The 60,948-nt window shown below is 39.0% G+C and overlaps 5 protein-coding genes and 1 non-coding gene across 10 annotated transcripts; 3 read left to right on the forward strand and 3 right to left on the reverse strand.

The window, feature by feature from the left end:
• The first annotated feature begins 4,430 nt into the window (after positions 1–4,430).
• Positions 4,431–28,571, forward strand: nol4la (nucleolar protein 4-like a). The gene is made up of 11 exons (XM_042004926.1): positions 4,431–5,178; positions 12,726–12,881; positions 14,734–14,845; positions 16,595–16,704; positions 18,908–19,049; positions 19,822–20,114; positions 20,217–20,402; positions 20,868–21,056; positions 21,182–21,301; positions 21,445–21,631; positions 22,888–28,571. The coding sequence occupies exons 1-11, from the start codon at positions 4,837–4,839 to the stop codon at positions 23,100–23,102; spliced, it is 2,052 nt and encodes a 683-aa protein (XP_041860860.1). The 5' UTR covers positions 4,431–4,836; the 3' UTR covers positions 23,103–28,571.
• Positions 28,572–39,208: 10,637 nt separating this feature from the next.
• ppdpfa (pancreatic progenitor cell differentiation and proliferation factor a) lies at positions 39,209–41,523 on the reverse strand. Its single transcript, XM_042004611.1, has 5 exons — positions 41,374–41,523; positions 40,094–40,196; positions 39,915–39,992; positions 39,712–39,805; positions 39,209–39,607 (listed from the first exon to the last, which is right to left on the reverse strand). Exons 2-5 carry the CDS (start codon positions 40,146–40,148, stop codon positions 39,475–39,477), a joined length of 360 nt encoding a protein of 119 aa, XP_041860545.1. The 5' UTR covers positions 40,149–40,196; positions 41,374–41,523; the 3' UTR covers positions 39,209–39,474.
• Positions 41,524–42,011: 488 nt separating this feature from the next.
• On the forward strand, positions 42,012–42,083 carry trnae-cuc. The gene has a single exon. It is a non-coding gene; the product is annotated as a tRNA-Glu (tRNA).
• Positions 42,084–43,506: 1,423 nt separating this feature from the next.
• On the reverse strand, positions 43,507–48,935 carry LOC121651743 (tumor protein D54-like). 4 transcript variants are annotated; one of them, XM_042004148.1, is made up of 9 exons: positions 48,773–48,931; positions 47,483–47,598; positions 47,219–47,367; positions 46,940–46,987; positions 46,448–46,549; positions 45,924–45,950; positions 44,113–44,148; positions 43,915–43,963; positions 43,507–43,828 (listed from the first exon to the last, which is right to left on the reverse strand). In XM_042004148.1, the coding sequence occupies exons 1-9, from the start codon at positions 48,783–48,785 to the stop codon at positions 43,751–43,753; spliced, it is 618 nt and encodes a 205-aa protein (XP_041860082.1). In that variant the 5' UTR covers positions 48,786–48,931; the 3' UTR covers positions 43,507–43,750. The 4 variants fall into 4 exon arrangements, 2 of the variants coding, with proteins under 2 accessions (XP_041860082.1, XP_041860084.1); XR_006012469.1 differs by having other exon boundaries at positions 43,786–43,828; positions 45,924–46,009; positions 48,773–48,934; XM_042004150.1 differs by lacking the exon at positions 45,924–45,950 and having other exon boundaries at positions 48,773–48,932.
• A 1,918-nt stretch (positions 48,936–50,853) lies between these two features.
• Positions 50,854–54,890, reverse strand: dnajc5aa (DnaJ (Hsp40) homolog, subfamily C, member 5aa). The gene is made up of 5 exons (XM_042004151.1): positions 54,729–54,890; positions 53,755–53,883; positions 53,447–53,660; positions 53,184–53,355; positions 50,854–53,095 (listed from the first exon to the last, which is right to left on the reverse strand). The coding sequence occupies exons 2-5, from the start codon at positions 53,862–53,864 to the stop codon at positions 52,992–52,994; spliced, it is 600 nt and encodes a 199-aa protein (XP_041860085.1). The 5' UTR covers positions 53,865–53,883; positions 54,729–54,890; the 3' UTR covers positions 50,854–52,991.
• A 1,372-nt stretch (positions 54,891–56,262) lies between these two features.
• LOC121651742 (glucose-induced degradation protein 8-B homolog) lies at positions 56,263–60,025 on the forward strand. 2 transcript variants are annotated; one of them, XM_042004146.1, is made up of 5 exons: positions 56,263–56,427; positions 56,723–56,850; positions 56,967–57,163; positions 57,459–57,656; positions 59,280–60,025. In XM_042004146.1, exons 2-5 carry the CDS (start codon positions 56,730–56,732, stop codon positions 59,451–59,453), a joined length of 690 nt encoding a protein of 229 aa, XP_041860080.1. In that variant the 5' UTR covers positions 56,263–56,427; positions 56,723–56,729; the 3' UTR covers positions 59,454–60,025. The 2 variants fall into 2 exon arrangements, with proteins under 2 accessions (XP_041860080.1, XP_041860081.1); XM_042004147.1 differs by having other exon boundaries at positions 56,263–56,850.
• The last annotated feature ends 923 nt before the right edge of the window (positions 60,026–60,948 follow it).

The raw sequence follows: 60,948 nt of genomic DNA on the forward strand, positions 1-60,948 counted from the left end.
GGTGATCAAAGCAGATTAGCTTTGCTTAAACTGGAAAAAGAAAAGGCCTTGTCAGAAGCTGCCTGGTGAAAGAAAAAAATAAATGAAAAAAACATAACAAAGATAAAAGATTATTAGGATACGGATATATGACACATCTAAATAGACCATTTTAAGGAGCACCTTTCTGGACAACTTCGATTGTACCCAACTTGTACAACCCAGACTATCTGCACTATAAATTAAAGAAACTCACTAGCTTCAACTTCATCCATTAAAATGCCTGCTATTATCCAGATCTGACCTCTGAGTCAAATCTAAGGCACCATTACTCCTGCACTGAGGCAAAACCAACAACAGTTAAAACAGAACAAAGAGGGGCCTGCATTTCAATTTGTTTCCAAATTCTAAACACTGCCTTTTGTAGTTTCATGTAAACATGCTGACAAAGTTTACTATGATTTATTAGACTATTCTCATAAAAAAGACTCACAGGAAAGGAATCAATTTGTTGACCTACATTTGTCAAACTCTGTAACGGGTGGTGATTTGCCATTTTTCAGTTTCTTGGGACAGAGTTCTGAGAGACATATTTACCTAAAACACCACAAAACAATTTAGCTTGTAGGTCATCCTTAGTTTAGTTTAGTTTAGTTTAGTTTAGTTTAGTTTAGTTTAGTTTAGTTTAGTTTAGTTTAGTTTAGTTTAGTTTAGTTTAGGTGGTGGCTTCTTCTTGTAGTTACTTCTGGGTAAAAAAACTTATCCACAAACACTGATACTCTAAGTTTGTACTCTTGTACTGATTGTACAGAAACACTGAAGGGAAGCCTTTAATGTTACTAACCAACACATTAGGTAAGTATTGTTAAATTGTGCATTTTCTTCACTATTAATGCTGCATTAATATCCCACTATGAAGAGGCAGTGTATTTCACATTGGTGCTGTGATGAACTGGTGACTTGCCTCTCATCCAGTGGCAGCTTGGCTCCACATTCAGACTCACTTCTTCTGTTTTTCCCTCCAAACTTGTGCTAATTTTTCCTTTTATCATAAAACCTCAGCCATAGCACTGATGACTGATTTTGCCTTGCAAGACATTTAATCTTAAGAGTCTTTCAAGTTAGTCAGAAACTATTGAAACACACAGTAATCTCTTGCCTTGGGCAGATGTTATCTTCATGCAGTATAGGTTTCTATACTGACCCAAACTGGGTCATTTTGGCCCAGTGAATTTTAGTGTGACCACACCACACTCTGTGGGGTCACAGTTAAACATAGCTTCACTTTAATGGGTCACAAGCTGAAAAGGTTGATAACCATGATCTTTATTGAAAATACAAGAATTTATCAGAGATTTATCATTTAAACTCTTTTTAAAAAAGTAAACCTGCAAAGCAGCAGGTAACAAAAAGAGTCATAAAAATACAGTGCAACGTGCAACTAACATCAACATCTAAAGTGCAACAGAAAATAAATGCATATGCAAATGCAAATATGAAAAATTATTAATTGTACTGGAATTTTTACTATCTAAAAAAAAAAAAAAAAATCCCAGCTGTGGATTTACATGTTGAACCAGATGTTTTTGCTGGATATCTTTGGGTTTCTGAACACTGGTTAGCCAAAACTAACATAACACACTCCTTAACCTACTTTTTTTCATTTTTAATTGTGATTTGAAGTATTTATTTCATCATTTTATTCAAATACTTTAATGATAAGGAACAGAAAGAAGAAAATATAATATAATCTGCCTCTCTCACACAAATAATTAAACCAAGATTAAGTAATTTTTTTTTAAAAATAATATAATTGAACTAAAAACAGATGCAGGCCAGTGTACTGCTGATTTCCAACAGATACTAACTCATTTACTCATTTTTCTATCCACACAATGCCACAGAAAAACAAATGTATGACTTTCATTATATTTTCTTTTTATTGTGTCTTTAACATTTTTAAACACATTAATTTAATTTTGTTTCTTTAGATTCTTCATCTAGATTGTTCCATAAATTGACTCCATACACTGAAATTCATCGCTCCAACACTGTTGTTTTGAATCTTGGTTTTATAAATTCTTTTAAATTATAATGGCTTCATCTTGTTTCCGATCTTTTTTTTTTTTGTATATTGTTTGGTAAAGAATTTCCATGAGCGTTGCAAATTAGGTTCAAAATACTGTAATCAACTAGATTAGCAAATTTTAATTAGTCTAACTTAATAAATATTGGAGTGGATGGATCTGTTGCTTGGACTTATGATTCTTATTGCTCTTTTTTGTAAAATGAAAACTGGATCAATGTATATTTTCTATGTGGTTCTTCGAATTTCAATGCAATAAGTCAGATATGGAAAAATCAAAGAATTCTATAATAGATATAGTGCATTAATGTCCAATTACTTTTATTTTATGTAACATAGCAATTAGCTGTTTTTGTTATATGTGACTCTCATGATATATTTTCATACATAATGACACCCAAACACTTAATTCTCTTACTGTGTCAATGCTAATACCTTGTATATCCAATGATATTTTAATATTTGGATCTCTAATACTAAATACCATAAAATATGTTTTATCAAGATTTAGGGATAATTTATTTTCATTAAACCATTGTTTAATTTGTTTCAGTTTTTTTCAGTTCACCTCTTTCATGTGCTCTATACTGCCACCTACATAAAAATAAGTTGTATCATCTGCAAATGAAATGCATTTTAACAGTTTAGATACATTCACAATATAACTGACAGACAAGATTAAAACTTTAGTATCTAGAACTGACCCTTAAGGTAACCCACATGTTACCTACAATTAATATAGAATTACTTAGCTGACCTAACATCAATGTTTTTCAACTATACCTGGACTCATAATTTCAAACATTTTCCACATATGTGTATAATTTAAAAACCCATGAATGTTATTTTCAGCTTTCCTGTTGGGGATGTAAAGTATTAATGAGAGGGTGTTGTTTTTCTTTTTAAGGCTGTAAACAAAAGAAATAGCTGGTGTCTTACAGGGTTAAGTAAACTTAATGTCAGTTGTGAAGTTGCAGTAAAGTCATTTTCCATTTGCATGTATGTGAAATGAGTTTTTAATAACACCAAACTGAATGTTTATGTCCAAAAACAGCCCTTGTTAAGCAGGAGCTGCTGTTTGGATGTTGCCTCCCCTGAGGGATGGACGTGGCGGTTGAAGCTCATCCCGAATGCAGGCCAGTCCTGAGTAAAGACAACATGATACCAAATGATGAAATTAAATGAAATAGCAAGCAAAAGCCTCGGCTGTTCACCACACACGCTTTTACTGCACGCACACTGGCACACACATTCAGTCTTTCTGCATCTGACATTGTGCTGAGCTGTTCGGCTCTCGGTCGAGGTGGGGCGTTTTGGCCCTGTACATCGTCGACTGAGTCAGGATAGAGAAATGAGGATGGGGCATCCCACTCACCCTCTGCAAGGCCAGACACACTGCTGCTCTGCTGTCATGGCAACAGCAGCAGTCACCATAACCAGCATGGGCCCATAATGCATAGGCCAGGAGTAGTCTCACACACACACAGACACACACACACACAATGACAGCACAATACATGACAGGAAACTGCACAGATGAGACAATTACTGATCCTAAATGTGCTGGTTCTTCCTCAAACATCTGTACACATGAAAACACAAAGAATAAAACTCTGTGGGCTCTTTATGTGAGTGTGAAAAAGACTGTTCTTTGTTTCATATGCAGTTTGTCTTTCTTCTAGATTTTACACTGTTGAGAATTTAATCAACTTAATATTTGAAGACAGGTTCCTTTAAAAGGAACCTAAAAAACACCTTTTATCCATATTACATTGATACAGAAGAGTTGCATCATCTTTCACTGCACTTTGTTTTGCACCACTGCATTTATGGTGCACAAAAATCTTCTTAATCATCTTTTTGATCAAGCTCCAAGTATCTGCGTGACATGTTTCATATTACACATCACCTATCATAACCCCCAGCCTTTTTTTTTTTTTTTCTTTAGCAGATACATTTCCCCCCTCCTTCCTTGTCTCCAAATCGGACATCTTCACCGTGCCATCGTAAACCGAAGGCTTTGCAGCAAATTAGCCAAATACCACTGTAATGCAGATCTGCGCGTGTGAGTGTTTATTTTTTTACGTGGTGGGGATTAAGTCGACAGTGTAAGCCATTCAAACAGGTGTGAGGAGCAGACAGTCCCGGGTGGCGCATGTTGATCGGATACGTGGCTACATAGGAGCACATTATGAACATCTTTGCGCTTTTTAAAGGGTTGAGCAACCCGCATCCGAAAATAGTGTTAGCTGTTAGAAAGTAGGTCGATAGGAACTGAGAACGACGGTTGTTTCCACGCTTTTGTCTGTGTTCTTTGTTGTTTTGCGAGGACTGTGGTTTTTGTATTTCGTTTTCTTTTTTTTCTTCTTTTTTTCTTTTCTTTTTTTCTTTCTTTTTTTTCCTATAGCCCACCCTTGTGTGGAGCGTTTTACGCACAGGTGGGAGATACCCGCTCAGCCTAGGACAGCCCCCCTCTCTGCTCCTCAGCGGATGATGTGAGGAAGTGACATTTTTCACTGCTGCGGTTCGGGACACCACGGCTTCCTCTGCAAACAGGTGTTCTGCTCTCTGGGTCACTTTTACTAGGAAACCGCAGGGAGGTATCGCGTGCTATTTCCCGAGTCGAGACGCGGGACAGCGGGGACCAGAAAAGGAAAATTAGACCCGTTCAAGTCTCTTTATTAGCCTGGGCTGTTTGAACGGGTTCAGACGGAGAGAGAGAAAGGGAGAGAGAGAGAGAGAGAGAGAGAGAGTGAGGGAGAGGGGGAGCGATGGCAACGAAAAAGGCGTGCGTGGATGCGCCCAAAAGGAGCCGGAGTCCGGTCGTGTTGGAGGCTGAGATGTTCAGAGAATTTCAGGACTGGTGTCTCCGAACTTATGGAGACTCCGGTAAAACAAAGACCGTCACCCGGCGAAAATATAACAAAATCATGCAGACACTGTTGCAGAACGACGAGTCGGACGGCGTTTATGTCGACAACAGCCACATCAACGCAAAATTCAAATTTTGGGTGAAGTCCAAAGGATTTCAGGTCGGAACCAACGTTCTGGGAGAGCACAACAAGAAAGGAGCACCGGGGAAACCCGTCCTATATGTCCCGGTCAAGTCAACGGTAAAGTGTGTATGTGTGTGTATGTGCATTTGTTTGTGTGTATGTCACTGGAGAGAACGTGCGTGTACACGCTCTCGAGATGTCCCGTTGCCGTCTACAAGTTGTCATATTAAGGCTGCGCCCACGCACCTGTCACACGAAGAACATGACGACTTGTAATGTTTTATGGTCCCGTCTCGCGTTCATCGTTCCCGATGAACCCTCACTTTGTCCATATCCCAACCAGAACAGCCCCTACTCTCATCCCTTGCTGCCATAGCAACGCCGGTGCCTCCTGGCAATCGCAATTCTAAAAGGTAGACTATCACGCATAGCCATCACGCCAGTGGTGTTGAAGTCCTGTCAGCAACAGTTCTACCGGGTGCACAGCACGAGATGATTGACTAACGACAGCATTTTGTTTCTGTTACTGTTCAGGTCTCGTGTAACCCGGTATGGTGATGTTGTGCGCGCGCACGTGGGTGCAGAGGCATGTTGGAGGGTGTCGGGTATGTTAGGGTACTCTGGTGTGGGTTGAGGGACTACAGGCTGCTAAGGCTAACTTAAGAATAAAAAAAAATCTCTCTGTCGTGGAGCTCAGCAGGTTTTGATTGTCAGCAGTTCATCAAATGGCACGCGCCCTCACTGTCCCATCTAAACCGAGAGGCACGCAATGTGTCCGTGCGTCATTAAGATGGTTCCTCTGCCTCTGAGAGAGCAAATATATTCTTCTAAATATGTCATATATAAGACATTTAATGAAAAATCATGATGTAGGCTGGTAGACGTGTTTCCTTCCCCCACTCGACTTTTCATTGTCCTGGGCATGATGCGGGTCGGCTCGCAGGCACTCGTTGCTCTGGCAACACCTGTGCAGTCCAGGATAGCCTGCCTGCCTCTCTGCCGCATTTTATAATGTAGGTTACATTCCGGCATGAACCTCTGAGAATCAGTTTAAGACTGTCTTCACGAAAGAAATGTTTGATTTATTATCATTATTATTTAATCTAACAGATAGTAGTTGTGCGTAATTGGTGACCACGTGAAGGGCTGTGGCGGAAACAAAAGGGTCTGCTCGGGACTGATGGCGACATACGCCCACGGTCGGCGCTCAGACTTCACTTCCCCGTGTTTCTAGGTGATGGGCGGTGATATTTCTTTTGGTGAAATGGATGTCAGGTCACATCCGTCCAGCTGTGAGGCAGTAGGCATGCTGAGGGTTAACACACTTTTTTTTTTTAAAATCGAACCAGCAAGATAAACATGTTCATGATGAACTGCCAGCCAGTGCCCTAACAGGTCTCTTTGTGCCCGCGTGAGCTCGCTCACGCGCGTCCATGTCTACATGATCCTTTGGCCTGCTGTGCCAGCAAGAAGACAACCACCATCTTAAACAAATGCCTTCGAGAATGATACCCCCCCCTCCTTCTTACCCCCCACCCACGCACCCTCAGCTGGGACAGAGTCTCTCTGGACCTCAAAGAGCAGAAGCAGATTTTGTGTTAACAAACTGGAGAAGATATTAGCCCGGATTAGGGACTGAGCCCTTTGGTTTGAGCTGAATAGCACTGATCCCCTCCACAGGTGTTTTACCTGTGTGAATGAACAATTTAGGTTTGGGCCAACTGCTTTTACAAACCTCCTCTAATCTCTGCTCAATATTATGTTTCCCCTCTGGGCAAGAGGGCAGGTGTGATCGGTCTCTGCAGGTGCAGATGGTGCTTGAAATGTGTTGTTGATTAGTTTCTGTCTCTGGCTTTTGCTGTTTCTTGCTGTTTTGTTGACATGAATTCTTAAAGGGCATTTCTTGTTCAATATATTTATCAGTGTTGTTTCTCTGTACGGCCTATTTAAGAGGAGCCAAGCTGAAATAACTCTTTAAGGCCGAGTCAAACCAAAGGAAAGCTGTGAAAGGCAGAGTTTTCCTAAAATAAATATAGCTCACTGTCTTCTGTGGAGTGCACGTGCTTTGTAGCTAATATCATAAGGCAGGGGAAGCCTCCCCCTGACTCAAGTCCACTTGGGAAATTTAAACTACAAACAAAATATCAGCCAACACAAGCTGCTTCTAATGATGAGTCAGAGGCCACAAATCAAACAATATACATGCATGTGATTGCATTAGAAAGCACAATTTTTTCTTTATACAGCTTGTGTTTGTGGGCCTTATAAACATACCCTCTGAAACCAGTGGAAAAGTGACACACGTGCAAAGGCGCGCACACAATGGTCAGTGACTGCTTACAGGGCTGCAGGGCCGGGGGCGTGTCTCTGGTGCTGGAGCACTGGAAGCCCCGCTGCAGCTGCTCCCAGGGTGTGCCAAGTTTCTGTATGGGGGCAGGCATGGGGCTAAATGAGGGGAGGCTGGGTGGGGGTAGGGGATGGATGATGCCTGATGTGCAGACAGAGAGAGTCTCTTCTGTGCGCCGGCGAAGCACAACAAGGCGGCTTCAGTGTGTGGCGGGACAGAAAGGCAGGGCGCAGGCAGCACAGGCTCAGTGTGGGGTGCCTCTTTTCAAGCCGGACACAGAATCATTTTCTCCCTGTGTTTTCTGTCCATCTCTTTCCTCCCGCTTGCGCTGTCTCGTCCCTGCCAGTTCTCGGAGAATCCTGCAGGCCTCAGTGTGGAGATGCAACCTCGTTTAGCTCCCATTATGCCCTGATTAGAGAACGCTACAGAGGAGGAGGGGACCAGAAACAGACACAGAGATGCATCACAGAACTGCACACAACATCAGGCTCTCTCCAAGTCCAGACAATTTAAAAAGAAGCACCAAAACACCCTATGCATTTTCCTTTGGACTGATATGAGAATTGCTCTGAAAATGATGAAATATAGCGAGCTGTTGCTTTTTGTTACCATGCCAACTGAAATCTGTAAATATCTTTTCATTTCTCACACAACTAGGTTTAGGTGGACAATGATCTTAAACAAAAACATGAGGCATTGAAAAGCAACAACAGGACATGTATAATCTTTCTTTGACCCTATCAGAAATTTATTAGGAGAGAAAACAAGAAGAGGTGGTCTGAATTTGTAATGTCAGTTAATCAGCAGAAAATTGGCAACTAAGGCTGCAGGGACACAGACAAATCTAATTTCAGTAATATTTATTTTGGATGTTTATTTTGAAAAAAAAAACAACTGTTAAAAGCTGTATTTGCAGAATAATGAGTCAATCAGTGAAGAAGTTGCAACACTTGGAAAAAGAAAGACAAAATCTTTGGTTTTTGCTTCTGAAATGTAATAATTTGTCATTTTTCTTTGTAGTTAACTGAATATCTTTTAGTTGTGTTTTTTTTTTACTGTTGCTCTGATACAAAAGGACATTAAGACATTTTAAAGGATTATTTTCTTATATTTAATTTAAATTTTGCCAATAAAGTCCAATACCTGGAATCATTAAGTGGCAGGATGGGACTGAAAGAGGTTCTCCAACTGGAGGCTTTGAAATGTTATCATTTCATAAAATAAAGATTCATCTTGGGATGTCCCCTCCTTGTATACAAATTGCTGTTCCAAATCTTTGTCTTGGTAAATAGGCCCTAAATATTTGTGCCTCACATTAGATAGCATGGGGAACATCATCATTATTATCTGATTAATTAGTCCGCATTTCCCCTGAGAGCCCGTCTTTTGTGGAAGGGCCACAGAGTCAAAAGAATACTGGGCCTATTATTCAGCAGCATTTGCATTAATGTTATTTCTGCATCAAGGATCTACAACGCTTTTGTCCAGCGGTTTTTGTCTGATTTTGCTCTGACCTGGCAGAGCTGCTTATGAGCAACACATGGGCTCACACTCATGGGTTCAAATGGCAAAATGCTCGCTAGCCCAAACAGAAATCACCTCAGCTGTACTGATCTCATCTGACCTGCAGAAAATGTACCTGAGAATGTGTGCTGGTGATTGGTTCGTTTCCTCTTTGGAGCACATGAAGGTGGAGACGCGCCAGTGTGAGGGCAGAGACTCTTCTTTGTCAGACGACAGTCATATAAACACATATCCTATAAAGTTTATGTCAGGGTGTGTTCTTTTGGTAATTTCACATGTTGCCAAGATACTGTGACTTACTGTAAGTGATTGACAAAATTCACAGCGCGTGTACAAAGAGGGGGTCGCTGATCGCATGCTCTGTGTTTCCTCCCTTCAGCACTCTCTCTGTTGCCATGGAGAGACCGTTCTTTGCTTTCCCATAGGAGGAGAAATTAACACCATTTTTAACTGGCCTGGGGGCCTCCCCCCTGTGTGGGAGATAGTCTGAATTGTGCTTCACATGCACACACTCACACACTCGGCGTCTTTAAGATGGCAATAATCTCCCCACCACACCGCTTCTGTCATTTTTAATACCTTTGCAAGGCCAACGTTTAACGAACTGGGACAGTGTAATAATGGCTTGAAAATGGCGAGGTGGACTCTGGGATGTGATGATGATGTATGTGCCAGTCATTTACATACCGTTTTGAGTCAGTGACTGGAACGTCAACAGTGCCAGTGGGACTGTCTGTGTCTCCGGCTCGGTGGGACATTGTGGGGATGTCACACACTCTATCAAATAATGTTCATCACAAGAGCTGCAGAGAGAGAAGTGTGCACACATACAGACACACACACAGATGTCGGACAGAGGGGTTGAGCTTGGTGCACCTAATGTGGATTTAATGACGGGGCTTTATGAACTGAAGCAGGGTGCAGAGGATGGTGGTGGAAAGAAAAGAAAAAGAGGAAGATGAGGTCTTATATATGAAGTAGTGGGGATGCTGTGGGGTAGATGGTCTCTTTCATCCCACTTTGCTGTCATATAAACCTTTACCTTGCGCTGTTTCCCCTGTGGCACACACACATAAACACACAGACAGGAGAAACAACGCTTGTCCCATTTATGTGTTCATTAGCTAGTTGACAGATTTACAGAGGGAAGATGGGACTTTAAAAGATGACCTGTTGTCACATCTGCAGTGAGATAATCTGAGTCATGAGTATTGTTGACACAGCCATCTTCACTCCCTCCTCACATGCACACTTCCACACAGAAAGCACCTGAGCACACATTTCTCCTTAAGCTACTTATTGTGGAAGAAAATCTCCATCAATTTGCTGCTTGACTTTAAAAGTTAAGTTCAAAGACACATTTCTGCGTTTCAGATTTTTGCTTGTCACAGTCATCTGCTGAGAGACGGAGCTAATTTCTTGTGCGACACATCTTCTCTATCTTTGCCGGCCTGTCATTGTGACCCAGCTGCTTCCCCCATGAACCTCCCCCCACCACCTCCTCTTCCTCCTCCTCCTGACCTGCGTGTGTGCAGGACTGCTCCTCTCTCCCCTCGGCAGCTCACTGCCACAATATGTGTGTGTGTATGTGTGAGAGAGAGAGAGTGAGAGAGAGAGAGAGGAGAGAGAGAGAGACTGCCAGCGGGGGTGGGGGCAGCAGACTCAACCCCTCCAGTCTCCTAGCAACAGAGCGGTTTGGTGCGGGACAGGGGGAGGCGCAGGGGATGGGGGCTGGTTGTACAGTGACTGGGGAGAGCAAAGTCCTATGGGATTAGAAGGCTGGAGAGAAGGAGGAAAAGAGAAGGATGGTCAGAGTTCTGCTGTTATGTTGACGATTAGGGATGCTACCAAGTTTCCTTTGCCCCATAAAGTGGCATGCTGCTGTCACAGAGCAGCTCAACAGCTGTTCTCCACTGAGGAGCTTCAGCTACGGGCTCTTCCTGGCAGACATATAGCGCAATAAAACACACATTGAAAACATGCTGTGTTTAGAGATGAATGCTAAATTCCCTGTTGACTTGTGTTTGAAAACACTGGCTCATTGGTGCAGACGGGCCCGAGAAGACCTTCAGAGGAAGAAATGCAGTTTTGTCTACAGACTCTTATTCAAAGAGTCCACACAACTAAAAAAAAAAAAAAAAAAAAAAATCCTCTGTTTCAAGCTTGTATGAAACTGTTTGCAGTTTTCGATGGGTTTTCTCACAGTAAACTGAATGTAATATTGTTTTAGACTCCTGGCCTGACAAAAAGTACTTGAACTTTTCACTGTAATTTTTCTTAAATTTACTTGCCCATCTAGTAAAGAAACGTAGCAGCAAAAGCATTGAAAATGTTTGGACTTGTGCTCACACTTTAGCACCAAGGTTGCAATATTGTGTATCTATTCAGGCCAGAGAAAATGCTCCCCGCTGAATATCCTGTGTGTATGTTCGATATTTTGCTGAGGGATGCAGCAGCAATGTGGGTGCACCACACACCCCACAGTTGTATGAGATTATCCAAATCCAGCGTGAATGGACCTGACACCATTGTCCCAAGCAGCAGCAGCAGCAGCAGCAGCAGTAACAGCAGCAGCAGCTGTGGTGATGTCACCATGGGAAAGATGATGATACTTCCAAGCGCAATAGATTACAGCTGTGATGATGAGGTGGAGGGTCGCTATTATTTCATTTATTATCATTACATGTAGCCCGTGCTGACAGGGGCAGAGCAACTGGAGTAGAGAAGGAGAGAGAAAGAGTGAGGGGCCGGATTAAAACAAACCGGCTCTGTGAGCTGGTTTTAGTTGCCATGGTAACGATCATTACCTTGCACTTGGGAGAGCAGGAGCAAGGAAAGAGAGGAGGAAGGGGGTTGGTGAAGGAGGGAAAAAAAGAGGACGGGACAGAGGTATGGGATGAAGGCACAGAGGCAGAAGAGAGGATGTGATGGTGGGGCAAGAAAATGAAATGCCAGATCTTGGGAACAGTATGTATATGTCAAAGAAGAGTGGGGGTAAAATCGTGATTCCGCAATACTAGAGGGACAACTTTTGAACCTGGGTCCCTCCTCTTATTCTAACAAACAACACTCTCTGTACATCTAAGATTTACAGAAAATGTCAGAGCTTGTCCCATATTTGCTTAAAAGAAGTGGACTTTGTTGGGGGAGAAGACAAAAACAAACAAAAAACTAATTAAATTCCCAAGTCAATTTGCTGTGTTTAATTCTTGCTGGGGCACTTTGTGTTTAGCAGAAGGAAAAAATAAATGGGACGTTTGTGACAATGAGACGAAGAGTTGTTCAGAGGAAAACATGAAGCAAGAAAGGAGCAGAAAGCCCCATGTGGTGCTGTGGATGGAGCCTGTTGTCCTGGCGATCCTACTTCTATGGTGTGTCACATGACCCTTTGCCCAGCACACCTGCCCGAGAGAAATCAGTGGCAGTTTCTATGGCGACCGGGTCGACAGTACAGGAGGCAGGATGGCTGCCATAGGTGGTGGTAGGAGGGACTGCTGGGCTCGTACAGTGTCGGTGGTGTTATTTTTAAACATGGCAGAGATGAGGTGATGGTTGCAGACCCAGCCAGGGATGAGACTTTTCCACTTAAAAGAAAAAAATCTGAACACTGCAGGAGGTCGGGCACCTTTAGTATTGCTCTTGACTGTCTGCAAGCACACGACCCATGACTCATGTGCCTTAACGATTTCCCAAGTGCTTCATTATAAAGCTCTTAGTTGAAATACATACAAGTTATCTCTGTTAGTCTGATGCCTCAGTCCAAACTGAACTCTTGTATCTGCCCATGTTTCAGTGTTCAGATGGGAATTCAACCCAAGACAACTCTTCCCTGAAGCGCGTGGCCGTCGTTGAAGACTTCTTTGACATCATCTATGCCATGCATGTGGAGATGGGTGCTGACCCAGGCAGAGCACCCAAACATGCAGGCCAGAAGAAGACCTACAAAGCTGTAAGTAAACACAACAAGGTGCATCCAAGGTGCAGGCCAGTATGTTCCTTGTAAATAGCAAGTGGTTTGGCTTTAAAACCAACCAAATATATGAAGTCAGTGTAAAACCAGTTCTATTTCCTTTTCTTGTCCAAGTCTACATCAGTAGTGCTGCTGCTGCTGCGGGTGGATAAGAGGATAGTAAGCATGTCCAGCACCAGTTGGCAGCAGGTGCAGGTTTCAAAACCACATACAAAGGAAAATTAAAGTTGTCATGCATGAAATTTGCAAGTTCCTTGCAAAATTTTTATGTTTTACATACAAAACCAGAAAAACTAGACAACTGAAACAAAACTTAACAGAAACCATCTTACAGCCTCTGTAAGAAAACAAAGCACAGAATCATCAGGAGCACCTAGAGGAAGACAAACTGCTAAAAGATGAACAACAACCACACCAGCAACAAGTGTATGACAGCATAACTGTAGCTTTTGGTGATTAAACCATAAGCATGCGTGTCAGCAAAAATGTGTGTGCGCAAAATATAGGAATGAGTTGTGTTTAATGATGAGTGCAATTGTGCAAATGCAACAGCGCTACCTCCACGGATCAGAAGCAGACAAAGAGGACCCCTTGACCAGGGCAACCAGCAGCAACGAAGTCAGGATCCCTGTGGTGCACCCACATCACTGACCAGCCTCATTTTCAAATAAGATTTTATTATCATCACAAATTATCACTGAATTGTTAAAAACCTTCCACACCTTTTCATGTTTCTTTTGTTCACCTAAATGCAGCTGGAGAAGACTTCTGACAGTCCAATGATAATTTTATTTGAAAACAAGGGTGATAATTTTTCAGGGGTTTCAAGTTCTGAAGCTCCCCATGACAAGAGGCTTCAATACATGAGATATAATGTATCATTTTTAGCATCAGGAGTTACCAAGGAAACAACCAGACACCTTTACCAGAAAAACAAAGCACTTGTGGTGCTCAAACTGGAGTTGTTTCTTCTTTCCATTTTTCATTGTTAATGTTTCTACAACAATGGCAGTCTGTTAGCTTCTGTTGCAAGCTGAAGTCTTGGGTTGTATTTGTTGTCCTGACAGAACAAAGGCCTATGTTTGCAGCTAAATAAGTGCGAATGTAGCATAAGGGATGCTCAGCCGGACTTTGGTACCTCTCCTCTCCTCCCACCCAAACAGGAATTAAAAAAAAAAAAAATGATAGAGCCAATTGCTCCTGCCCTGTAGAGAGGTCCTGTCACGTCTCATAGTGTGTACCCTTTTGAGGAGGCAGCATCACTGGGGCAGGGCATAATATGGAACTGTCACTGTGGCCTTCTGGGAGGTGCACGCTCCTCTGGGTGGCCTTTCCCTCTCAGCTGCCTCAAGGGGCCATGAAGGGTGCGGGTGGGGTAGGAGGGGGACAGGCACACAGGATGGTGGGCACCCCCACTGTCTCTCCATGGTCACGTGAAGGTCGCATTTTACAGGGAAACGCCAGAGGGGGTGAGGAGGGGAGGGTGGCATAGCAGTGGAGACAAACAGAGAGGGAAGGCAGAGCATGAGAAAGAGGTGTAGATATGTGCTGGCTGCACCTGAGGAAGCGGCAGGCAAAACAAATCAGAAAACAACTCTTTGCATTTTGAGGAATAAAAGCAGAGAATTTCAGAGAACTGCAGCTGGAATTAGGCCATCCAAAATCACCGGCAGTCACCTAAAGGGAGGTTTTCCTCCTCATGTCATGTTGAGATAACACATAAATCTGCTCTCGCCAGTCACTGTCACTAAAAAAGCACCTGCACGCAGTTTGAGTTCAGCCAGATCTGCAGCCTGTAACCCAGTCTCTGCTGCTTTCTCCCCCATCACAGATAGCAGAGACCTATGCCTTCCTGCCCAGAGAGGCGGTGACTCGGTTCCTAATGAGCTGTGGAGAGTGTCAGAAGAGGATGCACATTAACCCTAGCACTGCAGAGTTCAAAGGTAAAGTCACACATCTGACCTGTGGTCTGCTTGCTCGTTCTGGAGACATCATTAACTACTGTGCTATTTTTGAGATCAGCCTTTAAAATTTGTTAATGCTGAGATCCTTCAACATACTAATACAGAAAAGGGTAATTACTGTGTAGCAAGAGATTACAATAATCAGTCAATCCTCCAGCACAGCTGGCCACATGACTGTTTTCCTGGTAATCATATGTTTAATGGCCAAATCTCTAACTTTTTAATTGTCCCGCCAGACAATAAAGCAGATCTGAGCTGATCTGTGCTGTTTGGTGAATTTTTGAATGAAACTGTCATTATATGAAACATATGTATATATCCATCACTGACATGACGTAACACAGGCTCCAGAGGATTGGCTCCCTGGGACATATGAAGCCTCTAAAATGGTCAGAGAGTTCCTCTAGTGGCCAGTGGGGAGACTGCAGACAGCTGCCAGCCATTGTTTGACTCCAGGTGTTAGGTGAAGCAGAGGCTCTGATTTCAACCTTTACAGGAAGCTAGCGCAGATCACATACATGACTTAGGACAGATGCTACTCCTGAGGCTAATTTGTTATATTTTAATGATGTAATTAAAAGTCTGGGTTTGAAGCGGCTTTAAAACCCGAGTCTGTGTCATGTGTAATGTAAACTGAGCTGCAGTAAAATCCAGCTGCTCATCCTGTTTATGCTCCTTAACAACATAAACACAGTCAGATGGGAGTTTAAAGACTGACTGAGACACAGCAGGCTATGTTATAGTAAAAGCTGCTTCTAATATTTTATTCGTCTGTTTTTACCTCATCAATAAAGTGATAAGAACCCCAAATTTGCTCTGATTGGTTAATATACTGCACGTTTGGCAGATTCTTTCCTCTTTAAATTATAATAATTCAGCACTTCAGGGTTTTGTGATGCTCTAACTATTTTCAGTAGGTAACAGGTCTGGAGTGCAGGCAGATCTAAAACCTGCATAAATCCTTCAACATTAACTCTGCCTCCACAGATGAACACATTAGCCATGTTCTGTGCACTGATGAACCCATGATGACTTTTTAACTTTACACTCATAATAACCTTGATAGTTTTTAATCTCCATTTAGTCTGAACAATGCAACGCTTCACATTTTCATTAAACAGGACTGTTTTTCACCTAAACTCAGTCTATGTTGAATAGCTCAGACTCAGAGAAGGGCAGGCCTGTTGGAACTTACTTGTTTTTAAAATTCAGTCAATAACTTTTTGACACAGAAGCAAACTGTTAATTTTTTCTCTTTTTTTTTCTTTCTTACCTTTTTTTTTTTTTATCAGAAGTGTTCCTGAGCCCATGCAGTGTTTTCACACAATGATTCATGTCTGTTTTAATGCAGGTTTAACTAGCCGGGGGCTGGAAGATCAAGGCCAATTAACATTGTTTCACTGCTTTGCTCCTTGCACACAAAGATTTCAGTGAAATCTTTTGAACTTTCGTTGACAATAGTGGACTAATATATATGTTTAAGTATATTAATCCATAATTCAGCATTTAATGCTATTGACTTAATGTGTATTTTGCTTTAGACATATCAAGTGTGGAATAATGTGGTGGAGTAGAGGTGTAAAGCAGCATAAAATGTGAATGTTCCAGTGATATTTCTAAATAGTCTTTGTAATAAATGAAGAGTAAAAGCTTATCTGGCTTAGCTTCTTGAATATTCTCTCATTGCACATTAAAATGTGTGTGTTTTTTTGTGCATTTCTTTGTTAGAAAATGACAGACCCACCTCGCTGGTCCCGGACCTTATTGACTACAACATGCCTCTTACTGCCACCTACCTGAAGCAAATGAAACTGCAGTGCATGACTGCCACTGAGAGGGTGAGTGCTTCCTTCTGCAAGTGTTTTGTGTCATGTGTGCAGTGATACTAGTAAATGTGCCACTGTTAAGATCTCCCTATTCAGCACAACTGTATTTGCACTGAGCGCACAAGTCTTAAAATGATTTTCCTCTGAGCCTGTGGAGAGAGAGGCTCTGTGCAGGCAAATTAGGACATCCTTCCTCCCAACTTTTAATTCATTATTGAACAAGCCGAGTAGTCTTCCTGCTGGGAGGAGGAGCGTGGTGTGAAGTGAGGATTAGAAAAGCTTCTGTAGAAGTGACGTCAGGCATGAAACCACTCCCATGTGTCGCTGTGACAGAAACACTCAGGAACTGCTGTCACTAAAGTGCAGGGAGCGCTACTTGATGATGATAATGTAGACCTCACACTCATAATTAGAATTATCTGGAACAATGACCCAGGCTTTGATTTGGTGAGTACAAATGAACTAATCTTCATACGGTGTAGAGACTAATTTGAACAGGCCAGTATGTGAATAATTAACCTTACAGAGGGTTATTTCAGTGTTGTATGAATGTAGTCTGTGTTGCAATGGTGTACAGTTAAAAACAGCGACTGGCTCAAAATACAGCAGGTTTGTTATGTTGGGACAAGTAAATTAAAGAAATCGTAGTATGTTGAGGTAAAACTCCTCAGCTGCTTGTGTGTTGCTTTGCTGATCTTTCACATTTCAGAGATACAAAAGATCCAAATGGTGATGTTTCTGATTAGTTTTCTTATCAAAATTTGGAAATTAAATTAGGTAACATATACAAACAGAACTGTTAAACATTGTTCTTATGTTTTTATCAATTGTTTAGGTACATAATCAGACATGTTTTTTTTTTTGCCTGACTTTCTTGTCAAAACCTAGACAAGTTTTTGTCCGAAAAATCCCAAAGAAAAGAAGTTGAGTTTAAAGCAGCAGAAACTTCAACAATCCAGCTTGGAAGATCGATTTTGTTTTGTTGCTTAACTTATTTTTTTCTTTTTAGCTTGACACAAAGAAATCTTCATGCTAGAAGCTGTTTCATCTTCATAACATGCAGAATTTGTAATCCATGTTTATATGTTATTCTATTTTATTTAGTTCAGCTATTTTGCTTCAATTTTAAAAGTAGCCCTTCCTATTTAATCAGTTTTAGATTTCTCTAAAGCCGCAACACCCGTGTTGCTACATACTTGGAAATGGTGTGATTAGAGACTCTCTCTTTAATCCTGCATGGCTCACTTGGTGCCTAATAGAGCCGTCACTGAGCATTCTGGTCCTCTGCAAACCCCTTACAGGGGGACGGATGAACGTTCCCAGGAGTTTAGGCCTATTTGTGTGCTCGTGTGAGGGGAATGAGATGACAACATGTATTTTTGCTCCGTTCCCCTCACATAGCAGTCCCTATGAGTGAGATGCCAGCTGACACGTGACGACACAAATGCAGGTCATTTATGTTAATGTGATTCAAACCGGTCCGGGTTGTGAAGCTCTGCGTCCAAAGCTCGGATCAGCTTTTGGAATAGTTTGTGAAATTATTGAGATCTCCTTTGCTAATCCTTTACCCCGGTGGTGTACTCATGTTTTTTTTACGCTACAACAAGCATCTTCAGGGTCTGTACGTAACAGAGTTAAAAATAGCAGTGCTCCAAGAAGCATATTAGTTAACAGAGATGCTCCTGCAGTCCCTCTTTCATTTTATTGTTTTTCCTTTCAGTATTTGAACAAGTAAGTGTCCGTTAAAGAGTAGAATTGCTTTTTTCACAAGTTATATGGACTAAAATAATTGTTTAATATTAATGTCCATGCAAATAAATGTCCATTCAAGTTCAGGGAATCAGAATATCAAGCCATCTTTCTGCAGGATAAGTGAAGCTGAAACTAATGTGAGGCTTTCACTCCAGCCCCTGAGAGAAATCTCAGCCAATGAAATGTTCCCTCCTAAAGAAATTTAAGCTAAAAATGCAAAAAGTCAAGCTTCATATTACCTTCCACTGAATATAGTAATTCATTTTACACAGTATCATGAAACTGCCTTCGATAAGGATCTAACTGTGGGCATATGAGAAGCAATTAAACCAACTTTAGGAATTACAGTAGATGTTAAAAGTTATAGTATCTTCACTCCTCCTGCATGTTTAGCTTTCTTTTTCAGTCTCAATCTCTCTCTCTCTCTCTCTCTCTCTCTCTCTGTTACGCCATTTTCCTTCAGGATGACAGTTCGGTGAGCAGCGAGGACATGAACAACGCTGAGCCCACATGGGTCGCAGCTGAGCAGCCTGCAGTGCCTGAGCCGAGTCCACCTAACGGAGAGAGGGTCAGCAACCCGGCAGCCGTCATAAAAGAAGAATATGGTGAGTCATGGCGTCCATAGCTGCAGTTGCACTGTCGTGTTTTTGTTTTGTTTTGTTTGTCAGTACTTTACCTGCACAGTGAGTTTGTTTTATTATTATTGTTTTTTTTTTTACATCTGCTATTTGAAAGTATTTGTGTTAAACAGGAATTGTACAGATTGGAGTTAGGCAGGAAACAGCTTGCCTTGTTCTTAATCCAAATAAATCCACTCTTGCAGGGGGGTGGGACAACACTGCAGCCCCAACCCACAACGAACCCCTCTCTGTAAGGGTGCAGAGCTTTAAGAAGTAGGACAAAGACCGATATTAACCTTCCCTGATTAGGAACCACTAAAGAAGATTCAAAATGTAGTAAATGGGAAAATTAATGTGTGTTTTTCTGAACGTCCATGTAAAGCATGTGGAAATTATGTAATTTAACTGGCTAAAAATGTCATTTTCAAACAGCTGTAAAGGAAGGCTCCCTTCCCCCCTCAGTCCCTCCTCACTCTCACTCCTCTCGCTTGGCTATAAAAACTGAACATTTTCTCCCTCTATCCTAACTTTTATTTGTCTTGACAGCTGACCCCAATGCATACTTCCTTTACAATTTCAGAACACCCAGCATGAGGCAGGAAGACCCCTCCCCCCTGTAGCAACACACCCTCTCTCGATCACTATAACCCTGCTTATTGTTGTAAACAAAACCAAATTAATGCCTAAAAATGACAAACCATCCACACGCCTCATTGTTGTGTCTTTGTCTTGGCCCTTTTTCCTCCCCTCCTGCCAGATGATGACTCCTCAGAGAGCAGCAGCGCCAACGGGCTGCCGGCCCTAACCTCCCCGGAGGTGCTTGCTGTGGGTGGGAACCCCCCAGATGGTGGGGCCTCTTACGGGGAGGTGACAGAGAACGGTTTGAGCGCTCCTTTGGACTTCAGCACCACCTCATCCTCGTCATCCTCTGAGGATCAGCAGCCGGTCAATCTGAGCGACAGGCTGCTGCCAGTCGGGAGCTCACCGCCAAACTCCTTCCCTGCAGACGCCAACAGGAAGTACCCAATCAAAACAGAGCTCAATAACAAGGTAAGAAAAGAAAAAAAAAAACGTGAACAAGTGGTTATTGACCTGATTTCATTAATATTTTGTGTCTATAATTAATGTTACTGGAATTGGGTGCTTTTCCAGTCCCCTCCTTACAGCTCAGGAAGCTATGACTCTGTGAAAACTGAACTGAGCATGAGCGTAGAGGACTTGACCTCTGGTCGGGCACAAATAATTGATGATGATGATGATGATCATGATGACCACGATGACAATGACAAGATTAATGATGCTGAGGGGATGGACCCGGAGAGACTTAAAGCCTTCAATGTAAGTGAATTGTCAAATTCATACACATATATGAAGAGAAGCAGGCTGCTGCCGTCAGCCCAACACAGTTGTAAAATCTAATGTAGCATTAGCTTGCTCTATGCTGGCATTGTTCTTGCAAATACTAGAGATGGAAAATATACAAATTTCCAAACTCATTCCAAACACTGATTTATAATGTGAAAATTCAGCAAAAATGCAAATTTGAGCAAATAAGTGAAGACATATTTCTGTTCTTTGGAGCAGTGATTATATTCCCATCCTTCTTGTTTTCACCACCTCCCCCTCCCTCTTGATACCCTGTCCTTTCACGCTACCTCCAACGCTCCCCCATCCTCCCCTGCATCCCTTTTCCTCTCTTTTGTTTTGACTCTCACACCCCTCCTTTGACCCTGCTCCCCCACTCCATTTTTTCTGCTCCACATCCCCTCTCTCCCCTCCCCCCCCTCTCCTTATGCCTCTCAGATGTTTGTGCGCCTGTTTGTGGATGAGAATCTGGACCGCATGGTGCCGATCTCCAAGCAGCCCAAGGAGAAGATCCAGGCCATCATTGAGTCCTGTAGCCGTCAGTTCCCAGAGTTCCAGGAGCGCTCCCGCAAGCGCATCCGCACCTACCTCAAATCCTGCCGCCGCATGAAAAAAGGCGGTTTTGAGGTATAAAATGCCTCCTTGACCCAGCTGAAATATTTTCTGTGCCGTCATGCAGTCATAAATCCCCCCCCCCCCCCCCCCCCCCCCCAAAAATAAAAAAATTGAAATTCCCTTTACCCTTTTGGCAGATACGACCAACACCTCCTCACCTCACCTCTGCCATGGCTGAGAACATCCTCGCTGCAGCCTGTGATAGCGAAACCAGAAATGCTGCCAAGAGGATGCGACTTGATGTCTACCAAGCGACGGTAAATGTCTTGGCAGTTGGTGTGTGTGATTCTGCCCAGCAGGGATTTGGGAATGTGCTCAGCCAGTTTTGCATCATTAAAACAAACAACACAACATAAACTGCAACGTTCTGCCCGAACTGAAGACTTTTATTGTCTCGCAGGACGAACCCACCTCTGACAAATCCATCTCGAGAGACCTGGCCTCTGTGGCGCCGTCAGGGTTTTCCATTTCCAGTGCGGCTTTTGCCCAAGATCAGCTCTACACCAACGGAGGCCTCAACTACAACCTGCGGGGATATGGGACAGTAGGCAGCAACCAGCAGAGCTCTGGTGCTGCACAAACCAACGGTGAGCCCAGATTAATGACCTTGCAACTCAGGAAAGACTTTGTAATGCTAGATGTTGAAGCAGAAAGGGCCCTCAGCACAATGTAATTAAAGGGGTGGTTCACTCAAACAACAAAATAGGTAAGAGTAATTATCTTACATTTGTTCCAACTTGTGGTTTAATTAATGCAACTTTGCATTGTATAGGTACAAATTTTTTTTTTCTCTCTCTCTCTCTCGCTATACAATATAGAAAAGGAACATTTTATCTTTTATTTTCATGACTTATCAGATTTGTCTAACCTGCAAGAGAAGCCTACATATGATATCCACCTGATGGTGGTCTTATAGCCATATTTGACCGGGACTGGAGTGTCTCTTAAGTTCAGGGGCCACATACCACATCTCAAGTGGGCCGGAGCAGAAGTATACTAATATAATAACCTATAAATCAGTGGTGGGCAACCTTGACCCTTGTCCAGCAAGTTTTATATATTCTCTGCTCCAACATACCTGATTCTAATAAATGAGTCACTGTGCAGAACTTAGTAGGCTGCTGGACCTATGTGATTTAAATCAGGTGTGTTAGATGTGTGTGCCCCTAGAAGACCACAGTTTCAAATTTCTCCCTTTGTTTTTCATGCAAAGAAGTACATTATCAAGATGTTTACATTTAATGAAATATCCTTTTAACAAACAATAACATCACCCTGGAATTTCTTGAGAAACATAAGTGCAGTTTCAACAATATTTTGCCTCAGATTAACATCTTACATGCATTATGACTTATAAATTAAAATGGATCCACAAAATCACTTTAATTTATTCAGATATATTTGGAACAGAAAAATATAGTATTTCACATTATGATTAGATTATTTTTTAAGAGCTAGAAGTTTATTTCTTGTTATATGTAGTAATCCTGACCACCTGAACTGAGCCACCTCAACTTACAAACTGAAGTTATCCCCCTGACTTGTAAATATTTTATATTTAAACATAAAAAATGCAGCCTTGTGCAAACAAAAACCTGCCATACCATACCATTTTAAATTTAAAGCACTTTAAAAACAACATAACAGCTGACCAAAATGTTGTGTTGGCTGACCAGTTTTGGCCCCAGGGCCATATATTTGACACCCCTGCTCTACATGCTTTACAGTGGAAAGCAAATATGCTTTTTATTTTTTTTATTTATTTTTTTTGCTGATTCCTTCAAAGAGAGACAAAAAAGTAAGCTGAGCATCTTTTTTCCCCAACTCATTAACATCTCAACAGGTCCTACAGATCTGAGTATGAAGTCCATCGGCCCAAACTCCTCCTCCAGCTCCAACAGTCACGGCCAAGGAGGTGGTGGTGGTGGAGCTTCGGCCCAGCTCAGCCCCCCAGAAGTGACGGCGGTGAGGCAGCTCATCGCAGGTTACCGAGAGTCTGCGGCCTTCCTGCTTCGCTCTGCAGATGAGCTGGAAAACCTGATCCTGCAGCAGAACTAAGTCTGAGCCAAACCGTGCCAACACCCTCCCCCCTCCAGCCTGTCCATCTCTGTCGCTCTGTCACACAATTGGGCAGACTTTCATACACAAAGACACAACTGTGATACTTCAGTGCACAGTGGGTTCTGTAGGTATGTTACCTTTACTTATTCCCACATATTCATGTATTTGGACAGGCCAAAACATATCACAGGCTGGAAATTGTTTATTTATGCATTCAGTTCACTTTGACCTTAGTGCCCTGTTTTGTGTAGCCATTCATCCCATTCATTTCATCTTGCCACCGGAACCGCCATTTGTCTCAGGAAGTGATGATCTAAGTTTAAAAAAAAAAAGAAGAAGAAGATATGTCTTGTAAAACAGACTGAGGTGTTGAATTAGCTTAACCACTAAAACACTAAATGTGCAGATGTGTGAAGAAATGAGGAGTTAAATATCAGTGACTCAGCACCATTACTCTTATTTTTACACTAATGTAAATTACCCTGTACAGTGGCATGATTTGATTGGGCTGTCTGAGTCGAGTCATTTCCAAATCCACAGAGGAATCGCTGCTAAAAAATGTGGCAGCCTGCCACTGACCTGTTAACCTCAACAGTTACGTCTCGGATGTGCTGACTTAGAAATACACAAAAGGAAAAAACAAACAAACAAACAAAAAAAAAGCAAAACAGGAAAAGCGATGAACAGAAAGAAAATATAACAGCATGATAGTGTCAGATCCATCCAATATGTGGTCAAGATTCTGCTTTGTTGGAGAGGTTTCCACACACTTCTGTATGTGGCTCATTATCCAGTGCAACTTTACGTTCAGTTAGTTTACTGTGGATCTTTTTATGACAGCCAGTTTCTCATTTCTGAAAAGGTGGAAGGCTTTTAAGGAGCCTGGGTATGCAAATTGGGGTCACAGATACCTGTCAGGGAAAAAAGGAGATTAATGTAGTGTTTAGACTCTTGGTTTAGAACCAGAGCTATTGGAAAATGGAAAAAAGGTGCAATATTGAAGATAATCAGTAATGCTTACTGAGATGACAGCGTTTCAAGAGGCCAGTGCTTCACCACAATCCTCTCCTGCTGTAACAGTCAAGCTGTATAAAGAAGTGATATCCCATGCAGCATTGTAGCCAATTTTAATGTTGTTTGTTGTGAATACTAACCTCATAACTGAGGCACTTTCATGTATTGGGATCAGTGATCTGTTGTGACAGAAAGGAAATGGGACCTGACATAAAAATTAGGCTTAATGTTGCACGTCTGTTTTACTTTAATGTGTTTTTTTGTGAGAGAAGTGTTCAGTGAGCAAACTTAAGGGCACATATATACATGCATCTGCTACAAAGAGTCAAATGGATGCAGCTTGAGGACAGGAGTGTGATGCTCAGACAAAATACACTCCTGTCCACATGTCCATCGTTCCCCACCGACTTCAGCGGTTTCTAACTCTGAATCACATCTCCACTTCTTTCTTCATCATGTCAGAATACACACTGTTTGAAAAGAAGCAAGAGACAATCTTTGAAAAAGATCCAGTCGCATCCGAGTTTACTCTCCCTGCTTTCTGCAATGGTGTGTGTTTGTGTGTATGTGTGTTTGCGTTGCGGTCTGAGGACACGCAAGAATTCTCAAAGTGGATCCAGAGCACAGTTTCACAACTTTAACCGGTGAGTCACTCAGCACAAAAACAGTGGTGTAAGTGTGTGTTTCTTCTTAAATCTCTTTTTTTCTTTTGTTGGTGTAAATCTTGGTGTTTGCTGTGTGCTGATTTTGTCTTTGCGTGTAAGTGGAGTGACCCAGTTTGTACAACATCAATCTGTGAAGATTTATTTCAGTAGGCTGAAACATTCCAAACAATGACAATGACTCTTCAAGCAGCCAAAAAGTGGCTTGCACCTTATTGATTTGTCAAAATTTAGAGAGATATATTTCTGTATTTATCACATATCTCATCATATGCATCATTTATCTGCTTTACTGTCATCCACCGGTCTCTCACCACAAAACAAAAAGCTGGACATGCATGTCCTAAATTACCAGTTTAGATTTCATCACCGTGCCATGATTGGACCGTTTCACATTTACATTCAAATTCTATTATCTATTGCAAGTTTGGAAGCACTTTATTGCTCAGGATTAAAGTAAGATTAAAGTAAAACAGTGATTTTAGTGTGTTTATACCTCATTTGGAATATCAGCTTCTGTTCACATGCTGAGAACTGATTACAACAAAAGACAATTTGACACAGCTTACAATCAGAGGCAGTCCTCACGTCTTGGAAAAAACTGCTTATTAGAAGCTTAGTTTGAACTCATTATTGCGTATGGCCCATCTGAGGGGTGTTTCATAACAGAGGCTGAGAGAGGGAAGGCTACTTTCAAAAGACTGTGTTAAATTAGCACACTGATTAAATTGTCCATACATCTACAAAAAGGCAACACATTGAGCACATAAGATGAGATTAAAATATTTGTTAGGAAACAAAAAGATAACTTAGTCTGTGGTTTGCTGTGTATTTAGTTGTTATTTGGTATGACATTAACGTTTAAAATCTGGCTTTTGTAGCTTTTGTTCCCCTTACTGTTAAAGATAAATATAGAATTGTAGATTTACAGGCATTATTTGTGAACTTTTTGCATCATATTAATTTAATAATAAAACTCTTTTCAGTTGTTTAAACTGGTTTAAATGTTGTAAATAAAAATTAGACAACAGGCCCTGACCAAATGTGAGTGTGGCTGCCTAAACTTAGGCCACATGACCACCACACATAGCTTACAAGAAAATTGCCATATTTCCTTGTGGTGCTATTATGGAAAGAAAGGCTTCTCGTATTAGGACCACTTTTATTACTAATACTAGTTTTAATACTTGCCATGTCCAGGCCAACAGCTGACATCTGGACCATATATAGCCTACAGGAGACTTGCATAAGCCAAGCCAGGCTGGCAACATCTGGTCCACTTTTGGCCCATACAACACTTATAGCTTTTTTTAGCAAATATCAACTCAATGCATAGTTGTTATGCTACAGCTTGACTACAATGTTTTATTTATAGCTCTCATTTTTTATTTTTAGCTGTTTTCAATCACAATCCTACAAAAAATCAAATAAATCTCATATGTTTGTCACCAAACAGCTGGCAAAAGTGTGCACAGTGGAGAATTAGGCAGCTAAATGGACAAATGTTAGCATCAAGAGCCGGTAGAGACAAAAACAGAACTGAAACGGGGCAAAGACGACTCTAGATTCATCAGGTCAGACATGATAAGGAGGTCTGCACAGAAAGAAAACCAGAAGTCCAAACCATAGAGGGTCATTCTCCTCCACAGAGAAAACTGAGTTCAGGCTTCACCTCTTTTACTTGCCAACATCACTGTGTAACACGTTTGCATAGTTCTAGTTTATAGGCTAGTTAGTGCAGCCCTCAAAAACAAAGAAAAAAAGAGAGAGAGACCAAATTTCATGTATGTTGCCGTTTTTTTTTTTTTTTTAAACCAATAAGCTGCCCCGTTACAGAAGGCTGGCCCTCTCTACAGGGAGGGGCTTAAAGAGACAGTGGCTTAAATGAAGCGTTTCAGACAGAAGGCATCACAAGGTGCTGCAACACTGCCCAGTATGAGAAAACATGTCAAGTTTTTAATCCTTAAAACATGTAGATTTTCAACTCAAACCCTTTAAAATAAAATTATTAACTTAATAAAGCACAAAATGTGGGCTCTTTAAACTTTTCCGAAACAGAATTTCCACCTTGCAAATATAAGTCAACTTGCCTCATCCTGCTTATGCAACACCCCTCTGAGCTCAAACAGATCCTCAGTCCTCACGTCCAACCTTCTCGTTTGTTACTGCAGCCATAGCAGAACCTCCTCACTTCATGTGCAACTCAGTGACACCACGTCAAAGCTCATTTTCGGAACCAAACATTTGCTTGCAGATTGGTATTCTGTCTATGCTGAGCAAAATTTTAGCTATGTGCTGGAGTTACTGTGATCAACGACAACCACTTGTTGTCATGTCGTTGTTTTGTTTTTTTTCTATTGATGCCCAATGGATTTTCTCTTTGTATTGACTGGACAATGTAATCTATTGGTGTTGATTAAAATGCCCTGGTAGCTTGTGGATTGCTAAAGTGGTCAGATAAATGTACTGTATAGCTGTACAAAGAGTGATAAAAGATGTTTTAAACCTTTCTTTTTTCTGTGGGTACAGCACTGTTAAAAAAAAATCAAAGTGGTTTTAGCCCTTGCCTGTTTTAACTTATCATTTTGTGATGGTCTGTATTACTCCTATTGTTATTTATATTATTTGAATTGTTGCCTCTCCTGCAGCGTTATCAGACTGTAGCTCTGTGCAGGGGGTTGTACTGTAAACCTGTGTGAAGCTTTGTATTTTCCCCTCTGGTTTTGGACTCAGTGAAAGTGTGATGTTTACATGTACAGTTTTTCAGAATTCTTTGCGTTGCTTTGGTTTTGCATTTTATCCAGATACTTTCCCCCCCTTCATCTATTCCCCTAATCTGTGTACATTTGCCTAGATATTTTCCTTCTGTTGTTTCATTGCATCAAGTGCAAACGTGACCTCTTTGACTACTCGGTCACATGGTTAGAGTGTGCCGTGGCAGCTGGCTGAAGTCAGCTCGGCGTTGTGGAGGCTTCCAGCATTTTAAAAGGTAATATTAAGTAAACGGGAGCTTCACAACTTCTCAAAGTGGACCAGCAAAGATTTATTGAGGATTAAGGGGACTTTGTCAACTATTTTAGAATACTGTTGTGGCCTAAACGGAGAATGGTGGGGTGTAGGTACATTTATTAAACTATATCAAGTGCTCAGAATCTTTTAGTATCCTGGCCGTGTTGTCAGGGAATCCTCCTTGCCCTTAACCCGACTGGTGCCCTGAAAGGTACACTTTGACCTGTTGTAATATCTCCTTGGTAACATAAAAGCCATTCCCCTCTCCTGGCCTTTTAAGGGGAACCCATAAACCTCAGGAAATACTGAATCTCCGAGTTTAGTTTTATCCGCTAATTTCTTCTGAGATGAGATTTAAGTCTCTAACGAAAACCATTAACATTTATATGAGATGTCTATTGTTTTGTACATTTATCATTGTGATTTAAAAGTGGAGCTTTTTCCAGTACCTGTGACTTAATATTTTGATTTTTTTGGAGTGTTTATAGGTATGGATATTTATTATTATATGTGAAACTACAAAAACACAAAAGAAAAGGTTGAACCTGTTTCATTTGTATGTTTCATGCAAAACTGTCCAGGTGAGATTCTCTCTGCCTCTTACATATCACTAATGAGGGACCTGTGTTTGTTTGGAAATAGCGCTTTTTCAGTGTTGCATCAACGCTATGAAAAAATAAAAAGAAAAAAAAAGAAATAAAAGAACAACAACAGTGGTTTACCAACAGCAGAGTTGCAAAGCTCTCCTCTTCTTCTGAGATGTCAGTAATTGAATAAAACAGTGCGATGAGCTATCAAACTGTGACTGCTTGTTTCTTTTTTTTTCTTTGCATTTGCATTTCTGCAAATATTTGAGATGGAAGATGCATCAGCACTTCAACAACTCCCTGACTGCAGTCTACACAAGAGGGCAGCAGAGTTCGAGAGAAACAAGGAACTCTAAGAGTCAATAGTAGTCAGTCATAGATTTAATTCAGCTAATCTGAAGTATTGTTGTCTGTGTGTAGATGCACTCTGTTTTTTTTTTACTTTTGTAAAGCATTTGTCAGCTCTATCAGAATGAGAAATACTTCATTAATCCCAAAGGGAAATGCCTCATTGCAGTGCTCCTTAAAACAAGGACATACAGTGAGAGAAAACAAGATAGAAAATAGGGAAATAAGAATCCAAGTGAAATTAGAATAAGGTGCTGAAATTAAATAAAAAATAAATGCAACTAAAATTAAATCAAACAAGAAAAAAAAAAAAATAGAATATAAACTAAATAACACGACAAAGACATTAACAGGTGGGAAAATACTTAGAATATTTACAAGCTTCTTCGGCTTTGTCTTCTGGTTCAGTGCAGCGTTATGGAGTTTGATGGCCACAGGAAGGAAGGATTTCCTGTGGCGTTTCGTATTCCTGTGAGGTGGAATGAGTCTGTTGCTGAAGTGCTCTTGAGATTGTTGTGGAGAGGGTGGGAAGGGCTGTCCAGTATAGTTCTTAGCTTGGACATCATTCTCCTCTCTGACACCACCCTCAGTGTCCAGCTCCACACCAACAACATGACCGGCCTTAGGAATAATATTATTGAGTCTGTGGGTATCAGCCACCTTCAGTCTGCTCCCCAAGCACACAACAGCATAAAGACTCATGACATACCCTGAGCATTGACCCGCAGATGTTTAAGGACTTCAGCTGCCTCAGAAAACAGAGACGACTCCGGCCCTTCCCTTCCTGTAGATGGCATCAGTGTTTTTGGTGAAGTCCAGTTTTTTGTCAATGAATACTTAAAGGTATGTATAGTCCTCCACAGTTTCCACATTCACACCACCGATGGAAACGAGGGTCATTGGTGCGCTTGACCTTAACAACCAGGTTGTGGATATGCATCAAGAATCTGCAGGTCAAGATTCAACTATTGATCTGCATCTCAAGGATGAAGGACACTAAGGACAGTAACCTGCACACTTTGCTCAGAAAAAATCTGATGTTTTGAGAGACGTGTCAAGGAATCTGTTAATCTCTAACGGAGGAGGTGGCCTCAAGCATCACCTTTCCACCGCCTACAGTCCAGCTTAGATTCTTTTCCTCAGGAGGTTTCACAACCATTCACACATTGGACCTTGTGATCTAAACAGTTTTGGTCATGCAGGTAAACAATTCATATGTGACAATGACTCGAATAAGCAACAGATTGTTGAATCAGAGGAAAAATTACAAAAAAAAAAAAAAAAAAAAAATCATACGTTTTCTTGAGGAAGATGCATCAATCTGCAGACATTACTGGAATGAAACCGTTGGAAAGGTTCCCATGTTAACATCACAGAAAGCTCCTAGTACTGAAATCAATAAACAGAAAGACGAAAACAAAATTATTAGTTGGTTTATATTTTTATGAACACAACTCAAAACAAGTATTGCAAAGCAACATTAACAGTATATTTATAAGTAGTGTTTTATAAAACACTAATAAGTTGGCTAATTATCTTTTTCTGTGTTAACCACGTTCACCCTCTTTGTTTAACATATCAGCATCCAAGCATTTGCTAATTAGCATCAAAGATAAACTGTGAATATACGAAAGCAGATGAGGAAAATGACTGAATCAATGAGAAGCAGAAGCATAATGAACGGTTAAAGATTTTTGCTTTTGACCTCATGGTGGCGCAAGATGAACATTAAAGGGCACCGATGTTGTTTAAGTCACCTTGCATGAACATGGTGCAACAAAGAGGAGCAGAAGTTTTCCTCAAAACCACAAACATGAATTCATGAACCCAAAGAAATGAATGGGGGGATTCAAAAATTTTCAATAAAAAAAAAAAAAAAAAAAAAAAAACGCTTTGTTGTCCTTCAGCAGAGAGAGAACTGCTTCATCTGCAACCTGCTAGAAGATGAACCAAGAACCTACTTTATATAAATGTCATTGTTGGAAGGCAGAAATAAACAATACTTCTTACTTATTTGCATTTCTTTTTCATTTGTTTAATGTGGCCTGTACTGGATAGAAAGCAGAGTACTTCTGTTATTGTGACGTTTTTGGCTTGATGTGAAGGTCTGGCAAGACCCACAGCGTGTTTTCACAGACTTGTGTGAAAAAGGACGCTGTTTCCTATCAGACTAAAGTCAATATTTCCACGGTGAAACCAAATCAACAGTGACCTTTAGATACATGTTCCGTAGCTAAAGCTTTTTGTTGTTGTTTGTACATCACAATTACCAACAGAAGTCTGATAAAGGATTTTTTTAAGTTAAATAAAGTAGCAATTATTAGACTAAAATCTGTTTAAAATATTACCAAATACAAAATTGTTCTGTATTTCATTGTTTCTCTTTTCCCATCAAATTAAATATGGCAGTGGGATTTTTATGTTAGATGTCATTTTCTACTGAAATGATATTTACTTGATTTACTCAAACCACAAAGTATTCTTACATAAAAGTGCAGCCTCACTACAGGTCCTCAAAGAAATGACCGACTTAATCCCTTAATGCCAGAATTTATTTACAATTACACAAAAACAAAGTAGATAGAAAAAAGAATCTGGAAAAAAGATAAGAAAAAGAAAAAGACTGGAATAAAATATTAAATATTAAATAAATTGATAACAATGAATAAAAAGAGATAAATATTTAAAAATCTATATTAAAACAAATACGTAAATATTAGTGAGTAAAAGCAAATAGATAAATAATAGTTTGATGAAAAGAAAAAAAATTAACAGGTCAGGTGGGTTTTATCATCATGCAACAGGGGGTTAAATAAATTAGTTAGAAATTTGTAATCTGATCAGAAATAATAAAACTATTCCAATGCCACTATAAAATAAAATAAAATAAAATAAAATAAAATATATTTTTAAACAACTGACATTTTACTTTTAGACAGCCTAGTGATTATATGTAAAAGAAAATACATAATCAGGACAACAGCTTTTAAATCTAAAGTCACTGTTATATTGTCTGCAGAAATAAAGCCAGATGCATAAATGAGAACAACAGTTAAAGGTCCCATATTATGCAAAATTTGTTTTTTAAAGGTTTTCTAACAGTCATATGTGTCCTCATCGTCTGTGTATGAGGCTCAAAAATGAAAAAGTTCTATCTCCTCTCTCACTTGCTTGCTTAGCTTTTTAGCAAATGTGTTCAAATGGGTGAGAGTCTGAGATCTTTCTCATTGGGACCTCAGGAAGGTAAATAACCACATGGATGCTGCCACTGACCCACCGCCCCGGCCAGCTGAGCCTATCCTCAAGAGTCACCAAGCGGGCGCCAGCGAAAGCTGGATCTTCTCCCAGAGAGGGACATGGACAGGTTCCACACATGAACATTTAAAGCTTCAGCCACAGAAACAGCCCATCTCAGTAGAGCTCACTAGAGACACATTTGGAATGGCTGAAATTAAGGACCAAGGCTGAATATGGGGGGTAATACACTTTGAAGACAATGTTGTTGGACCTCTGACACCCATATGAAATTGTTGAAAAAATGTATAATATGGTCATTCATTCTCTGTACCGCTTATTCCATGACGGGTCGCGGGTAAGCTGGAGCCTATCCCAGCATTAACAGGTGAGAGGCAGGGTACACCCTGGACAGTTCACCAGTCCATCGCAGGGCCAACACATAGGGGACAAACAACCATTCACGCACACACTCACTCCTAGGAAGAATTTAGAGTTATCAATTAACCTAACATGCATGTCTTTGGACGGTGGGAGGAAGCCGGACTACCCGGAGAGAACCCATGCATACACGGGGAAAACATGCAAACTCCACACAGAAAGGCCACCGCCCTCAGCGACCTTCTTGCTGTGAGGCTGCGGTGCTGGTGCTACCACCACACCACCGTGCAGTATAATATGGGAGTTTAAAAAAAAAAAAAAGAAGTTCACTTATTGTTTTTCCACATTTCATCTTGTTCAAGGTCTGATCCAAAGCATTCACCTCACTCTTCTTTATGTGTCAACTTTAGTGTTGAGAGTTGTTGTCATCTTAGGTAGCAACTCAGCCCAGAGACAGATGCCCATTTAAGAAATTTGTTTCTAAAATTGAAGATTCATTGTTCCATCAATGATCCAAACAAGTCCAAACAACAATATTACCACAACATTCTTTTATTAGTTAAACATGACTTTTACGTCTGTATTCTTTCTTTTGTTGTCCACACATGATTTTTCTCATTTCAAACATTAAAAACATGTTTTTATTTTCACCGGTTTTAGTGTGGACAGGTCATTTTTGGAAATACCCTCTGCAGCACTTGGAAACAGATTTTTTTCATTTGTTTTTCCAGAAATTTTAGATAAGAGACACAAACAAAAAGCAAAAATGCACAGCAATACCTGGTGCTAAAATTCATCATGCTGGAACTTGAATGAATTTGTGTTGGCACTGAACATCAAAGTGACTCGTGCACTCACACAAGCCCGGTGGTCCACACTCTTCGCTCATGCTGCTGATCAAATATAAACCTGGAACAGGGTGACACTATGCTTCTGAAAACAGAACAAACTTCTTGAACTAAGAAGACAAATAGAACAACTCACAGTGTGTGCCACCGCCACATACTTGCTGTGTACTCACTGTCCTTTTTTAACTCTGAAAGCTGGCAGCACTGACTCATGAGCCCGATGCCTTTGCCCCAGATTCCTTGTTTATATTTGAGCCAGCAGATGTGCATGAGTGCTCTGTGTCGCCTTGCAGGTATTTTCCACTGATCGTTACAGAGGACCATTGATCACAAATAAATAAATAAATAAAAGCTTCTCATCCCAAAAAATAGTTCCATTATGAAAAAGAGGAAGATTAATTTCCTTTATGTCCTTTTAAAAAATAAGTTTACAAGCAGAAATAAATTGTGCAAAAGTTATACAAATAAGTTGAATAGGTGCAACTCTATGCTTTGTTTATTACATAATAGCATCATATAAAACAGACTGAGAAACTATTATCAGTAATACTGTAGGAGAAATCTAAAGCATACTCAGGAGCTATTTTCCCAACTGTTTGCAAACAGAGCCTTTAAATTTGACACATGCTAACCTACTTAACAAATGACAAGAGGGGAGTGATGCAGCTGGAGGAGTTTAAAGCGCAGCCTAATGTCACGATGAAGCAGTAAATCAGCTAAATAAAACTTCAATGACACCTTCACTGACACCCACAGATGTCCACAAAACCTTGCAGATAGAGAGGACACATGGTCAGGGTTTATTTAGCTCATAAAGCTTCTGTTTTACTAAGAGTATGCAGGCTTCAGATAGACCCTGGGCCTCTTTGTGTAGGACCGGTTCACCATCCCACAAACTGAGATAATACATACCTTTTACTGAGGTACCATTGAAAGCATCCTGACCAGCTGTGTCACTGTGTGGACACAGAACTTGCACTATAAAAAAAAAGAACTGACGCTGCTGCTGCCACAGAATCACCTAGTTGTGTATTTTTTGCTGATTTTCTTTTCTTTAAATTATTCTTTGTATTTTTGCACCATAGGATGGAAAGAAACACCCTTTTCGATTCCTGTGTATGTACTGACGTACTGCAGAAACTGACGATAAATTCTTTCTTTCTTTGATCATTTCAAAGAAACCACCTCTTCTTCCAGGATCCACAGTGCTTTGCTTACTCAGTTTCCTCCTGAAGTTAATAATCATCTCAAACATCAACAATCATTGTGTTGGGGTGATGATGTAATTGCTTACGACCATCTCATAAACTGATTAACCAGTTCTCCCAGCTTCTTGTCCATCACTAACACACCCCACAACTGCAGAGTAATCAGAGTATTTCTGCAGGTGACAGGACTCGGAGTTGTACTGGAAGTCTAAAGCATTTGTTAAATTCTTCTACCTTGGTACCAGACATCCCATAGGCGGCACATGGTAAATAAATATGTATTTTGCTCAGTCTATCTTGTAAGTACCTACACGTTATACACCACTGGAAAACAAAGATTGTTTAGATTTTAATGATGTATACCATTACAGGCTTGGTCACAACTGTAGATTCTGTAAACACGTATTTTCTACCAGTCACCAATGCAATTTACCTTTGAAGCCATATTATACTCCAGTAGCAAATTATACTACCATAAACAGTCCTGGTGCATCAGCAAGGGTCCAGTAAATGTAGTCTAGTAAAATAGTTGGTCCTCAACAAAACTTTTATACATAAAAATCCATTTTAGGAAAAAATTGCTAGATTTTAAGGGGTTACAAGTCTCACAGGTTACAAGGTTTTTAAGGAGGAATGGAGCAGCTAATTGCTACACTTTAAACCTCAGGCCTTAGTGAGACATATGACGGAGACAAACATATATGAAGAGTTAAATCAACAACCTGCGCCGTGTTCTTGAGTTCAGTTTTACAGTCTTACAAATCTCCAGATGGTCGAGATTGAGCAGGTTTGAGTTAGACGTCTGTCCCTGCATTTGATGATAATAGTTTTTAATAAGCTTTAAATGGTTTTAAAAACATCTTATTCATAATTTTACAATGAAATTAGACTTTCCTGATAAACCTTTAAAAACATTATGCTAAAAATCTACACTTTCACATTTATGTCTATTGTTTTATCAATTTTTTCTGAATTGCTTTCATGGTCTTAACATCAGTGTTATCATGCTCCATCTGCTCTGAGTATTTGTCTTTCAGTCTGTTCTGTGAACTTTGCACAGAGAAACCCAGGATGTTCTTTGGAGTGATTATAAAAAGACGTAAATGATGAAGGAGTCCAGGAGCTCTGAAATGACATGCGTTCATTCATATTTGGATGGGATCACGGGACATTTTTAGACTCAAGTGACTTTCTGATACACTGCCAAGTCTAGGAAAGCTTTGGAGGGCACATCTGTTTTTAAATTGCTCAAATGACTTGACAACATGCGGCCCTGAATCATGTCGCTGGACATTTTGATGCTAAAGTGCTTGTTCCAGTACGTAGCCCTGCAAGCTTTCCATCCAGAGCTGGTACTGTTTAACTTAACTGTTTGAACAGAAGGATTATCTTAGAACAGGTCTGGACTGTGACCAGACTTTGTGCAGTCTATTCTTAGTCTTGTACACTTTACGAAATGTTCACTGCAGAGTATTTCAGAGAAAAGTACATTCTGAGAACTGTGTTTTTATTGATTTTATTGATTACCAGAAAGTCACAATTCACTGTTAAATGAGGTTGTACAACTAAATTACTAGACAGAAACAGAATAAACCAAAAACCATTAAAAGAGAAAAATATGATCCGACTAAAATAAAGACATGAGAGATCTTTGTGTCAGAGGATGTTCAGGATGTTTTCAGTTCTGAGGGCTGTTTGTCTTATATTGTCTTTTATAGAGTGACTGGATGTCAGAGAAATGTGAATATTTTCAGGTCTGATTTCATTATAAATTTATTATAAATGTGTAAATATTAAACATGATTATGAATTTAACTATGAATTGAATTCTAACTTTTTGCTTTAAAATTTGTTTTAATTGGATCAGAGTGAATTTAACTGAATTTGGATTCAATTGTCCTTTTTGGCTCTGAGCTGGATTTTATTCCACGCATTACAAATGGAACAAAAACAGGGTTTTATTATCTTAAAAACATCTCTACATTTCACCATTTCTCTCTTGCCAGCGGTACGAGTTCCGACGACAGGAACACGTTATCATTGCACTGGCTCCCCGTGTGTTTCGGGATTGATTTTTTAATGTTCTTTTAGCCATTTATAAATGTCTTAATGGATTTTGGGGCCTTTTTGTTTATCAGACCTGCTTTTAAATCATGAGTCCTCGTGAGCCTTGAGGTCCTCTGGTACTGCCCTTTTGGTTGTCCCCAAAGTTCGAACCAAGACCTACGGCAGGACCTCGTTTCATCATTACGGGCCCCAGCTATGTAAAAGCCGGCCTGAAGGCCTCAGGGTTGCAGAGACCATTGACATTTTTAAAAAGAGGCTCAAGACCTACCTTTTTAGCTTAGCTTTTAACAAATTTTTATTTTTCATTTCTTTACTTTAAAACTAATTGATTTTTTACCTTTGAATCAGTTATTAAATTTTGTATTTATTAATTTTATCTACTTACTTATTTAGTTATTTTTAAACTGCTACCTGTTTATGTAGCATTTTTAATTCTGCTTTTATTATTGATCTATTTTAATGAAATGCATAGTTTAAATGAACTATTTTATGTTTATTTTTATACATGTTGGTCTTAGTTGTTTCTACTGTTTTTAAATTGATTTGATCTTTGTTTTTTAATGACTTTTTTCTGCTTTCCTCATAGGGGTCCTCCACATTGGGAGCTATGCCTTCTCTGCCTGCGTGGTCATTCCAGTGAGAATTGCCCTTGTCTGGTGATTGCCCTATGGTTCTGGTGTGAACCTAGTCTGCCCTGATCTGGGTTGGTTCCCATGGTGATTACCTCTTTGGTTATGGGGTGACTCTTGGTGTGGATGGACTCTTGGTTACCGTTTCCTCACCTGGTTTACCAGTGCCAAGAATTTTGTTCATTTTTTCCATTTATACTGTTATTTTTCTTAGTGATCTTATGCTTTAGAATGGCGTTGAAGGGTGGGGCTCTATGGCCATTTATTTTTTGTGTGTGTGAGACAGAGAGTATGATTAGGTGTGTGTGTGTGTTTGTGTGTGTGTGTGTGTGTGTGTGTTTGTGTGTGTGTGTGTGTGTGCGTTGGTTTATTTTGTGATGAACTTGGGTGTGCAATTCCTTGTTTCTCTAACATACAGCGTTTTTATTATGTAAAACACTTTGTGTTGCTGTGATGCAAGAAAAGTGCTTTATAAATAAAGTTTGATTTGAATTGGACTGTTTCTGTAAAAGTGCCTTGAGATGGCTTTCACTTTGAACTGGAGCTGAACAAATAATGTTGAATTGAATTGACAAGACTATTTTTCCAATAGATTTGGCACAATAGGATTAATTAAGCCTAAGCTTAGCATCAGTTCATTTAGGACACACACAGGTGGATCAGGTGATCTCAGGGCCATCCCACATCACCTGATCATTCAGATGTTTCCCTTAATGCACTGAACTGGTGAACTGAACTGCCCACTATTTGAACAACTCTTTTTAAAATGATCTTTCTGACCTCAGTGACATGTTTATTTTTTGTAAAATTAAAGGTCTGAAGCTCTTCATCACATATTCCACATAAAAAAACTATAAATTGGTCCTAAAATTGTAAAAAAAAAAAAAAAAAAAAAAGTACAATAACTTTTGTTAGAATGATGCCAAATTAATTTTATTTAACTTTTCTCTTTGCCAGTGTGTTGTAGGGATCTTGCAGATTCCACTGGTGAAGGAATGGTCCCTCCTTTGCATGGAGGTTAGTTATATGTATTTAATTTGTATGATAGATGCCATATCATTATAATTTCCCTCTGGAATTTAAGCCTAAATATATTTACAACTGTATAAAACAAGATGATCACAGTAAAATTAATAAGGAAAAGAACAACAAAAAGAAAAAGGCTGGAAAAAATAAGCTATAATTAAATATTCAACAAACTGATAACCAAAATGCATCATACATAAGTATTATAAAATAAACACATAAATAATGGTAAGTCAAAAAATACTTAATCAAATTAATAAATAAAATTAACAAATTAAATACTAAGATTTCTTTTTTTTAAGGCCACAAGTGGCTGCAACAATAAGCAAGGGCTTAATAAAGAATTTTGTAATGTTGTTTTTATGACTGGCTTCATTCTGCTAGTTAAAGATTTTGTTTTGTGAATGTACCACAGTATTTTTACCCTCTGACCTGATTTGGATTTATTTAGTGTTTTCTTGGTTAGTTAGGATGTTAGGTCATATGGCATGTAAAATTAAAATGGAAATATAAACTATAAATAAAAAAGTTTATTTATCCAGAACTTCAATAAACATTGTTACACTGAAAAGAGCTAAATTATTAAAAAAAATAAAACTTCCCATCCAAGATTTCAATACAAGTAAGTGGTTTGGTTTGGCTTCTTCCCATACAACTATTAGTTGACAAACAGGTGAGAGGTGGAACTGGTAAACAACCAGTAAACAACTTGCATTCATCTGTCATCTTGTGTGTCCTGACCATTGCTCTCTGTGACGCCTTGTCTTCCAGAAGACTGTGACCTACATTTAAGCTAAGATGGGGCCATTACATAAGCCGTATTACAACCTGAATTAATCGTTTCTAATCGTGCCAGAGTTAAACAGATTAAGTCTGTTTGGTAAGTAGGTTACATGTGTTCCTTCGCTGGGTTATAAAACAGCTGCTCATCCACGTGTATTTCAAGAACAATGGTGAACCTAACGTGTACCTAAAACACAAACCAGTTCATGTAAAACTGTTTTCCTATGTCATACTTTTCTGAATTTGATAATTACCCTGTTGAGATTAATAACAACGGCTTAAAAACACAACATACAAGAGGTAACTGCAAGGGTGTATAGTTTTTATTCTTATTAACAATGTAAATACAATACAAGAAATAGATTAAAAAACTTTTTACTTTTTTTATGTTTTGGTCATAATAAAAACATAATAAACAGAGGCAAAAAGTACAAGCAAACTATTTACTAAAGGTTACAAAACACCATCATCATCACCATCATCATCTCCATCTCCAACGTTGGACTATGGGATGGATGGTAAGCTGAGGGTGAGGAAGGTGCAAAGTGGGTTAGTCAGTGGAGGGGACTGGCTTCAGGAAGACGGTGGTGGGAGGGTTACTGGCTCAAACTTTCCATTGTCGCTGCTTTCGCTAAGTTGTCGCTTCAAAACCATCTCCCTGGCGATGCAGGTCACCTGACCATTGGCCACTGTGTAGGTTCTGTTCCTGCAACACAGAACATCAGTTCAAGCCCCTTTAGCACAGCTGACAGATTTATGGTTACTGCTGCATGTAAACATTAGTATGGTTAAGTGTGGTAAGGCACTCACTTTTGATTGTCAGAGCCATTCTGCATGCCGGGCTGGTTCTGTTTTGCAAAGAAAAATGAGGTCCACCAGTGGCCAGAGTCTTGCCTTGGAAGTGCTATGTGGAACAAAATTTTATTTAAGCCACACTTGTCTTGTTTCATGGAGACAGAACGTTTATCTTTTATATTAATGTATTCCAAACAATATCAAGTCCCTTTCCATACCTGGATGGTGTGGAATGGCTTCCCCAGCATATTCAGCACTACCACAAGAGCTGTTGCTGGAGTTGGACCCCAGGCGTCCTAGAGGACAGTTATTTAGACATTTTTATTTTTCTGACTTAGTCAGAGACAAAAACAATGAGCTCTGTTCTGTACATTCATGTAGACGACGTGTAACTTACTTCTATAGTAGTCATGAGTGGCAACAAGAGAGCCACCTGATGGGATTGCTGCCATTTTCTCCGACCTTGGATGAAAAACCGCTTAAAGATGGAAAATGGTAACCTTAAAGAAAAAGACAAGCAACATTACACTGGGAAACATTTCTTAAAGAGTGTTTCCCTTTAAGTTGGTGTAAGCCAAATACAAATATTGTGCCAATAAGCACATCTGCCTTGAGAAAATAACAGGTCAAAGATGAGTCATTTCAGGGGAGCTGTGTTGCTGTTCATTCATTCCTGCTCTCTGTGCATGGGTCCACTGGCTTCTGCTGCAGAGTGACAAACCCGAAGCAGCTGCTTCTGAGAGTCTGGTTTCTCATAACTTAAATAACTAGAATGTATGTGAAGGAGAATCAGCACGTCCAACATGCTGGGTAGGATTGTGCATAAGCTGGCTATGTGAAACACTGACTGAAGCTTGTGCTGCGCCTCTTGTTGCAGACATGTGAATTCCATACTGCTGAAATTAGCCATGCATTACTAAAGCACATCTTTGATAAGAAGTGGTCTATAGATAGGCTACATTTTATCATTATTGTAAAAAAAATAAACAAACAAAAAACAAACAAAAAAACAAAACAAAACATATATTTTCAGAAAAAATAAACTACTAGAACATTATAATTTCTCCAAGGGATTAATAAAGTGTGTCAATTTAATATAATTTCATTATAAAGCCAGAAAGAAAAACAAAATGTTCTTTTCTAGTCATTAACGCGTATTAATGTGCAATGTACAGAAAATTTGTTCCATATTTGAAATTAACTATAAAAATGAACACAGTTGTAAATAACTGTCATTAACTAATTAAACAGCATGATTTAGGGTATCTTAAACTTGAAGTACACTAACAACCTGAAAAACCAGTTGAAGCCTGAATAGCTTAACTCTGAGCAGCAGATGGCTGCAGGGATTTCAAAGAGACAAATACATGTCAGCACTTCATAGCCTAGATAAACACAACAGATGATGTGCACCACATATGGTTTTTCTTATATTGTACAGTATTACCCGTAAAGTTGGAATAATTTTGTATTCCAGTCTGAGAAAGTACAAGTTTAACAAACGCCCGGAGAAAGTACCTTTACTATTTATTATATCTACTTTTTATTGGGGTGTGTCCAGAAACAAAAATAACAATAAAAACACGAGAGCTCAGATATTCTTCCAAACACATTTAAATAAAGACATTAAAAGTTAATGTAGTAATAGTAATGTTTCTTTTATTATCTTTGACTTACCTTTTTGAGTAGGCTGATGATGCAGGCACCAGATGCGGTTGTAAAGGTGTGGATGGCTGAAAGTTGAGGAATCGCTAGTTACTATGGCCCATATGAGGACAAACTACTTGTTTGGACCCTTCTCGATCACTACACTGCTGTGGTCCCAGGAGGAGGATGATGAGTGGCTTTTATAGCTTAGCTGGTGGCCTCGACGCGTGCTGTTTTGGCTCGGGGCGGGGACTGAGTGACAGCTCGAGGACACAGAACGTGCGCTTCTTAGCTCGGTGACACTGGAGTCCTCAGTGACACCCGACTTAAAGACTAAAAGCTTGGAGAGGCTTTATTAAGCGTGCTGGCAAAGTCCGCTGAACTTATCACACCGTCTGTCACCTAGCTAGTCTCGATGTTCATACAGTTTGGTTGAAAAGTACATGACTTGGTAGACAAAGCCAGTAATTTGGCAACTTAAAGGGTTCTTTCGAGTAATGAATATCATCTTAGTTATCAAGGTAACCTAAAAAGTAAGCCAGTTTGTGTTTATGTAATTGTTCATGAACATTTAGCTGATGCAAAGGTGGCAATTAAAAATAACATCAGACTAATAGAACAGTGGCTATGCACTCACTATCTGACAATGTGACTCTTTCGCGTACCGCTCCCTGGTGGTCTAGTGGTTAGGATTCGGCGCTCTCACCGCCGCGGCCCGGGTTCGATTCCCGGTCAGGGAACATGTGTTTTGCTTTGTCTGCATCTACATGTTTGCTTTTTGTATCCTATGTATTCAAAAAGTAGATTCATATACCAGAAACGTTGTTTCAATGCTTATCAATGATTTAGCACTACTTACTCGACTCTTAACTAAAAGCTGCTTTTTATCAGAAGTCTAGGAAATTTAATAAAATATTCTTTTTTTTTTTTTTTTTTTTGCTTTTGATTCAGAAAAAAGTGGATTAGGAGTAGAGACACCAGCAAATACATTAAAGTATTTTTTTCTTTAAAGATGAGTGGGGAATGTTGAGACTCTGGCGCCACCCAACGGAGGTCAGCTCATCCTCCTCCGTTCACCTTACTGTTTCCTCTGCCAGTCTCTCTACCATGGGGAGCAGAGCCTTCGGTCGCTCTCCTCCCCAGCTCTGGAACTCACTTCCATCCGAGATTCGGAACATCAACTCTCTTCCATCATTCACATCTGCACTCAAAACCCACCTGTTTAAACTGGCATACTCCCTATAACTCATGTAAACTGACTGCTTTGTGTAATTTTTATTTCAATGTCAGTTATCTGCTTTTAACTCTTATGTAATTTATATTTTTATTGTCTTTTTATTTATTTTTCCTTTTGTGTGCGGTGACCTTGGGTGTTTTGAAATTTATTATTATTATTATTATTATTATTATTATTATTATATTATGAGTTATAAACAATCATGCTCAAAAATGACTTTTGAAGATATAAAATGATACGCAGTAGTGTTAAAAAGAAGAAATAGGAACTCCAGTGTGCTAGTAGTGGAGTGGCTTAAGGTCTGGTATTCAGGAAACACATTCATTGCTCGTTTAAATAGTTTATTTCCACCAGATGTATGGTCCGCAACGATACAAAATTAGATAATTCAGAAAATAGAAATAAAATGCAACTGCACCTAATTAATAAAATAAAGACTGTAATTACAGCTGCGTCATTGCCAGCATAGCATTTTGCCTAATTATCATTAACCAATTTAAAATATAAGAAGATACTTCTCAACTGCTTTCAAACAGAAAATTCAATGCTCACCCCCTTGGCATTTACTCAGTCATGGAAATTGGAAGGAACATTAGATCGCGGCAGAAGGATGTAATTTAACCCGGCCACGCAAGTGAGGAGGAACATGAAACTTAAAACAAAACTTAAGGGTGAGACGCGCGGCTTCACAGGCGCAGCTGTGCATTCAGGGACAGCTGGGAAATAACACCTTCAAAACCTCTTAACTACTAAGATAACTACTGAGTCCATGTGGGCTTCCTACCAAGTGTAACACACGATTTTGTTGACTTTAATTAAAAATTTTGACCTTGCAAAAATATTTTGCAATATAGCTGGTGGATTTACAACCAGCTGTACAACCATTTTATGTGAAAATAAATTAATCAGAATATGAAAAATACACATAAAATCCATCCATCCATTTTCTATACCCACTTGTTCCAATGCAGGGTCACAGGGAAATAATAAAATATTTATTGCAATATTTGCTGTTGAAATCATTTCACTTTACAAATCTAATACATCTCATTCTTCAGAATAGTCAAAAATAACATTGGACTAAGTCACAGACCAGGAATAAAAGTGTTCACAGTTTTATATGATGTGTTAAAGAAGTCACACTAGGCTGCTACAGCAGATGGGTTTGTCTCATGTTGAGCTGCGGGAGAATCTTCTTTCGAACCCAGAGGTGTCTCCATTATTTGACAAACTTCCAGTCACCTTATCCTTTAGATTAAGAAACACAAAATCAATACCCAGTCTGGGATGTATGATCTACCGTACTGATGTGAATGTTTTGTTGATAAACTCACTTTTACATTGCCAACTACTTCTTCCACAGACTTGAATGTTGAGGAATGTCTAAAGAGAGGCATGAAAGTCAATAATAATAAAGATAATAATAATGATATTAAGAATAAGAAGAAGAAGAAGAAATGTAGTAGTAAATACATTAAATTCAGAGATGATCACAAAATGTTGTCTATGTACATATAATTGTGGTGTTTTACCTCATAGTTGGCACACTTATAGTGTGACCCAAGGTGCTAGATTAGAGGCAGAAATAAGGGAAAATTGAATGAGAAAAGTAATTCTTAAAAGAAAAGGAAATATTCAGTAAAAGCATAACAAACCTTGTAGTTCGCGTAAAATGTAAAAGACTTGTCATTGCTTTTAATCATTTTTAAAACTTATAAATGTGAAGGGCAAAGCTAGTTAACTTTAAAGCATTGTGGTTGCATTTAGGTAGATGTATTTCTTTTAATGCATATAGCTGGTACAGTGCAAAAACTAGCAATTTCATTTAACTTTAATTATATATTATAAAACGTGTTTTGAGAAATGTTTGTCAAAAGCTTTCATTAAAATGTTATTGTTCTCAATAAGCAAAGAAAAAACCCCCCAAAAAAACAAAAAACAAAAACAAAAACAAAAAAAACAAAAAAAAATAAAACAAACAAAACACAACTAGTTAAAGCATAAAAACATGAATAATTTTCTTTATTTAATTGTTTTCTATGTTACCTTTTAGACTCTTTCTTAATTATTATATCAGTTCACCATTTGTTAAAAAAAAGAAAAACCACAACAACAAAAAATAGCAAAAAACAAAAAAAGGGCCTCATTCACTAATATTTTCTTACAAATCTTAAATTTGTTCTTAAGTTGTAATTAAAATACAGTTCTTTATGAATTTGACAAAATTTTTATATATTTAAAAACCCTCCGTCAAATGAAAGCATTCATAGAGTGCAAATTCATTCATATCATTTCTCTTAGATTGGTGAATAGCAAACTCTCCATAAGTTAAACAATGGACCAGCTAACCCTACTCTGCATAGGTAAACACCCAAAAATACCCATCAAAGCTTATGAGACTGACAGACGAGGAAAAATAACAAACAAAATGCCAAAAGAATGAATGAAAATAAATAATAACAAAAATATACACAGAAACCTGCTCACATTTTTAAAGTGATAGACTTGGTTATAGATCATCACATGCTGAGATTCAAAACATATAAAAGAAGCTTTATTTACAAATGGCAGTTAATTACTCTTGAACTTCTTGAACTGGTCCCATTAGCACATCAGGACGAACATCCTCATGCAGGGCTGCTCAATTCGGTCCTACGAGGGCCACAATCCAGCAGGTTTTCAATGTATTCCTGTTTCAACACACCTGAATAAAATTAAACGAATCAAACAACCTATCAAGTTCTGCACAATTACTCCTTAATTTGAGTCAGGTGTGATGGAGCAGGAATTCATGGAAAACCGACTGGATTATGGCCCTCATAGGACCGAACTGAGTGAAGAGGAAAGTGGTACACTGTAGAATACATTTCCACCTCTCTATATGTTGTGCCCTCTACAGTTTGTAAAGCAAATGACCTCCTGCTGTGTCCAAACACATTCAGCTTCATTTTAAGATGTGGTGCATTGATGGAGCAAGTGGTGGATCTGATGAAATCAAACCTCCTGGTGAGTCTTAAGGTTGGCCAGTGGTGTTATTAACCAGGGGATCAGGACATAATCTTCATCTTACCAAAATAAGAAGATTTTGATGAATGCTACAATCTTTGTAAAACATTTGTTAAAAAAAAAAAAAAAGGACTGAAGAGCAAATTTCTCCATAAGAACAGTTGGTGAATGAGGCCCATTGCCCTCAATATGAGGCATGGTATCCCCCATATTGAGGATGGTGAAAATCATCCCTTTCAGTATGGACATGACTTTGAAGTCATCATATTCTACATTTTTTGGTGCGGTCACTTACTTAAAACAGTTACTGCTGATCAAAAACACTCAGAGAGCTTACCGTTGTGGGCTTGGAAGAGACAGGGTTCTGTTGAGTTTGCAGCATGAAGATAAGGACAGGCACACACATTAACGTCACACCAGCTTCTGTTCCCACCAGGATAATAACAACGGACTTAGCTACTGCTGTGCAATGCTGTGATTGGATTATGGTTGTTTACTTGCTTAAAGTAAAAAAAAAATAAATAAAAAATACAAGCAGGTGATGCTCTGAACAAAATCAAGTTATATTTGCACTGTTGTTAGTGGCCAGGAATTATTATTGTAGACAAATGACAATAAAAATAAATAAAAAAGAAATAATAAGTGGAGAGACACTTAATTTGGAAACATGCATAAATGGAACAAATTCATTGCTGCTTCGGACATTTTTAAGGGATTTGCACCACCTGGTTTATATTTCAGTATTTAAGATAAAATATTAAAGTTGTATAACAAATTAAATCCATTGTGTTTCTGCCATTTATGTTCCCAATATAAAGTGAGAAAATCTGTAGAAAGAAGGTGAGCAAACAGTAGATGTACCTCATCTGTGCCAGTCTCCTGGTGACGACCATGCCCACACTGGACAGTGCAGCTGATGTCACCTGGCCCGCTTGAGAAAGGCCGTCCCGTGTCTTCATATATCTGAATGAACAATGGTCTTAGTGTTGTCATGTATTACATAACAGGTGAGTAAGTACAGAGGAGACAACGATGCAGATAACAATTAGCCCATACACGTCAGAAGCCTCTGTCCATCTGCCTGCAGAAGATCCCCTGATCACCATTTCAAACAAACACTTCTGGCTGGCTGTGGTGTTGCCTGCTAATGCCACTGCTTCTTGTGCTAAGTCAGGCTGTACTGCTATTAACAGGGCGCCGATCCTGTTTGATCTGAGCAATCCCATCACTTGTTTCTTGGAAGGAGTTTCTCTTTAACATGTGTGCAGAGGAAGATGTTGGGAAGCCCCTGTACAGTAAAAAGCTAATGTATTTTTATCTAGGAATGATTGTAACATAATGAGTAAGACTCACACACTGGAGTGGCTGATGTCCTCCAGAGCAGCAGAGGCTGAAAGATATCTGAAAAGACAGCATGCACAGGATGACGGATTATTGTGCTGACTTAAGAGGGCAGCCATGACAGTTGTCAGTGTACGTTTTGTGGTTATGTAACCATATTACAGTAAAACAGTGCATGACAGATGCAGTGGCTAGGTTTTCTTAAACCATTTTAAACTATGCAGACTTTTAATAAAGGAAATCTTACTACTGTTTATTGTGTCATTATTGTGAGGGTCTGAGTGCACTTACGGGGCTGAGGTCTGGACTTCCTGCCAGCCTTTGGATAGATTCTCTTTGATGTTACTGAGAGGACTCATTCCCAGCTGCCTCCTGATGTCGGCAGCATATTTTTCCTTATCCAAAAGCACCTGTCTCAAGGTTTGAATCTCATCCTCCGTCTAAAGAAAATAAAGAAGACCTGAAAAAGATCAATTCAGCAGGAACATCGACGATATATTTTTCAAGCTGCTGTCCCATCACATTGTGATGAACAATACAAAATAGCGGCATCACCTTCGAAAGCTCATAACGTAGATTTTCTAAGTCATCCTCTCTCATCTCTGCATGTGAACATCCATTTCCAGTTATCCTTGTGGAGAAGTTGATAGACGGAGAAGCCCCACTAAAACCTTGGAGACAATATGTCGAAAATATTATACAAAGCTGATGTTAGTAGATGAGTTAGTGGGTGAGTTAGTTAGTAGGTTAGTAGATTTGAACCCAAAAAATATGTATAGAAAATGTAATTCCATTGTAATCAAATGAGATTGCACTGTATTAGAGAATAAATTTAGCATATGGATCAATTTCAAAAGAAGATAATGGGAAAAGAATTCTAATCAAAAACTTGTGATATATCAATATATAGATCAATAGAATCAGTTGCTATAACTGTATGATATACTTGTTCTATAAAATGTGCCAATGTTAATCTTTCTAAAACAATATTTTTCAGTGGCAACTATTGTGCTTTACACTACACTTAATTTACTTTAAAGACTTCGTTATTAGCTGTTTTTAAGATCTTTGAAATAGAATATATAATCTAAATAAACTAAGATATTATTTTCAGATAGAATTACTTGCATCATTATAGTGATGGAAATACAAATTAATCGAGTACAGAGTATTTTACTTTCCACATGGTAAATATATTTTGATATTAACAAGTTTGAACTGCTACTTTCATAGGACTCTGAAAGAGGTGCATTTGTAAGTAATTTTGCTCTTTAACCACTGAGTATGTTTAAATATGTATTCATTTAATGTTTATTTGTACAAGGATAAGTATGAAGCTCTACCCTTTGGCACATGCAACAAATAGCGGAACAATCAACAACTGAAAACGTATCAAGTAATAAAAAGCAATTGAAACACCATATAATTGTACAATGAAAATAAACGTACATACATTACATATCATAAATATGATTAATTTAAAACGTAACTAAACAAAAATATAGATCAATTACATGTATAAGCAGAACATTTAACTTCTACAAACTTTTTAGAGGTGTAAGCGGCTAACAAATCGACTTTAAACACTCAGTAGTTATTCGGTGGTTGATAGATGTTAGTATTGTGTTTTTAACGGTAAAATGAACGCGCGCACATCGGAGCTGTCCTCGGTGCTGAACTCCTCTTCATCTGCACAGCTAACGAGCTAGCCGGCTAACAGCTAACTTGTTGCGCACTGTGCTAACGTCAACATAAACTCATGAAAAACATATTGTCTGCCCACAACAACCACACTTATAACTCTATATATTAAACAAACTTTACTGCCTGGACAACATGGCTTACCTTGTCGGCTCATTGCTGCCTCTTTCACTTCGAAGTAGTTTTGACAAGCTAGTTGTTGCTGACTGTGTCCATGCAGTCCACTCAGATACTAGCGGGGGGCAGACAGGATCAATGAGGCTATTATTGGGTTAGCTAATTTCGCTCTGACACGATGTTTACAATGATCACCAGGATGGGGAAAAGAAGAAGAAGAAGTACACAAAGTCCGCCTAAAAGCTATATACCTTTTAAAGTTCAAAGTTTGTGACAATATAAATATACAAATACTGCACACATTTCTTTCTTTCTTTCTTTCTTTCTTTCTTTCTTGAATATAATTATATTACCTTTCTATAAAGTGTGGAGATGTCCCAATTGATTACTTTTGTTTTTTTAGACAAATGTCTATACAACACATGAGAGATCCCAAATAAGTAAATACTGTGATATATAATAATGCGATAAAAAGTTGGCACTTTTTTACTTAACCCTAGTGGTACCTGAGAATACACTGAGTAAATTATTCCAATTATTAAACGACTGGCCAAAAGCAAGAGTTTGTCATTTACTGTTGGTGCAAAACACTTGTGATGATTATTATAGGAACACCCTTTAATTGTGCTACCCTCAACAGGACAACAGGATATATACTTGAACTCCAAATCTAACACATTAACCATCACCAAAAAAAACTGTCTGTCTCCATCTGCTGGTAATACAAGCTGACACCTGAAGCTGTATCTCTTCCACAGTAAAGGTTTGAAGAAAATGTTGGCATATTTTAGTTTTTCTTTGCTACTGCTTTAAAAGCAAAATGACTTCATCTTCCAAAAGAAGAATGAGAATAAAAGAAAAGGGGTTATTACATCATATCACATTAGGGGTTCATACATCATTGTTGTAACAATATTTATTTGGCAGTAAAACTATATAAATATATATATATATATATATTCAGGTGGATGAAACCTTTAGTCTGTCAAACACTAATGTCATGTGAATGACACTTTAAAAATAAATGAGTAAATGGGGGCGAGGGGGTGGGGGGGTGTGTGGTGGTAAGTGATCATGTGATAAAAAAAATGTGTAGCTGGAAGAGGAATGCGGTGAGAAACAAGGCATTTCTTTTTTCAAGACTCATAATTTATTTTCTGTATTGTTATAGCTGTCTGTAACTTTCACTATAACTAAATGTCTCTCTTGTAGATGGGACAGTGTGCCTCAGTAGGACTACCTGTATAAAGAAAGATTAATTAAATAAAGAAATAGAGAATTTCATGAAAGCAAACAATCACTGATATTTTTTCATTTTTTTCATACTTCACTGATAACAAGAAAAACTTGTCAGAACGTCAGCCAACTAACTTCACACAGTCATCACATGTGTGGACTGAACACTTTTAGATCATCATTATAAATTGTCAACAGCTTGGAAAGTCAGTTATCACTCATGAAGGCAGCTGATGAGAGGATGCTGTATGAATGCTGGGGGTGGGGGGCAGTCAGACGGTTGTTGTGATGTCAGTATTACTTAAAACCTTTTATGTCAAAAATTGTTTTTCTGTTACAAAAAATCAATTACATTAACTAAAAAGTTTTCCTTTTTTAATTAATGTAATTACGTACTGTAACTGTAGCCACACTGTTACTGTATTAAAGATAAAAAATAAAACATTCCAAAAATATGTTAGTTTTAATCCAGTCTTAGAACAATTCAAATTGTGTACTTAACCACAGAAAAAAAGTTATAAATTTCTATTTTTTCCCATTTGTTTGTCAATCACATCAACTAGCAAAGGATTTTCTTTCTTTCTAAAGAAGACCCTGTATTTTTATCTCTCTGATGTTATTCATAGGGAGGTAAATGAAAAGTGTGGGTTTTTTTTATATTATATTATATTATAATTATATTAATTTTATTTTGGCCAGACCATTACTGTAAAATAATAGAATTCATTCTTAACGATTTGCTTGTTTAAATAAAAATTTTCTTAAAATAATAATAATAATAATAATAAGGTGATAAAAGAAGTAGACACAACAAACAATAACAAAAGAATAAAAATAAAAAAGTGGTTGTTTCATAAGGACATGAGTCAAAATGTTGAGGAACATTTATTCAACAACAGCAAATCAGTTCATTGATCCACTTGTTTTCTTCCAGACACACGATTACCATGCTACAACATAAACGTTAAGGTTTATACTTTATATGGGCCAAGTGTATGTACAAGCAACCTTTACCATTAAATCATTCCTTGCAAAATTTAATGGTTACATTACAACACCATACCAGTTAAAATGAGGAATTCATCATCTGAAACATGACGGTATATGAAATAAATAAAATTCCAAAAAATGCATCATATAACCATTTCACTATAGTTACACTATATACTATGTAAATTTTTATGGAATCATTTCCTGATCATTGATCCATTATAATTTTTTTAAACACACAGTGCATTCAAATTAGAACATTTACAGTAGCATTTTTCAATATCTCAATGAAAAAGCCATGACAGGAACATCTATGTTTCATCAGTGGTTACAGGAAACATCATACAAGGGCCACAGAAGTCAACATCCATACCATTAATAGCAGAGGGTGGGCTAGAGGGGTTCACCAATTGTAAACCATTGAAACACATTATTAGCAGTTGAGATGGCAAAGATGTTTGTGGCAATCTATGGCAAACATGTGTGGCAATATCTGCAAACTGAGTGGTATAAAAAATCTTTTTTTCTCAGAGCTGCCTGTGGCACTGGCTCACACATGATACGCCCAACGAGATTCTTTACCTACACGGATTCAAAAATGACGACAATAAAAGATCACAGCATCAGACAAAATATCAGACTCGTTGGACTTCAGTTCAAAACACAAAAAAGTTGATGAACATGACTTTTTTCTTTCTTTCTTTTTTTTTTTTTTTTTACTTTTCTCAACTTCACATCACATTAACTTATGAGCTTGTTGAACAAGTCATCCTCTGCACTGCAGCCGATGGAGACCTACATATATATCAGCCTTTTAGAAGCTCTGATCAGAGCCAGCTGGATTACTTGGTGCTCCTTGGCTTCATGTGGCGCAAAGAACTAAAATAAAAGCAACAAAGAGCTCCTTTGAGTCTCCACTTCTTGTGGTGTTTTTGTCATTGTTATAAATCATAAGAAAACAAAGAAAAAGACAGCCGCAGCTCAGCTCAGGAAAATAAAAATGATCTTCTAATGACAACTAAATATTTGAAATGGAGCTGTTTCGTGTGCCATTCCTTTGTCAGTATCAATTTTAGAGCTGCTGATATAACAATAAAAGCTAAATCTTCCTGATTTATCACATCACTGAAACATACCGTATCAAATTTGTAATGCACATTACAAATCAATGTTAAAGTTTCAGTGAAAATGATCTAAATAACAGCCTGCTGCAACAAGATGGGGAAAGTGGTCCACTTCCTGCGACGACAGATTTCTGTCGGGGAGAACAGCTGGTACTAACCTGCAAGTAGTCTGTAAATAAAGCTGTGTACCTTCACATGAAAAACACTCAAAAGTGGAGCAAACAGAAGATGAACACATACATTGCCGAAGACGTACTCTAGGTCAGATGACGGCAGGTGGCGTTTATATCGACTGCAAATCAGAAGTGCAAACTGTAAATGTGGGTGATAGCTCGGTTCTTGTGGGTTTAATGATGGCACTGACTGCCTAAGCCAGCAAATGCATGTCTCCAACCAGCACCTCCCTGAGCCCTCACTCTTCAATCGTTCAGCATAAAATATTGTGTAAACTTCACCATCCTCTTCTCCTTGTGAGCTGTAATCATCAGAATCTTACTGCACATACATTATGATTCTCGCTAAGTAACAAATGTTGCCAAGGAGTAAAGAAAATCTGGAGACGATGTTTTCTGCACAGTGCATGCTACACTATGGGGAAAGGGAAAATAGGGCAGGCGACCTGTGTGGTTAAAGGCTAAGGAAAACAAAAGAAGTAATAAAAGGGAAACAATTTTGTTGTTTCTCTTTTCTTCTTGTACCAGGGGAAGTACGATCAGGGAGGGGTGCAAGGGGATGTGACTTCATTAGTTCCTTTTATAGGCCATGCTTACTTGTCCCTCTCCTCTGCATGGCTCTCTTTCTGAAGTGGAAAGATGGATTGCCTCTTTCTTTCATTTCACTGAAGTGGAGCAGGGAAGCAGGCAGGACCCCAGGCCAGGTCTGACGGAAGCGGAAGGTTAGTTGAAGCCAGTGTCGGTGTTGTAGGTGTAGTGCCCATCTGATGTTAACTGGGTTGTCTCTGTTGCTGACGGCTGCAAAACTATGGGCTCACCGCCAGCCTCTGTTTGAGAAGCAAAAACCAAGTTTCAAGCATTTTTTCCATTATAAATCCTCTGACAAAGTTTGTGACACAAGCTGCTTGGACTCACCTCTCTCATCAGACTGCAGCTGAGCCTCAAGGTCCTCAGGGGACACATAGAATTCCTGATCCTGGCCTTCCCGAGGCCGGGGTTTACATCTTCCACAGCAGCAGTTACAACAGCAACACAGGCAGCAACAGAAGTAGCATCCAGTGGCCAGGCCACAGAATACAAACAGCGCCTGCAAGCAAGCAGATTCATGAAAACAAACTCTGAGCTGTCATTATACCGGAGCAGATGGTAATAGGTCCAGACATTTCCCCTCATCTTACCTTTGCCCACCAGCTCGAAAGGACAAAGTAAGTGTTGACATTTTCCTCTCCAAATTGCTCAGCCACATATAGTCCCAGAGAGCCATATTTATCGTAAATGTTCCGCTTCGTGGGGTCATTCAGAATCGCATGAGCATTATTAATCTCCTTGAACTTATCTGCAGCCTCTGGGTTGTCAGGGTTCTTGTCAGGGTGAAACTTTAGCGCCAGTTTCCTGTTGTAGAAAATAATAGAATTAAAGGGATTAGAATGACAGCAGACTGGACCAAACCTTTCCTATTGGGAAGTCACACAGGGAAGCCTTTTACCTATAAGACCTCTTAATATCATCTGTTGTAGCCAGCTTGTCCACTCCCAACACATGGTAGAGAGACTCCCCGGCAGTGGACAGAGAGCGCTGCCTCTGGTGTTCAGCCATGATGTCTCACGTCCACAGGCTGGACACAGAAAGGAGAAATGTAAAAATGCACCACTTGGCTGCAACTTGTGCTTCATAAACCTGTTCATCAGGACGAAAACGCCTTCAACCGAAGAGAGGCCTGTGTGGCTGAAAGCTGAATGCTCCTGACTGCAGGCAGCAGCTAGTCCAGTGCTCACTGTTAAACACAGCTGTGCTGAAATGTAGCTCTGTGTGAAATATAAAAAAAAGAAATACACGATGGGAATAATGAAAGGCTAATTACATTACCTTAATTATTTTTATTGTTATTATAGATTTTCAGGGCGGCTGCACCAGTGATATAAAGTGTGGTAGGTGATTATACTGATAGTGTGGCATCTTGGCAGACCATTGATGCTTATGCTGCTTTAAGTAAATCAGAAACTGACATCCCTGCAGACAATCAGGGCAGGGTTGCGAGAAATGCTATAAAAATAAAATAAAAACCCTTAAGTCATTCTTAGAAATAACGCTGCCTCAACGGGTGTCATCTCGACAGAAATGAAAGCCACTCATCTATTTAAAGCTCTCTTTATCTTTTTCATTTTTTCCACAGGAAACTAAATTATATGAGAACCGACTGTCGCTTTTCTTCCCATTGCAAATCGCATCCGGCTATAAATCGTCCACATCGAGGATTAGATACGAGGACGATGCTGAGAGCATAATCTCAGAGCAAGCATCATCAGCTGCACTGCTACAGCGCACAGCATCCATGTTGGTTTGCTTCCTGGCCTGCTCTTGATGCAAAACAGGGATGGATCGTCAGCAGAAAATTTCAAGGGCAAGGGGCCAGAGTTTATAGAGGAATAAGAAAAAATCGAAACGCACGTGATGGCTCACCTTACAGTTGGCTCAGATGCGCTGCAAAACGAACGATCCGGGGCACGTTCTGGTTTTAGACGGTGTAGCGTGACTATGGCCGCATCTCGCACGTACCAGGACCCTCTCTGGCTCCCACTACACGACCATGGACAGCTGCAGCAGTCTGTTGACTCCGCCCCCTTGAAGCCCATGGAGAGCCGACGTGCGCGTGCACCGAAAAATGACAAATGACGCTGTACGTGAAAGAAAAGAAAAGAAAAGAAAAGAAAAGAAAAGAAAAGAAAAGAAAAGAAAAGAAAAGAAAAATGAAAAAGCAGAAGGTTATATTTTAAGATTTGCAATCGCAGAAATAGTTTGTTTTTTTAAAACACTCCTCGCAAGAAATCAACACTTCTGTGACACTTTGAAATAGTGAGGTGTACTTTTTTTAAAAACATTTTATTTATATCTTGATTTAGCCTAAAAGTTTTATAAGAAAACCATTCAACAAATAAACCAAATCATAAACTCTAATATGTAATAATGAAGTGGCCATTTTATTGGGTTCACTTTGCTGATACCGGTTAGACCTCCAAACTTCTTCAAAACTCCTTTTCTTGATGGCATAGATTCAACAAGATGTTGGAAACAATCCTTAGTAATAGTGACATGATAGCATCACACAGTTACTGCACTTCCACGATGAGAATCTCCTGTTCCATCACATGTCATATGTGCTCTATTCTATTCTATTCTATTCTATTCTATTCTATTCTATTCTATTCTATTGTACAGTCATTTAGCAGACGCTTTTATCCAAAGTGACTTTCATTTGAGAGTCAGAACAACACAAACAAGAATTCAAACGAGATGGGACATCTCGTTTGAATTCGTCCTGATGAATTGTGCATTATTGTCTAAATTTAGAGATAATAAACTGTAACTTTAAATATGTACAAAAGCAGTAAGACCTGTACTGTGCTGGAGTTGAATGGCTTAACTGTTTTAGTTTCTTCTTCTTTTTTTTTTTTTTTTTTCAATTAATTTATTAACATTTCATTAACATTTTCAAGATTTCTTCTGCTGGCGAACATTAGCAGCCACATTTCCCTCAGTCTGCCCCAGGACAGCTGTGGCTATAACCAAGAATGGATGAAGAGTGGATGTATAATGGATCAAATGTAAGCAAGTTAAAATGCTTTTAAATTTGATCTATTACTGAAATTAAATAAATAGAAAGACCGCAAGTTATTTAGGTGATCATTTTTTTAAACTGCTAAATAAATAATAAACTGCTTTTAAACTGCTAAACTGAGATGTTTGTACATCTAATTTTTTACAAGAATTGCCTTGTAATAGTAGTGACTTGACGGCATGTATAAATTAGTTAAGCCTATGCTTTATATTAATTAAATTACATGACTTTTATTGAAATAGTATCGAAATTTGCTCGCAAATTCCAGTTGGTTCCCTCGCAGGTGTGCCTCGGCAACCGTGACGTCACAATCCTCACCAATCGAAGATCTCGCAGGAGTGACGTTCCTATCGCGAGGTTATCGTGTTAGCCTGGTTTATTAGCTAGCTGGGAAAAGCTTGGTCGTGTGTTTGGGGTTTTGAGTTTTTTTTTTTCTTTTCTTTTTTTTCATAATCGTAAACGAAACGAAAGAACCGAACATTGTTTATACGTTTCCGTTCCTTCCTGTGCGAAAATATAATCGCCGGACTCCGCGTTTGCACGGTAAAATGAGAAAACACACGGTCAGGACTGTTGCTCAGTAGGATAGGGGTTTGTTTTGGAAGGCTCGTTGAACTTTCAAATGATTATTAGTGATCCTCATAGAGTATAAAATGTTATGTTAGTTGCAGAAATACCTTGTTATTGAGGTAAATTAGTTGTCTGCAGTATGTGATACCCCGGTGTGCATTTAGTTCTGATATCTGCCTTGTTGTAACGTTTACTGCTCGTGTAGATAGACTGTGACACCAAGCTGTGCCAGACTTGCTCACGTTCCGCACGTCTTACTACTTCTCAGGATCCCAATGATGAGTTATGCTGAAAAGCCAGAGGATATCACAAAAGAGGAGTGGATGGACAAATTAAACAATGTTCACATACAGAGAGCAGACATGAATCGGCTCATTATGAATTACCTGGTGACAGGTGAGAAATCTCGCTTTTAAGGCAGTGACTGCAATCTGAATATACAATTTCTAGACGTTCTTAGGCTTATAAATAATATGAAAATGTATTTATCTCTTTGTTTTATATGCCTCAAGAGGGGTTCAAGGAGGCAGCGGAGAAGTTCAGGATGGAGTCTGGGGTGGAACCGAGTGTGGACCTGGACTCTTTGGATGAACGGATAAAGATCAGAGAGATGATTCTAAAGGGCCAGATACAGGATGCTATTGCACTCATCAACAGCCTTCACCCAGAGCTGCTTGATACCAATCGATACTTGTATTTTCATCTGCAGGTAAGTTCACATTGAGTTTTGGGCTAATTTTAGTACAAGAAAAAACATTTGTTGTTTGTTTATTAAGGTAATGTTAAGGACATATCATCGATGGACTCAATAGACTATAGACGTAACAGCAGCGAGAGTTTGTTGTGAGTCCTGCTGATATTTGAATTAACATTGAACCCCATATTTAACTCAGACTGCCTATGGCCCATTGTGGTGTTTTCCCTCCTAAAATAGGAAGTTGTGGAAATATATGATGAACCGTGACATAGCTTGAGCATCAACTTTTTTGTTTCCTCTTTTACAGCAGCAGCATTTGATTGAGTTAATCAGGCTAAGAGAAACTGAGTCAGCACTTGAATTCGCTCAGACACAACTTGCAGAGCAAGGGGAAGAAAGCCGAGAGTGTCTGACAGAGATGGAGCGAACGCTAGCCCTTCTGGCCTTTGACAACCCAGAGGAGTCGCCCTTTGGAGACTTGCTCAACATGATGCAGCGACAAAAGGTCAGCTGGTCTTTTCTGATTATTTACTTAATGATTGGAATTAATTGTAATTATTTAATGTCATTATTTCAGACCAACGTGACATAATGGCATTATTGAATATGGTAGTTTAACATATTTAATTTAATCATTTGGTTCTGAACCCAGGGACATAAATAGGGAGTCCTTAAATCAAACAGATTTAAGGACTCCCAGTTATATATTTGGATACATCTGAGCAGTGATATTATTTACTTGGCTGATGGAGTGAATGATTTCGTTATTTTATTTTTACTATTTATTTAAACCTTTTTTAACCAGGAAATAAAACTCTTGAGATTTGAAATCTATATTCTGGCCAAGGTAGGCAGTAACAATGAACGCAACAAAACACTAAAACTAAATTTCATAAACATGCAGATTTAAGTTAAAACACAGCTTTAAGACACCAAGACTTCATACAATTTAACACCGCAGTCATAAAAAGCTAAATGGAGACAAATTGGTCAAAACATAGTTAGAACCCCACATATCTTCTTCTAATATATTTAGACCTTAAATATGAATATGAATGAAGGTGAGAGCAGGTGGAACCAGGGGTAGGAAAACAGTCTGTGTTGCAGTTTCACCAAGTTTTCTTTAAATATTTGCTAACAATTAACAGATAACGGTGTAACTGCAATCATTTGTGTGTGATTGAGCAACCATAATCACAGTTGTTTTTATTCACATGTTTAAACCAGCTGGTTAAAACTAACAGATGTCATTTTTTCTATTGTTTTTTTTACCATTTATCAGAGTTGATGGACATGATGTGACCTCTTTGTGCTCCCATTCTCTGCTGAATATGACATGTCTGCCATGTACAATTTTTGTTATGAAAGCCTACAACTTAATATTTTATTATATTTATTCTTATATTCATTTTCAACTAATGGCTGTTTTTTTTTTATAAGGGTTAGCTGAATAGGCATGTAGTACAATAGTGGCAAGAAAGTAGACAAAGAACATTAAATTGTTCTTTGTAATTAATTATAAGATAAGAGATAAAATAATACTTAATTCTCAGCTTGCACAGAAAATTGCCCTAAAGTACTGAATCAACAATCATTACAGACAAGACTGCAGTCATACCAAACAAAAAGAAGTCTAGAAATATCTGCAAAAACATAAAATCAATAAAAAAATTGTAAGATGTTTTCATCTACTAAAATTGTCTTAATTGTGCTACAAGTACAGTGCACCTGTGCTTTGAATTCTTTTAAACAGATAAGGCCATTTCTCCTGCCCATATATGTAGTCATGGTTACCACAGTGTGTAGCATAAAATAAAAACAGCGAATAAAAAAATTATTAAATTTAATTAGTGCTCAGCTAAGTCCTTACAATATTTGCTCTGTATAAAGCACATCTCCATTTACTCAGACACAGACTTGGCTTTTCTTGTTACATGTGTCAGACCCACATCATGTGTGCTACTGCTGTATGAAAAAAGATGATCTGATGTCTGCAAGCACACGGCTAAATTGTTTGCCTGTTCAGGCCGAGGTGTGTGAGGCTACAGGAAACACAGTCAACATAGGTCATAAATAGTCTAGTCAGGAATTTGTTTATTTTAATTTCCCTTTATATCTTGATGTACAGGTCTGGAGCGAGGTGAACCAAGCTGTGCTGGACTATGAAAACAGGGAGTCTACGCCCAAACTGGCTAAACTCCTGAAGTTACTGCTGTGGGCTCAGAATGAGCTGGACCAGAAGAAGGTGAAATATCCCAAAATGACTGACCTTAGCACGGGCACCATCGAGGATCCCAAGTGAAAATTACAGACAAGCGCATCCACCTTCCACATCCCCTTAATTTATAATCAGTCAGTGACTGTGTGATTACCAGGTGACATGTATGTATAAACAGATTCTACATTGTTTTGTTGTTTTTTTTTCCCACATTTCATTCATGACAGGTAAAACTTACCTCATTGTGCAAACTGTAGGTTGTTGTTATCGCTAAGTAACAGAATTAATTCTGTTTATTTACAGATCTTTTTAGCTGGATCTTGGTGAAAACCAAATTCAAATAGCTGTTTTTATATTTTGTCTTTTTAAAGCCTGAGATGTTGGCATTATTTATTGTGACCATTTTCCCCAGCAAGACTACATTTCTACTAAGATTGTCAAATGGATTTGTTACTGTGTATGGAGCTGAAATCTGGACTCCCGATGAAGGAGGGGCTGTGCTGCTCAGCCCGTGGAGACGTGATAAATGCTCTCATTTGCTGAATATGTGTTTAGACTGAGCTGGTGGATGGTTTCAGGTCAGAAAGTGAATTTAAAATTGAAATTTCATTAACAAAATGTGAATATTTTTCAAATAAATGGCAAGCTACACGTTATAATGGTGAAGTAGTTTTAATTCATTATTATTTAGCAAGTTTACTTACTAAGATGTTTGGAGATTTGCTTTAATATCAGCATCATTCTTTTCAAACCATGAAGTCAGATCGTCTCTTTATGGCAGTGTTTATCAATCCTGGTTCTCAGGGCCTACTGCCCTGCATGTTTTAGATGTTTCCCAACTTCAACACACCTGATTAACATTAACTGAATTGCTCATCAAGTTCTTTTCAAGCCTGTTAAACCCTAAAACTCTAAGCATATTTTTGCTATTTTTGGTCTGCCTGGTTTTTATTATTTAAAAATGCATCTTTTGAAGTACAGTTAGCATACAAACATTTTTTCAGGACAGTTTTTTGTTGTCAGATTATGAAGTTATGAACTATGTAAAATCAATGTATTAGTAGATATAGCACCATAAAGACAAAAAAAACCAATGTATTGCTAGCAGTATTTTGTATAAATAACACACAGATCAAGAGTGACCAAAACTTTTCTCATCTGCACATCATCCTGTCAAGTCTTTGCTTTCCCGAGACAAAAATGGCATTTAAACAAACCATTTTCATATTTTCACTTTTACCTCCAGGCGTTTTTTGCTATTTACAGTCATTTATGGTATTATTAGCCTACAATCCTCAAACAACTCCAAATTTTTGGCAGCACCATGCAACAAAAACATATTGGTTTTATTCCAACCACAGAGGATCATTATTCGTTGTTCTTTTCAGACAGATAAATAATTTTATGTTCACTCTTTTATCTTTGGCTGCTCCAGATTGGACATTACTGTCATTTTAAGCTCTCTGATTGGTGGAAAGTTTAACAGGACATTGTGTCAATGTCTTTTAACAACATAGTAGTGATTATGCTCTTTTGTTAAGAAAATTTGATAAATAATTGGGTTATTATGGATCACTCA

This window comes from Melanotaenia boesemani, chromosome 13, assembly GCF_017639745.1.
Source record: "Melanotaenia boesemani isolate fMelBoe1 chromosome 13, fMelBoe1.pri, whole genome shotgun sequence".
In the NCBI taxonomy this organism is placed as follows: Eukaryota; Metazoa; Chordata; class Actinopteri; order Atheriniformes; family Melanotaeniidae; genus Melanotaenia; species Melanotaenia boesemani.

Bases quoted from the DNA above. Each gene is read 5' to 3' on its own strand.
- nol4la (XM_042004926.1), top strand. From the start codon at position 4,837: ATGGCAACGAAAAAGGCGTGCGTGGATGCGCCCAAAAGGAGCCGGAGT. The intron at 20,115-20,216 runs GTAAGAAAAGAA...GTGCTTTTCCAG, and splicing joins AAACAGAGCTCAATAACAAG to TCCCCTCCTTACAGCTCAGG. The intron at 21,632-22,887 runs GTGAGCCCAGAT...ACATCTCAACAG, and splicing joins TGGTGCTGCACAAACCAACG to GTCCTACAGATCTGAGTATG.
- ppdpfa (XM_042004611.1), bottom strand. From the start codon at position 40,148: ATGGCAGCAATCCCATCAGGTGGCTCTCTTGTTGCCACTCATGACTAC. The intron at 39,993-40,093 runs GTAAGTTACACG...ACTGTCCTCTAG, and splicing joins CACTCATGACTACTATAGAA to GACGCCTGGGGTCCAACTCC. The intron at 39,608-39,711 runs GTGAGTGCCTTA...TCTGTGTTGCAG, and splicing joins AATGGCTCTGACAATCAAAA to GAACAGAACCTACACAGTGG.
- LOC121651743 (XM_042004148.1), bottom strand. The intron at 47,368-47,482 runs GTGATGCCGCTA...TATTTTCTTTAG, and splicing joins TACGTTATGAGCTTTCGAAG to ACGGAGGATGAGATTCAAAC. The intron at 46,550-46,939 runs GTGAGTCTTACT...TTGTTCATTCAG, and splicing joins GACATCAGCCACTCCAGTGT to ATATATGAAGACACGGGACG.
- dnajc5aa (XM_042004151.1), bottom strand. From the start codon at position 53,864: ATGGCTGAACACCAGAGGCAGCGCTCTCTGTCCACTGCCGGGGAGTCT. The intron at 53,661-53,754 runs GTAAAAGGCTTC...TTTCTACAACAG, and splicing joins GATATTAAGAGGTCTTATAG to GAAACTGGCGCTAAAGTTTC. The intron at 53,356-53,446 runs GTAAGATGAGGG...GCTTGCTTGCAG, and splicing joins TTTCGAGCTGGTGGGCAAAG to GCGCTGTTTGTATTCTGTGG.
- LOC121651742 (XM_042004147.1), top strand. From the start codon at position 56,730: ATGATGAGTTATGCTGAAAAGCCAGAGGATATCACAAAAGAGGAGTGG. The intron at 56,851-56,966 runs GTGAGAAATCTC...ATATGCCTCAAG, and splicing joins TATGAATTACCTGGTGACAG to AGGGGTTCAAGGAGGCAGCG. The intron at 57,164-57,458 runs GTAAGTTCACAT...CCTCTTTTACAG, and splicing joins ACTTGTATTTTCATCTGCAG to CAGCAGCATTTGATTGAGTT.